The sequence below is a fragment of the Papaver somniferum genome, chromosome 1, assembly GCF_003573695.1.
Source record: "Papaver somniferum cultivar HN1 chromosome 1, ASM357369v1, whole genome shotgun sequence".
Lineage (NCBI taxonomy): Eukaryota > Viridiplantae > Streptophyta > Magnoliopsida > Ranunculales > Papaveraceae > Papaver > Papaver somniferum.
This window is the reverse complement of record NC_039358.1, coordinates 137,219,846-137,275,875: the sequence shown is the minus strand read 5'-3', so window position 1 is coordinate 137,275,875 and position 56,030 is coordinate 137,219,846. Positions and strand designations below refer to the sequence as shown.

General features: G+C 36.9%; 4 protein-coding genes across 4 annotated transcripts; all 4 read left to right on the top strand.

The window, feature by feature from the left end:
* The first annotated feature begins 13,489 nt into the window (after positions 1-13,489).
* On the top strand, positions 13,490-18,487 carry LOC113302054 (NAD-dependent protein deacetylase SRT1-like). The gene is made up of 14 exons (XM_026550898.1): positions 13,490-13,817; positions 14,349-14,378; positions 14,489-14,581; positions 14,893-15,012; positions 15,230-15,330; positions 15,462-15,570; positions 15,784-15,863; positions 15,987-16,065; positions 16,158-16,211; positions 16,424-16,526; positions 16,690-16,772; positions 17,149-17,216; positions 17,586-17,685; positions 17,847-18,487. Exons 1-14 carry the CDS (start codon positions 13,719-13,721, stop codon positions 18,141-18,143), a joined length of 1,416 nt encoding a protein of 471 aa, XP_026406683.1. The 5' UTR covers positions 13,490-13,718; the 3' UTR covers positions 18,144-18,487.
* A 358-nt stretch (positions 18,488-18,845) lies between these two features.
* On the top strand, positions 18,846-24,732 carry LOC113302062 (disease resistance protein RPH8A-like). The gene is made up of 2 exons (XM_026550910.1): positions 18,846-19,729; positions 24,685-24,732. The coding sequence occupies exon 1, from the start codon at positions 19,058-19,060 to the stop codon at positions 19,679-19,681; it is 624 nt and encodes a 207-aa protein (XP_026406695.1). The 5' UTR covers positions 18,846-19,057; the 3' UTR covers positions 19,682-19,729; positions 24,685-24,732.
* A 9,812-nt stretch (positions 24,733-34,544) lies between these two features.
* LOC113351196 (disease resistance protein RPM1-like) lies at positions 34,545-35,816 on the top strand. The gene has a single exon (XM_026595226.1). The coding sequence runs from the start codon at positions 34,545-34,547 to the stop codon at positions 35,814-35,816; it is 1,272 nt and encodes a 423-aa protein (XP_026451011.1).
* Positions 35,817-36,625: 809 nt separating this feature from the next.
* On the top strand, positions 36,626-41,191 carry LOC113302046 (protein ACTIVITY OF BC1 COMPLEX KINASE 7, chloroplastic-like). The gene is made up of 18 exons (XM_026550891.1): positions 36,626-36,813; positions 37,071-37,730; positions 37,831-37,974; positions 38,144-38,269; positions 38,379-38,466; positions 38,559-38,652; positions 38,736-38,829; positions 38,931-38,985; positions 39,072-39,163; positions 39,255-39,425; positions 39,525-39,581; positions 39,692-39,775; positions 39,884-39,968; positions 40,083-40,144; positions 40,243-40,317; positions 40,430-40,534; positions 40,624-40,765; positions 40,874-41,191. The coding sequence occupies exons 2-18, from the start codon at positions 37,092-37,094 to the stop codon at positions 40,945-40,947; spliced, it is 2,187 nt and encodes a 728-aa protein (XP_026406676.1). The 5' UTR covers positions 36,626-36,813; positions 37,071-37,091; the 3' UTR covers positions 40,948-41,191.
* The last annotated feature ends 14,839 nt before the right edge of the window (positions 41,192-56,030 follow it).

Genomic DNA, 56,030 nt, shown 5'->3' with positions numbered 1-56,030 from the left:
TTCTTTCGAAAGGGAATTCGTTACAATTTGAGCAAACCTCACTGGAATCAATCTGAGTTAAAGTAAGCTAAATAGAGACGAGGGAATATCAATGGAGCTTTGATACCCAAGGCCTCACCGGCATTACAAGGCGGCGCATTCAACTTACAGAAACCATCATGAACTTCGAAGTATGCTTAAAAGAGCAACCAATATTTTTCAAACGACTTTCCTATTAAGCTCGTTACCATACGGTCTCGTTCTAGTCCAAATTTTAAGGCTTAGGTTCGCGTAGGTTACGTGTTCCTAAGGCGGGCAAGAAGGAAACGGTGAAAAATCCGAGTCTTTATCTTAATTTGGCCAGGCCTTGCCCTTTACTAGAAATTTAAAATCGTATTTGATTCCTCAACATATACGCATACAAAATCATCCAGTAAACCCGCTGACAGTGGATTCGCGGGTGTTTAGAATTCTTACCTCCCGTTCCAGACGGGGGATGAACCGTTGAAATCGACTTGGGCCACTGACTCCGATGTCAATGTACGAACCCGAGGGGCCAAGACAGTATCGTAATTGTCGTCCTTCCCTGCGCAGTTTATATTTAAACCAACCCTTCCTTAGGGTTTTGAAAATAAAGTCCAATGTTCAATGTCCAAAAAAAAATGTCCAAAGATAAAAGATTACAAAAATAAAACCCTAATTACAGTTTCTAAAAATAAAAGAAATAAAATAAAATAACCATTTACAAAATCTTCTTCTTCAGTCCTTTTGGATTCCTCTTTTCTTTCCTTTTTGGGCTTCTCCTTTCTTTTCAGTACTTTTCTCTTTTTCTTTAGCTCGCTCCAAATCTGAAATCAAACAAGAAATGCGTAAAAAAGAGCAAAAATAATAAAAATAAAAATAAAACCTAAAAATTGATCGAATTTTAGATAATGGTAAATAGGTTGTCGTTCACTCGGACTTGATGAGATTGATTTTTTAGATTTAAATTATAAAACTAGCAATTATATACAAAATAGTAACGATGTATCGAGAGGTACTAGGACTAGGATTCCACCAAATATTCAAATTCATGCGATTCACCTATTTATTCTAAACCATTATAGCTCATTCAATAAGAATTTTGACTCTATATCTTTGCCTAAGGTAGATTCTTAAAATATTAATTGTAAAACTTAAGCATGGCATATCAAAAGAATTAATCCTAAGCATAAACCATCAAACGAAATGACAATTAATTAAGAAAAATCTTTTTCTAATTTTAATTTAATGCAAATAGTCATATAAAGAATTAAATAAATTTACCACATGATGAATTTTGGTTTCCTCCGTCGTCCCAGAGAAAGGTTTAGCTCCACATAGTGAAAAACACGCTCAAAATATATTTCATAGCTCAATTGGTGTTTACAAAGAAGAAAATATAACTCAGGGAATTCGCAACGCTGTCACGGCGTTACAGAGCTAACCGTTACAATATTTGTCATAAACTGAAGATAGCGTTACAAATCGGCCATTACAAACTGTTAAATATAATACCCATGAAACGACAGTCTTTTACGGTAGTATGTTCTTCAAGTTCTTCTTCTCTGCAGCAGCAGAAAAATCTGCTCTGCAGCTTCCTATTCTTCTTTGTAGTTTCTCCCAATCACTCGACGCCCCCTCTAATCACCTCCAGAATCCTTTATATACTCATCAGTTCCAGAATCTCACGAAATTAAATCAAAAATCTTCATGCAGTTATGATAATTTTCTCGGGAATATTTTCTTTATTCTCTGCCATGCCACGAGATTTACTCTCCTCTTCACGCGTCAACTGGTGATGATATACTTCATGCACGTCGATTTCTTGCCCTGGATTGATTCAAGCCCCTGTTTATTCACACTCCAATTTCAGATATCTACTCGGATAACATAAGAATACACGAGATACTTTCTTCTCTGTTTTCAACTTTCACACGTCTTTGGGCTGTCAAAAATCTTCTTCATCAATGTGAATCCTTGGAGAATATCTTCTTGTTCTACAACTCACTTATTTTCCCAAAATAACACCAACAGAGAGTGATGAAAATATTTCTTCCCTGTTTTATCAAATCCACGTACATCTCCCTGTGTGCTGCAATTCCCAACGATGTAGCCCAAATCTTTCGAATCCGAAGGACTTACCAGTCCTTTTTAGGTCAACCAGGACCAAACCAATCAGTTCCAGTGATTAAGTCGCATCAAATCCATTCCAGAATCCATACAAAACTTTCCGAAGCAAAGTAAACCAGAGACTGATATTTGTTCAATTGATGATTATCCAGACCATTATAAACGAATCTGAGGCCATTAAAATCCATGTCTCGCCATCAAGAACAAACCCAATTAATTTGGTCCATCGAGTCTCCCTCCAACACTCCAAATATTGAACCCTAACTTTTTCCGGTGACTGCAACAATTTGTTTTAGATTTTCCAACCAAAGTTAACTAATTCTGAAGCTCACGTTATCTCTGTCCTGACGAATCAAAGCTTCACCATGAATTCCAGCGATTTAGTCTCACTCAAACACCTCTACTTCTCAAATCCTAATTCTGACAGTTTTGAAACATGTTTTCCCGCCAAATTCAAGATTCAAATGGAGAAGATGACCTCCCCCTAATCCTGTACGGGCGTCCATTTAGCACCTGCCTTATGGGATGTAAATAGTGAGGAAGGCACCCCTTAGCAGTTGAGGTGTCCCTTAACCAACATTGGGAGTCTGAATAACACGTGTCCTCCAGGTGCAAATAACATATTTTTCGAGCCAATTCTCCACAAGAGCTTATTCCTTGAAAAGACTTAAAACAAGATTATTAGTGATAAAATGAGTCCTAGCTAATGTAGTTATGGGTGAAAATGCGTCGCACTTTTGTGCTTATCAAATTCCCCCACACTTACATTTTGCTAGTCCTCGAGCAAAACAGAAAATTGACCCGCTACACAGCTGGTCATAAAATAATAGAGAGACCCGCTACACAGCTGGTCATATAGTAAGAGAGAAAGAGAGACCCGCTACACAGATGGTCATATAATTAGAGAGAAAGAGAGACCCGCTACACAACTGGTCATAATTTTTAATTTTTTTTAGACCCGCTACACAGCTAGTCATAACCCTAATAATTTTTTATTTTTATTTTTAGAAATCTTGAAAGGTTAACCACTCCCCCACACTTGAATCTAACATTGTCCTCAATGTTTCAAATAGTGCAACCTGTAATGGAATGCAATCAATATTAATAAGATAAACAAATGTAAATCAAAGAGAAGCGATTAGAAGATTTCACCTTATTGATGCAAGAAAAGTATCATTCTCTGTAACATAAATCAAAAGATAATAGTAACAAAGAACAATGAAAATCAAATAAAATAAAAAGACTAAGGAAAATGTAAAAAAGATAAAAAAAACTACCTATTGGATATGTATAGAAACGGATCCCCAAAAATTAACAGCCTGAAAATTTGGGGATCAACCCAAAATACAGTATTTACAAACGACAACTTCACAATTAACTTATGAAAATGTGGGGACACTGAAACTGTCAGAAATAGAGGATTATCCCCAAACCTAGTTTTTACTACACAAGGAAGTGTGTAAAGAACATAATATGGGGATACTATTGGGACAGGAAAATTGTCAACTGGCTCATGCATGGTATCAGAAATAAGGACGTCCTCTGGGTATTTGGATGCAAAGTAATCCAACAAAATTTTTGAAGCACATAATTCTAACTCTAAATTAGGTAACTTTTGGAAATATAGGGGACTAGAAACAACCTCTAAGTCGGGTGAAAGATCTTACGAGATAGATTCTTCTAATAAATTAGACAAATCATCTACACAATCATTCACAGGGTCATCTACAAATTCTGTCTCGACCAGAGAGTCACTACAAGACTGATCATCATCATCATCATATAATTTTTGACATTCCAAAATTCTCAATCTTAGTTCCAAGCTAAGTGGTGTGTGTTTATAATACTTCTCATATATCTCTAGAGGAGATTCTTCACTTACCACATGTGGATCAAAAACTCCATACCGTTGCCTATGCATGTATTCACCAAGCGTCATCTCAGATGAGGATGCCTGCTGATTTGAATTTCTACGCTTATATTCTGCCAATGTCATCTTAGGTGACGTCTCCTCGGAAGAAGTCATCATCCTCAAAAAATCCCTGAAAAGAATTACAAAAAGAAGCGCATAAAAAGGAAAAAAATAATAATCTAAAATGAAATAAAAATACTATACAAAATAGAATAAAAATAAACCTAAATATTAATCTAAAAAAAAGTCCGCGTCGGCGGCGCCAAAAATTGGTCGAATTTTAGATAGTGGTAAATAAGGTTGTTGTTCACTCGAACTTGATGAGATTGATTTTTAAGGTTGAATTAAAGAAAATAATAAAACTAGCAAAAATATACAAAATATGAGTAACAAGATGGAGGGACAATGGGACTCAGGATTTCACCAAACAAATATAATGCAGAAATAGAAATAACACAAACACCAGAATTTTGTTAACGAGGAAACCGAAAATGCATAAAAACCCCGGGACCTAGTCCAGATTGAATACACACTGTATTAAGCCGCTACAGACACTAGCCTACTCCAAGCTAACTTCGGACTGGACTATAGTTGAACCCCAATCAGTCTCCCACTGATCCAAGGTACAGTTGTACTCCCCACGCCTCTAATCCCAACAGGATACCGGGCACTTTATTCCCTTAGATGATCTCACCCACAACTAAGATTTGCTACGACCCAAAATCGCAGGCTTTAACAATAAACAAATTTGTCTCACACAGACAAGACTATCGAAGGATCAATCTGTCTCCCACAGAAAAACCCTAAAAGTTTTTGTTCCTTCTTTTGATAATAATCAAGGTGAACATGAACCAATTGATAATCCGGTCTTATATTCCCGAAAAACGGCCTAGATTAATCAATCACCTCACAACAATCTTAATCGTATGGTAGCGAAAAAAGATGTCGTGGAATAACAAACGATGAGACGAAGGTGTTTGTGATTACTTTTTATATCTTGCCTATCAGAGAACTCTCACGATCTCAAGCCAATCAATATGATTGTACTGTTACGATAGAAGATGCAAGATCAGATCACACAACTACGATAAAAGTAGTATCGACCTGGCTTCACAATCCCAATGAAGTCTTTAAGTCGTTAACCTGGTTTTAGAAGAAGAAAACCAAAGGTTAAAGGAGAATCGACTATAGCACGCAAACTAGTATCACACGTAAGGTGTGGGGATTAGTTTTGCACAATACTAGATGTCTCCTTTATATAGCCTTTCAAATCAGGGTTTTGCCTTAGTTACAAAGCAATCAATATTCACCGTTAGATGAAAACCTGATTTAGATTCAAGCTAATATTTCTCAACCGTTAGATCGAAAACTTAGCTTGTCATATACGAATGACCGTACTCTTCTAGGTTTGTTAACCGCACCCAAACGTGTACATTGTTCGTTCAACAATAATCTACCCAAAGAGGTTAACCATATGAGTGTTTCATACCAACCATGTTCTTCTTCACCATAACTAGTTCAATTGACTCAAATGAACTAGTTAAAAGAGTTGTTCAATTGCAAGGAAATCTTATGTAACTACACAAGACACAATTGAAGCAAAGATGATTTGATTCACTCGAATCGGTTCATGAACTTTAATATCCATGGTTTGCAAATGCATTCCTTAGTCTTTTAAGATTAAGTTCAGAAATCATCTTTAGATATATAACCTTCTCAAGTTCGCAGACTAGGTTCGCGGACTTAAGACACCGGATAGAGTTTACAAACTCCAGCATAAATTTTCGGGTTCGAGAACTACGCCGGTTCGCGGACGGGGTTCGCGGACATCGCTCACGCAAGTAGTTTGTTAACTCCAGCATAAATTCTCGGGTTTGAGAACTTCGGCAGTTCGAGGACTTGGCACTTGTCATTATTCCGGTTCTCTTGATCAACAAAATTCTAAAACTTCGGTTCAAGGAATCCATTGGTTATGTAATCTAAACTCTCATTCCAATCATTGAAACATTCTTAGAGGACGTTATATAGTTGTTACACTATTTCTCGTCAAAGCAATTTTCAAGGTGATTGAAACATTCATGACTTTCGTCACTAGGTAAAGATAAACTTGGTCGAAGCGAAAAGCTTACCAACACATATTTCGAGATATAGATAGGCGAGGTATACTCGGCTCGAAATACCAAACGTGTATGATCTAGTCTATATATATAGCATACGACTTTTGTCTCAAAGAGTAGGAGATAGGATAGATAGACTTTTGAGTGACAGATAAGTTCAAGTCTCCACATACCTTTTTGTCGAGAAGTTCCACCGGTTTCTTGAGTAGATCTTCTACTTGTATGATAAATCGCCATGAAGTCCTTGAACTCAACTTCCGAGACTTAGTTATAAGAGACTAGAAATCAAGACTTATAGTTTTGATCACTAACATTGACAAACATGCTTGAGATAGAAACACATGCGAGTTTGACCGAGCAGTGCTCTAATAATCTCCCCCTTTGTAAATTTTAGTGACAAAACTATCAATACATATGGAATACAAAAAAGATAATGAAACTTTAGTAGCTCCTATTCCACATGTCTAATCTTCAACATTCCTCGAAATCTCGTCACTTCCAAGTACTCCAATGATCCCAAAGGTTGTAAGTATAGCATCACCGTTGTTGAAGATCCGTAGCTATAACAATGAGAAAGCATCGGTCTCGATCATTGTTATGCAGTGTCATAGTATTATTATACAGTGTCAAATTGCAATTGTATCACAACTTCAACAATAATACTTTGGTGATATGTATCACTCCCCTTAGTCAATACTCCATCTCACATGAAAAGCACTCCCCCTTACACAATGATCCGAAAACCATATGTATTTGTAATTTGAACTACATATTAATTCTCCCTCTTTTTGTCAATAAAATTGGCAAAGATACAAGAACGGGATCATAATGAAATTTTCGTAAGAGACATTTCATGACTGAGAGAAAGAAACACACATCATCTTATTTAGATGCAATCATATAGCCGAAGCTAAGAACATTCATCAAGGAGTTTAAAGATACAAGATAACCCCTCTAAAATTCCATAGCCACACACCCCTCAAGATATGACCATTAAGCACAAGTTCAAAAGAACTCTCCCCCATATGACGTCATTCCCGAAAGAACAACAACGAGCGACCTTAATTTCAAGAGAAACGAAGATTTTATTGGACACCAAAACCATGAGAATGATTTTTATATCCAACACTCAATCAAATTATTCATAAGTAAACCCATGAATAATCTAATCGGAATACATAATCAAATTAACCACAAAAGTGATCAATTTAATTCATTGTGCTCAACATAATTAAACTTGCGGAGCAACGACTAATGACTGTACGCTTCTAGGTTTGTTAACCGCACCCAAACCTGTACATTGTTGGTTCAACTATAGTCTACCCAAAGAGGTTAACCATATGAGCGTTTCATACCAACCATGTTCTTCTGCACCATAACTAGTTCAATTGACTCAAATGAACTAGTTAAGAGAGTTGTTCAATTGCAAGGAAATCTTATGTAACTACACAAGACACAATTGAAGCAAAGATGATTTGATTCACTCGAATCGGTTCATGAACTTTAATAGCCATGGTTTGCAAATACATTCCTTAGTCTTTTAAGATTAAGTTCAGAAATCATCTTTAGATATATAACCTTCTCAAGTTCGCAGACTAGGTTCGCGGACTTAAGACACCGAATAGAGTTTACAAACTCTAGCAGAAATTCTCGGGTTCGAGAACTATGCCGGTTCGCGGACTTGGCTCACGCAAGTAGTTTGTCAACTCCAACAGAAATTCTCGGGTTTGAGAACTTCGGCAGTTCGCGGACTGAGTTCGCGGACTTGGCACTTGCCATACTCCCGGTTCTCTTGATCAACAAAGTTCGAAAACTTCGGTTCAAGGAATCCATTGGTTATGTAATCTAAACTCTCATTCCAATCATCGAAACATTCTTAGAGGACGTTATATAGTTGTTACACTATTTATCGTCAAAGCAATTTTCAAGGTGATTGAAACATTCATGACTTTCGTCACTAGGTAAAGATAAACTTGGTCGAAGCGAAAAGCTTACCAACACATATTTCGAGATATAGATAGGCGAGGTATACTCGGCTCGAAATACCAAACGTGTATGATCTAGTCTATATATATAGCATACGACTTTTGTCTCAAAGAGTAGGAGATAGAATAGATAGACTTTTGAGTGACAGATAAGTTCAAGTCTCCACATACCTTTTTGTCGAGAAGTTCCACCGGTTACTTGATTAGATCTTCTACTTGTATGATGAATCGCCATGAAGTCCTTGAGCTCAACTACACTTACTATCCTAGTCCGAGACTTAGCTATAATAGACTAGAAATCAAGACTTATAGTTTTGATCACTAACATTGACAAACATGCTTGAGATAGCAACGCATGCGAGTTTGACCGAGCAGTGCTCTAACACAGACTGCACATCATGAATACATGACTTGATAGAATCAGAACTAACACCAGGTTTACCTTTTTCCTTAATCGAATAAAGTCGTTTTCGTAGAATTTAAAAGCGTCTTCAAAAGCCTTAAATAGATCTTTGTCAATTGATCCATCACGATAGTATTCCTTAAATAGATAGAGAACTAATCCAATGAGATTCCATATCTTTGAGCTTTTGTCAGCACGTTTCTTGCAACGACTTTTCTTAGAGGAATCTTTTCCTTTTCCTTTAGATTGTTTTCCATCAGCTAAGATTTTTAATGTCTTAGTTGACCTGAGATTATCTTGAGGGACCAGAGGTCTTGTAGAGAAAAAACTTTGAACAACCTTTAACGATTTCTCGTGTGCATCATGGATGCACATAACAAGTTTCCCAAAGTGGTTTCCATCAAGACAACTTTTAAGATCAAACAAACACAAACTTATTAGGTTTATCGTGTTTGCCTGCTCTGATACCAATTGAAAAAGCTGGGGTATAACAACCACACCCAATAATTCGTTCGGAAATCTGTATGGACTAAACTTCAATATAATTCCGAGAGCACCAACTTAAAAATGAGACTCAATCAAGAAATATATCAAAGAGCTTTATCTCTTTCTCAAGACAATCAGCAAATCGAACAAAAAAAAAATCCGTGAGCCTGATTGATATGAGAAATAACTTGGATGTTGCCAAAGATCAATGCCCAAGTGTCAATCAAGTTATATCTAACAATCAAGGTCAGATTTATCAATTGTTATTGAACTACGCACAACCTGTGATATTTCAATTATATAAACAAATATAATGCGGAAAAGAAATAACACAAACACCGAAAATTTTGTTAACGAGGAAACCGCAAATGCAGAAAAATCCCGGGACCTAGTCCAGATTTGAACACCACAGTGTATTAAGTCGCTACAGACTCTAGCCTACTACAAGTTAACTTCGGACTGGAATGTGGTTGAGCCCTAACCAAGTCTCACACCTATTAAGGTATAGTCACGTTCCTTACGCGTCTAGAACCACACCGGATTCTGTGCACTTGATTACCTTAGATGATCTCACCCACAATTAAGAGTTGCTATGACCCAAAGTTGAAGACTTATAAACAAATCTGTCTCCCACAGATATGTCTATCCTTTATTCTGTTTATTCCGTCTTTTGATACAAAGATCAAGGTGAACAAGAATCAACTAATAATCCGGTTTTATACTCCCGAAGAGCAGCTTTGAAATATTAGTCACCTCATAATAATCTAACTGATTAACAAAAGAAGTTATTGCGGAATCACAAGAGTCTGAGACGAAGAACTGTTGTGATTACTTTTTGTTATCTGAAACATAGGTATAAGTATACTAAAAATCAAGTATATAGTTTTGATCAACTAAACTTGACAAACAAGCTTGAGATAGCAATGCTTGCGAGTTCGACCGAGTAGTGCTCTAACAATAGTCAATGTGCTTAGTTTGCTCTTCAACCGACAAAGGCTTTCTTGTATCTCTCCCGCAACACATCATCTTCACAAGGGTATTCAAGTGCTCCTTATATTTTTATTTAAACAACAAATAATTAATAGACTGATTCGATAATGTAATATTAAAAGAATAAAATCAACTCTAAAATACTTACAAAGTTCTTAAGACTTGTTGTTGGGTCTTTCGGTGGCATCTTCCTCTTACGAGTTGGTTGTTCAACAATCTCTTCCCTAATCACAGTAGGATGAGCAAAACCATCGTACCATGGCATGTAACCTTCATCAGCTTCATGACCTTCGGTCACCTCGTCCAAAAGGGTCAAATCGATTTTGTGGTCTCGTCTTTCGTCCTAACGAGAAATATCTGGTGGTGGAGCGTATTGGACGTCAATACTTTTTTTGGACATTCTGCAGCTCTCCCGTACCACTTTATAATATGGATCATCACCGAGATGAGGTACTTTTTAGACGTAACCCACTTGTTGCAAAAGTCGTTGTGGATCGTACATTGAAAATCCTTGGGGGTAAAACAAGGGACCGTAGTAGGATGCAACATCATTTCTCCTTACAATTATTTTTTCTTTTCTATCATCTCGATACGGATCAGATATTTCCTCAACCGCAGTCGTTTTTTCCAAGGCGACTCGCATGTTGATAAGGTGCTATGGCATATCCTTCTCCCGAGCACCAGTAAAACTGTATCGTTTTCCTATTGGCTTGTGACTCGCAAGTTTAGTGTTCACTTTGATGTGGGGGTTGGATTTCACCAGAGAAGGGAAGTGCTCATATATCCAAACCTATGCAAACACAAAGTTTAGTAAGAATCTTATCTTATAAGTATTTTGAAAATATAAATGATTTAGACAATTGAATTACCTGAAGGAGACATAGATTTCTGTTAACTTGCTTAGTGACTTCCCTTGAAGCTTTTGTCAACTCTGCATTCAAGAAGGCAACCACCGCATTACCTCAAGAATACATATGCATCTGAACAAAGGGATGCAATAGTTGAAGATACTTGATGTCGACCAAGCTTCCAGAACTGTCGGGGAAGATACAGTTGCCCAAGATGTATAACAAATAAGCTGACACAGTAGCATTGATTCGCACCAAGTCTACACGTCCTTCCTCATCATAGATTTTCTGGGTCCCATAGTATCTGTCTCTCAACATCTTCAGATTCCTGCTTATATAACCATCCTTTAACACAAACATAGACTCCGACTGCTTCTCATCCAAACCGAACAATATCTTGGTCATTTTGAAGATATTCTCCCAAGAAATTTCATATTCGTAGCCATCTTTGGTTGTTTTTCCCTCAACCTCGAGGCCTAGAATTTGATAAGCATCATCGGGAGTTACCGTCATTCCACTGAATGGTAATAACATTGTATCAGTCTCTCCGTAGAACCTCTTATAGAATGTAGATACAGTAACTTTGTCATACCGAACAACTGAACTCTTCACCGCAGACCACAACCCGGAATTCTTGACAATCGCTTTCACCTCGTCACATTCCCAATGAAGTGGCTATTTCTTCATCATAGTGTTTGAAGCTTGGCACATCGTGAGACGGATGGCATGCCTGTGATCCTCAGTACCAAAAATATTAAATTAAAAGAAATACAAACATTTGAAGGAAATTTAAGATAGATACACTTAAATAAAAACAAAGTTGGATTGGGATTATTTACGATAGTATTATGGATTTCACATGCCCATGAGTCTTTGTATCCAAAAAAACACATGTCCACCATCTTCTGGGGTCCCTAGTGGAGGCTAACCCGGTTTCACTTGCTTCTTCAAGTGACAGGAAGGTGTGTGGGAAGCAACTAGTTTAGTGACAACCCTCTTCGGTCTTTCGGTATCAGTTGCAGTTGCAGCTTGAGTTTGTTGGTCATTACCTGTTTCTTCTCCACCTTCTTCTTCTTCCTATTCTTTATCCTCTTCAACAATTTCACCTTGTTCATCATTATCTTTATGTCCATCATTGTTATCACCATCATCTTTATCTCCTCCAACAGGTGGCATGTCTTAATCATCATCATCATCGTTATCTCCTCCAGCAGCCAGAGTTCTTTCAACATCATTATTGCCTCTTCTACCATATGGAATTGATGGGTCTTCATCTGAATCTCTTGGTTCCGATGGTGGTTGAGAATCATTCCGTTCACGGATCTTGAGTGTTCCCGGCTCAATGAATGCCTCTCGATGTGTTGCAGTAAAGAGTTTGTCACCAATACGAGGAGGTTTTGAAGGAGGAGTAACAACTTTCTTCTTTCCTTGCTTGAACTTTTGCATCTTAAACAAGAACAACGACGAAGAAATCAAATAGTCGGCAGGGTCGATAACTATAATCTATGATGACTAAACAATAGCCGGCAGGGTCGTATTCAAATACCATACCGGCTTATAACAAAACAGAACACAGGAAATACAAATGATTTTCCACATAATTGGTCGGCGGGGTCTATAATCCATACAATGACGACTAATATATAGCCGATAGGGTGGTATTCAAATAGCATGCCGACTTTATAACTTTATGGACTCAGGAAATACAAACATTTTCAAAGCATTAGTCGGCATGGTATAAATTTCAAAACCAACGACTATTAAAAACATATTTAGTCGGCATGGTATTGAGGTTGAATATCGTGCCGACCCTGTAAACGGCATTTCCAGATATGAAAAGACGGCATGGTATTCAACCTAGGAAGACAACGACTACATCAAAACATGAAAAGTCGGCAAGGTCGTGAAACAAACACCTTGCCGGCGTCGCAACTGCACATTTACAAATTCGATTTTCCTGCCTTAATTTGACATGCAAACATAAAATTGAAGTACCAGAGTGAGTTTAACTAGGCCCTTACTTCCTCAATCGCACAATTTCTTCGGTTTTAGCGGCGTCAGTGATCTCTTTTTTTGGAACGGATTTTGTATTCCGTTTGTATTGAACTAAGTTTCCAATTCTAGGTTTATCTCGATTAGGTTTTCTATGTGTTTGTTTCATACGAGTAGCCTTCAACCGCTTCATGTTTGAAGATTAATCGACAATTGAATTTTCGAATCGACGATTAGAACGAATTAATCGACGAGTTTTTGATGGAGATGTGGTGGAGAAGCCGACATGGTAGAGGAGAAGAGGGAAGAGGAGAAGATGAAATGAAAATGAGTTGAAAAAACTATTAGGATAATAAGAATTATTATGAGAAAGGGTAGTTCTGTAACTTCACCCATTAGTACACCCCAATTAATGGACAACATAATCTACAGAGGTATTTTCTGTTCCTTACAAAAAAAGAAATTTTGAAAAAATTGTATGACAGGTCGTGAATGGGAAAATCATAATTACATTTTTACAATTTCTATTTGCCATCTGTCATTGTTGTTACGCAAAGGGTATTTCCGCCATTCTGAGAGAAGGAAAGAAAAGAAAATCCTTTCCTGTTATGTCGGGGGGAAGAGGAAGGATCGGCATTGTTTGCTTTTGAGACCTTCCCATAAATGTGACAGGAAATACTCTCAACAAAGTTAAAAGGAGAAAACAACTGTGAACAAGAAACAAACCCATCCATCATCACAATGCCTTCTTCTTCTCTTTTCTCTTCCTGTGAAATAAACCCTAGAAAACAGAGATTCATTGAGAGAAAAAAACGAACTTAGTGGGTATTCACTTGAACAAAAACAAATTTAAACATGTCTTTGGGTTATGCAGAAAAGCTCTCTTACAAAGAAGATACTGGAACTGTTGGAATGACTGAAAGTTTTGATTCACCACAAACTTTGCAAGAAAAAGTGGGTTTGTTTATTCATTTATTTATTTTCTTTATGTTTCTATTAATGGGTTTATTTTGCATTTTTAATCTAGTTCAAAATTTGTAGTAAATTTTGTGATGTTTTAAGCTGATAAGTGATAAGAAGAAGCCCTTTTAAGTACTAGGTATAGTATCTCAGTACTGTTTATCTGATCTCAATTTTTTTTTCTTTAATGGGTTTTTATTTGATTGAAACGGCAGAATGGAAAAGTACTACTTTTGTGAAAATTTTAGTATAACTTAGTTGTTCATGGCTTAATATATGATGTTTAAAATTTCGTTGTGTGGGTTGAGATCGGAGTGTTAAAGGAAAGAATAGAGATGATGTAGTGGAAGAAAAACATGGTTTTTTGAATGGGAACTAAACATGCAAAGCGTTTTGATATCTGAGATGATTTTGTTTTGATTCTGTGATCTTAGTATTTAACATGAAGTTTCCCAATGTAAAAACTTGCAAGACCTTTTGTACATATTTTCTAACTCCGGATTTGTGTGATGGTTCATTTTCCAGATTGAAGAGCTAGCTACGATTATAAAACATGTAAGTACATCAGAAATTTCAGTTGTTATCTTATGGTTTAGTGAAGTTAAGAGAATAGTATCTGGATTTGATACTTAAAAACATCAAACTGTCTTTGTATTTGCCTGCAGAGTAAGCATCTAGTTGCATTTACAGGCGCAGGAATATCAACGTCCTGTGGTATACCTGATTTTCGAGGGCCCAAGGGAGTTTGGACACTTCAGGTGATACATAAGCTTATGAAATAATTTTCCAATCTACGTATAAGTTTCTGCCTGTTAAGCCATGTATATATATAATATACATATATGATGTACTTCTGCCTTTGCATTAAGATTACACTATTTGTATTACATTGCTCACAAAGATAGAAAAGTTCTTACAACTTTTCCTTTGTTGGGTGATTCTCCTGCTATCAGAGGGACTTGGGGCATCGTTCACTATGATTTTTTTTATTGCACCTCCAAATTTGCTCTACAACCTGTGAATTTAAGTGTCTATAGATGTTTGATTGTTCATTCTTTTTGAATTGCAGCGTGATGGCAAAATTATCCCTGAAGCGTCCTTACCATTTGATCGGGCAACACCAAGTTTTACCCACATGGCTTTGGTTGAGCTCGAGAAAGCTGGAATTTTGAAGTTTCTTATTAGCCAGGTGTTGCCACAATGTCTTATCTATGTTATTTCTTCTTAGCAATTCCATAGAGTTATTGCGTATAAGGACCTGGTGGATTAATTGCACTTAAGACAATTAACCAGTAACATTTGTTATGTAGTTCCGGGCTTCCTTTCTCCACAGATGAATTTACCTGAATTTTGCATGTTCAGCTTCTCAAGTTTCTAATTTTTTTGGTAACACTTACTCTTGTCAGAATGTGGATAGCCTCCATCTCAGTTCCGGAATACCTAGGGACAAACTTTCTGAATTGCATGGGAATTCCTTTAGGGAGCTTTTCCCTTCTTGTGGAAGGGAGTAAGTGTTGATGTTTTACTGGAGCCTCTATCTTATTATTTTCAGAAGTGGCGTAATCCTGATCAGAAGTGTGTGTTTTATAGATGTACCTGTCTCGTATTCTAAAAATATAATTCTTTTAAATGATCAAGGTATGTGAGGGATTTTGAGGTGGAGACCATCGGAATAAAGGAGACGCCACGACGTTGTTCCAATGAAAACTGTAAAGCAAGACTCAAGGACACAGTACTTGATTGGGATGTAGGTCATTTTTTATTTTATTTTTTCTGATGAAAATTAAAATCTTCCCTACTTCCAGGTCTCACTGTCAGGCAATTTGTTTTTCCTGATGAGGTCTCTCAGAAGTTGTCAATGTTCTAGAAAGAATCAGATTTCGCTTATTATCAAATAAATCATATTTCAATTTGAAATTCTATTCTTTTCATAGTTGTGCTTGTGATTTTTGTCTTGTAGGATGCTTTACCTCCCAAGGAAGTGAATCTAGCGGATAAGCACTGCAGGATGGCTGATGTTGTTTTATGTTTAGGAACCAGGTAACTGCAGAATCTAAACATCATACGTAACTGCTTATATATATGAGATCTTGGTATTTGGCTTGTTTAACTGTGTGTAAGCATGCATAGGTGACGATAAGTTCTGGATTTTCATATATGCAGTTTGCAGGTAACTCCTGCATGCAATTTGCCTCTAAGATGTATTCGTGGTGGAGGAAAAGTTGTAATTGTGAATCTTCAGGTGCTTCCGATTACCATAGTTCGTATCCTCATTTAAAGATTGTTCTTTCTATTTTTCATGATCAAATACAATACTGACTGTAAATTTTGCAGGCCACTCCGAAGGACAAGAAAGCAGGTTTGGTCATTCATGGGCTTGTTGATAAGGTACATCCTCCCTAACATTTTGCATTAAATTTTCTAAAGATATATCATATCTATGCATGGATTTTGTATATTTTACTATTTTTATTGAATTATTTGGCGACCATCTCAAATTGACCCATTTTATAAACTTAGCATTTTTTTTTATTTTTTTTTAATAGTTATGCACACTTGCTCAAGGTATTCATCATTAACTTAATATCGAAAAAGTGCAGGTTTTAGCAGGTGTTATGCAGTTGCTGAATATGCGAATTCCTCCGTATGTGCGGATTGACTTTTTGCAGATTTGTTTTAAGCGACTGATCTCTAAAGATAATGGTAAGTACGTCCAGCTATGTACTTTTCTTATCTAATGCGTAGATGGATATGCACTCTGAGGTTTATACATATTTCCTGGATGTTAAATGTTGGTTCATATGTTCATGGCTGTCTCTACTTTATTGTGGGATCCTCTTAATTTACCATTTAATTTGCTTTGCAGATCAAAGATATGTGAGATGGGCTCTAAGTGTAGGTAGTGTGCATGGATCAAGAGCTCCATTACCTTTCGTGAGATCAGTTGAGGTAAGTCCCATTAAGCTGCTCTCAAGTTAGAGTCCTAGTTTTTAATGGCAATATGTTCTTTTGCAGTTCTTTCAGTATATCAACATTGTAAAAATGGCTTCTTGTCTATGATAGTATTTTTTCTTTTGGGAGTTCTCTTAAAAGGCTGACTGCTACTTGAAGTGCTATTTTTTTACACACAAATGTGAAAGAATTTGCCATTTATTTGTGGGTTAGCTTCGCAGCAAATGATTTTTTCTTTAGTTTAATTCTGATCCATGTCTTAATAGTAAGATCAAGTTACGAATTATCTATTTTTTTATGGTATCAGTTCTTATTTCCTTGTTAGCACCATGTATGTTGAACTGAAGCTAATCCTTCTACATCTGCGAACTAGGTTCTTTTTCCAGAAAGCACACTACTGAAGGGTGCCATTTTAACTAAGCCGCCATTTCACCTAACAAGGTACATACATCGTGCATAAGAAATTTATATACAATATCTATATGTGTACTAATATTGAATTTGATTTTGGCATCTCTATGTGTTTCACCATTTTGCATTCCCAAATGGTGGTTGAATTTGATCTGATGCTGAACAATTCTGATCCTAGTCTTCCTTGCCGCTTTTTTTTTTTGAACTTGATGCTTTAGCCATGTCAATTTTATGGTCACATTGAATAAAGTTCTTTTGCCCGTGTTCTAGAAGATCATTTGTACTTGATCCTTAGATTTGCTGGCTTTGTCCACTTCAAATTTGTGATATCTAGGTACGATACTGTTGCAGATGTATTCCTCGTATACATTTTTTCACCTTCTGATGCTCTTATAACAGGCAGATGTTGTCAAGACCGCTTCAGATGTTGGTGAAGCTGAACTTTGGTGACGGGTGTAGCTGTTCTTGCACTAGCATTGATTTCCCACTCAACTTCGAGGTAAGAAGATAGAGCTTATGTAGCTGTTATTTTTGTGTTTTTACTTGCTTGATAATTATTATGTGCTAGTTTATGGAGCGTGTTAATTGTCGTGGAACATACCTTGAAATCAGAATTTTGAGAGCAAAGTCCTTCCCAAGTATATAATGTGAAATTTGCAGGCTCCGAAGGGCAGCATCGACGATGACACAGATGGTGTGGTACAGAAGCTTAGAGATAGTGCACTTAATGATCCTAGTCGTGGGCAGTGTGAAATTGTTGAGAGAAAGAGCCTTTTGTCTTCAAAAAGCGAGATCACAACCTATGCCATTGTCACCAACGTTGTTAGACACAGGTGTAGTCCTGTTGTAAGCCCCTCCAAAGAGAATGGTTTCGTCCGCCAGACATATCAAAATATTGTGAAAAGGCTCAACGAGAGAACAGATGGAAATGAAGCATCTCCAAAGCGATTGAAGTGATTTTAACTAAAATATCTTCCCCTAACTTATTAGTGGTAGGAAGTTCTTTGTTAGGTCGTCTATTAAGCTAATCACAGAGAGGGTATTTTGTATTTTTGTACAGTGGTTACAGTCATTAACTTAAGGCCCAAGCGTATATGCAAGTGACCAAGTGAATTTTGTATGCTACTGCACTTGGTCTTCCCAACTGTGAATATAGTAAGAAGGGGAAGGCGGGGGAGGGATGCTCAGAAAGTTAATCATGTGTTGCCCTAACAACTTAATCATGTAATCTTTAAACATCTCCTGTAGTTGAAACTTGAATGGGCACATCTCAATGATATACTCCATCAATCTTTTGCGCCTCTGTTTCTTTTTTTGTTGTTCGTCAGTCTTTTGGTTCTATAACCTGTTAATCTTGTCAACAAAATCTGCGGCAGATGCAATTAGGCACCATTTAGTAGATGCTGACCGCTACACCATCAATGTGTAGCGGAAGCAAGTTATTCAAAAAACCCAATGGTGGCAATGGTCATGAAGAGCTTGTCATGTCTTTACCTGCTGAAAAGGGTCACTATGTTTTCCCTTGATATTAAACTGTCATTAAGCGTGAGCTAACACTTTTAACCGTCACTTACTACGACTACTCATGTCCGCAGGACAGTCTGAAAGCATATGCTGAAATGTGCAGCACAGTGGTGGGTCAACGCCTGGCGTAATGAAATTTCATTGGAGCTTTCCTGCTAAAAACAAACACAAAGACGGACTCGTTCAAGGTTTCAGAAGTCAAAATTAAAACACGAATGCACTAGGAAGTGAATTATGAGGATTCAGAAGTCAAACAAATCGACTAGCTCATTTGAATCATGTCTAGTCTATGCAACTCCATCTCTATGAACTAAAAAGAGTCTTATTTCCTCTAAAAAGATCAAAACATGGCAGATGGTGCTGTAAATTTCTTGCTTGATAAACTAACCACTCTAATATTTCAAAAAGCATCAGTTTTAGGAGATGTGAAAGATGAAGTAGAAGATATTAAGGAAGAGTTTGAGAGTATGAGAGCTTTTTTGAAAGATGCAGACAGAAGAAAAGAGACTAATGACGGAGTTGGCAGTTGGGTGAGACAAGTAAGTGAGGTAGCTCATGATGTCGAGGATATTATTGATGAATTCATGCATCATGAGGATAAATGGCGAAGACGAGGTACTGGGATCAATGGAATTATACACCATACAGTTAACCTTCTTAAGATTGTAATCACTCGTCATCGAATTGCTTCGAAGTTACAGAACATCAAGACTAAGGTTCATGAGATAGCGGAGAGAAGCAAGCGGTATGGTTTTGATAAGATAGACGACAGAAAAATCCCAAATGAGGTCAATGGACGGCGAAGTCCGGGTGAAACGGCTCTGTTTGTCAAGGAAGATGAGATTGTGGGTATGGATGAAAACAGAAAGAAGCTGCTCTTGTGGTTGTCAGAGGAGGAACCACGGCGAACAATCATCTCAATTGTTGGAATGGGTGGTCTTGGAAAGACAACTCTTGCTACTGAAGTCTAAAGAAAATTGGGTAATACAGGTTTTGGTTTCTCACACAACAGTGTAAAGGTTGATGATTTTATTATGTATATATACTGATTGTTGTTACATAACAAGAGTAAAGATCCTAATACTATAAATATATCAAAGGGATTAAATATAATTACAACGTATTCTTAATCACATATAATCTTCTCTGCATGCATTGATCTTCTTTCCATATTCTTCTTTGCATGACATCAATCACGTATTATCTTGCATGTACTAATCTTCTTTCTATGTTTAGATTGCATGTACTAATCTTCTTTCCATGTTTAGATCATTGAGTAATGGTAGTGATTGATATTATCTTTCTTTCTGTAAATATGTATACGTGAACAAATTTATCAAGGGACTGATAAATCTAATACCCCCCCTCAAGTTGGAGCGGGAGAGCCTGAATGGACGCCCAACTTGCCAACCAGCCGCCCAAATTGTTGTGCTCCTAGTGGCTTGGTGAAAACGTCAGCGAGTTGATCAGAAGATGGGAGATATTTTGGCAAAATCAACCCGTTCAGTAACTTCTCACGAACAAAGTAACAATCAATTTCTATGTGTTTCGTACGTTCGTGGAAAACAGGATTTTGGGCAATGTGAATTGCAGCTTGATTATCACAGGAGATGGTGATAGGTAAAGGACAAGGAATATGCAAGTCCTTGAAAAGATAACGTAACCATTGAAGTTCAGCCGTAAGATTAGCCATGGCACGATATTCAGCTTCAGCGGAAGAGCGAGCAACAGTGGGTTGTTTCTTTGATTTCCATGAAATAGGACTAGAACCTATGGAAACAAAATAGCCTGTAGTAGATCGTCTAGTAATTGGACATCCTGCCCAATCCGAATCAGTGTATCCATGTAATGAGAGTACACTGGAAGAAGAGAGAAACATACCATGTCCAATTGTACCTTTGAGATAACGAAGGACACGGTGAGCAGCATCAAGATGAGTTGTACGTGGATGCTGCATAAATTGACTTAAGTAATTGACCGCGTATGTAATATCAGGACGAGTGACAGTGAGATATAAAAGGCGACCAATTAGACGACGAAAAGAGCTTGGATCAGTTAAAGCTTTTCCATCTGTAGGGAGCAATTTAATATGCGTGTCCATGGAAAAAGATGAAACACGAGCTCCAGTGAGACCTGAGTCTTTTAGAATATCTAGGACATATTTTCTTTGACAGAGAAAAATACCTTTAGGAGATCGAGAGACTTCAATTCCTAAGAAATATTGTAAGCGACCTAGATCCTTAATGGAAAAATGAGAGGCAAGACGTGATTTAAGAGAACAAATGAAGTTATCATCTGTGCCAGTGATGATGATATCGTCAACATAGACAAGAACGAAAATAGAGGTAGAACCCCGATGATATGTGAAGAGATAATTATCACATAGAGATTTTGTAAAGCCTCCAGCTAACAAAATCGAAGAAATTTTGGCAAACCATTGCCTAGAGGCTTGTTTAAGGCCATAGAGAGATTTATTAAGGCGAAAAACTTTAGACTCACCTTTGCGAGCTAAACCAGGAGGTATTTTCATGTAAATTTCTTCATCCAAATCGCCTTGAAGAAATGCATTGTTGACATCCAACTGATGGAGAGACCAACCTTTGATTGCTGCAATTGACAATAAAACACGAACAATGACAAGCTTAGCGACAGGTGAAAAAGTATCATAATAATCAATACCTTCTTGTTGAGTGTAACCCTTTGCAACAAGTAGAGCCTTGTAACGTTCAATGGTGCCATCAGAATTAAACTTGATTTTGAAGACCCACTTGCATCTAATTTCCGTCTTACCAGGTGGTAAATCAACCTCAACCCAAGTATTATTTGCTTGTAAAGCAAGGATTTCTTTGGCCATAGCTACGCGTCATTTAGAACATTGAATGGCTTGGGAAAAGAATTTTGGTTCAGCTGTGAGGACAACAATAGCCAAAAAAGCTTTATGAGTTGGATTGAAAGTATCAAATGATAGATAATCAGTCATGGGGTGGACTGATGTAGAGGGACAGCTTGTTGCATCACAATGATAGTCCTTCAAGTATCCAGGCGGATTCCTGGAACGAATTGGCCTAGGATTCACAACTGGTGTTGGCAGCACAGAAGAGTTTGAAGTCTCAGAAGGATGAGACGAGATTACAGTACGTGAAGAATCAATACGTAATGATGATGGTGCATGAGATACCACAACTGGTGTGACGGAAGTGTCTGTTGAACTTTGTTTAGAAAACTCGTCAGAGTTAGGAAAAACACGTGGAGCTGATGATGTAGTGGAGGGGTCCAGAGTGGAAGAACCACTTGGAGATCCTGACTCCTTGGGTCCGTAGAGATTGGATGAGGTGGAATCCCAGAATGAGAGAAATCCTGAGTTTCAGGATTGGTAGGTCTGGGAACTGACAGACGTGAACTGTCAGGGGAGAATACAGGCGAAGATGGAGATGAAAAAATTGGATCGAAATCAATGTACTCAGATTGTTGAACAGGTACAGAAAAGGTGGGATTGAGTTTGTTCACAACATCATGAAAAGGAAAAGTATTCTCATGAAATACAACGTCTCTGGACGTGTATATGGATTTTGATTCTAGATCATAAATAGAGTATCCCTTTTGACCATAAGGATAACCAATGAAGATGCCAGGCTTGGCACGTTGATCGAATTTGTGAGAAATTCGAGTGTTTCTTGCAAAACAAAGACAGCCAATTACACGCAAGGATGAATAATCTGGCTGTTTATGCAGGAGCATTTCATGTGGAGTCTTATGAGACAACACAGGAGTTGGTAACTTGTTGATAATATAAGTAGCAACAAGTACACATTCACCCCAAAAACGAAGTGGAAGATTAGCCTGAAAACGCAATGCTCTAGCTACATTGAGCAAATGGCGGTGTTTCCTTTCAACAATGCCATTTTGTTGCGGAGTATACACACAATTAGTTTGATGTAAGATTCCTTGTTGGTGAAACCATGATTGTAGTTCATTGGATTTGAACTCGGATCCATTATCAGACCGGAAAGTCTGGAGTTGAGGGATAATCAACGAATTGATACCAGATGAAATGGTAGAGATCTTTCGACCAAACTGTTTGACAACAAAGTTGAAAAAATAATGAATATATTTTAAAGTTTCTGACTTGGATTTCATCAAAAATACCCAAGTGCAGCGCGAATAATCATCCACAATTGTCAAAAAATATTTAGCACCAGTCAGAGAGGGAGTTGAGAACGGTCCCCATATGTCAGCATGAATCAATTGGAATGGATGTTTAGACAAAGAAATACTTTTATTAAACTTGAGACGAGTCTGTTTAGCCCGAGGGCACACATCGCAACCATGACTACATGAAGAACTAATGAAAGGGAAATTACGAGATAAAAACTTAAAGCAATCCACACTCGGATGTCCTAGACGACAATGCCATGTATCAACAGGCTTATTTGCAGCTAATGATAAAGAAAATGGTTGAAAACAAAAGTGATATAGGCGTGCCACATGCTTACTCCATCCAATCACTTTGTTGGTTTGACGATCCTGAAACACACAAGATTCGTGTGAGAACTGAACATAGTAATTAGATGTGCTGGTTAGTTTGCTAACGGAGATTAAGTTGAACTTAAAACTCGGAATATGAAAAAAATTTAGCAATTGAAGATGAGGAGATAAATTCACAGTGCCGATGTGTGTCACGGATGTATGTGTACCATCTGGTAGCTGAACAGTGAGTGGTTTATTAACCACAAGATGAGAAGAAAAAAGAGACAAGGAAGAACAAATATGATGGGTTGTCCCACTGTCAATAATCCAAATATCATTAGAACAGGAAAGAGACATACCATCAAAATGAGCATATGGTGCTACATCAGTGCGATCATTATCATCTTCAAGTAGAGATAACAGGCGTGCATACTCGGCAGCGCTTATAGCTGGTGCAACAGCCGGGGTTTGAGTGATAGCAGCGACCACAGAAGGTTCTGAATCCCCTGTCTTGGGAAAGTCTTTTGGGTACCCGTTAAGCTTCCAACAGGTCTGCTTAGTGTGACCGTGTTTGTTACAGTGGTCACAGAAGGGCCGCTGTCGTTTGTTGTTTCCAGGATTTTGAAAAGGCCTTGACTGACGAGGATCGAAGATGCGAGAGACATTCAGGGCAGCAGAGTCCACAGAAGAAATGAAAGAAGAATTGAGTCCTTGCTGTTCTTCTTCCTGCCTGACATGGTTATATATCTTCGCAGGTGTTGGCATGGGTTCCATAAGAAGTATTTGACTACGCAGGGCTGAAAACCTATCATGTAAACCCTGCAAAAACTCCATGGAGCGATCCTGACTGTGATGACTCATATAGTTCTTACCTGCTCCGAATATACAAGGTTCAATGGGTCGAAAAGCATCTAATTGATCCCAGAGTGATTTGAGCCGGGTATAATACATAACAACACTCAGATTCTCTTGTTTCAACAAAGCAATAGATTGTTTGATAGCATATAACTTTGACACATTATGATGAGAAAAACGAGATTTGATTTCTAACCATTGTTCATATGCCGAGGGGAAGTTCTGAGTACTTGAACGGATTTCTGGATCCACGGAATTAGAGATCCAACTACCTACTAAGTCATCACATCTCGTCCAGTGAGCGAGATCTGATGCATTAGTTGGCTTTTTTACCGTTCCATCAATGTATCCTAGTTTGCCTTTTGCACTTAGTGCCTTTATTATACCTCGACTCCAGGTGCAGTGGTTTTCACTTGTGAGCAAGGGAGAATAAATGACTGATGTGGGATTATCAGAAGGATGCACATAATAGGGACTGGTAGGAGATAAACCAATATCCTTCTCTGGAATGACAGTCGAAGGGGAAGATTGATCGCCTCCGTTAGTCATGATGATGATGTTGTAGGGGAAAAAAAATAATTAACCAAGCTCTAGATTACCATAAAGAAAATTGGGTAACACAGGTTTTGGTTTCTCACACAACAGTGTGAAGGTTGATGATTTTATTATGTATATATACTGATTGTTGTTACATAACAAGAGTAAAGATCCTAATACTATAAATATATCAAAGGAATTAAATATAATTACAACGTATTCTTAATCACATATAATCTTCTCTGCATGCATTGATCTTCTTTCCATATTCTTCTTTGCATGACATCAATCACGTATTATCTTGCATGTACTAATCTTCCTTCTATGTTTAGATTGCATGTACTAATCTTCTTTCCATGTTTAGATCATTGAGTAATGGTAGTGATTGATATTATCTTTCTTTTTGTAAATATGTATACTTGAACAAATTTATCAAGGGACTGATAAATCTTATAAATTCTACAATGACGCAATGGTGAAGCAAACATTTGATTGTTGGGCATGGATTTATGTTTCTCCAAATTTTAGAACCGATGACTTGTTTCTAAGCTTGATTAAAAAAGAGTTCATGGACAGAGAGCAAGTTGCAGTTACGAGGAATTTAGGCTCAATGAACCATAAACAGCTTGGCGATGCTCTCTTTAGCTACTTGATGAGTGCCAAATATTGTATATATTTATCCCTTTTTGTTGGCATTTAACTCATCTTTTGCGCATTAATTCTACATTTTATCCCATATTCTGTATTTTCATTGTTTTCAAGAATAAATATTTTTATTAATTAATTTTGCATTTTTAGGTAATAAATAAAGTTCGGATGAGACGTGGAGCGAAAAGAGCAGAAAAGTAGTGAAAAGCCGGGAGAAATTACGCAAGGAAACCGCAAAGAAGCGCCTCCGTTCTCAGCCATCAGATCAGTTCTCAGGAGCATCCGACGGTCACTCCTTCATAGAGCATCAAAATCTGATGTTTCTGCCGAGCACCACAGTGCTGAAATTCCAATCCTTCAGATTAGATGGTAGTTGAATCCAACGGTCGCTCCTATGCCTGTGCATCAACTCCCGATGATTCCGCCTAACACTACAACACCTAACTCAATCTAGCACCGTTGACTTCGTTGTGTTACACATCCAACGGTCGCTACAAACTGCTTCTCTCTTAGCCGTCCGATCTACCTACCATCTCCATATCCAGCAGCTCAGCTCGCCAAACATCGAACCAGATGATCCCGCTTCACACCCTAGCACCAAACCCTATACTACCACCCAAACACTCCCTCCTTCCCAAAACATCGAACTCATCTTCTCCACCCGACCATTTCCAGAACCACCATCGCCTGCAACTCCACTGCCACCACCAGACCTCGAGCTCCACCACCACCACAACCAGCCGACCAAGAGACCTATCGAACCCCCTAGTCTATCTCTCTCCCTCGTAGCGTCTTCTCACATAGGTGCTAAGATTAAGAGAGGCAGGCTTAGGGTTTCGCTCCAAGATAGGGTTGCAGTGCAAAGAAGACGAAGAATAGGGGATTTCGAGCAGCGTAAAGCCAGTACAAAGCATGGGTCGAGCCAATTTTGGGAGAATGTAAGCAAATTTTAGGTAATTTAAAATTGCCCTAATTTTCTGATTTGGGGAAAATGTGTGTGAACCCTAATTTGCTAATTTGGGTATAAATAGAACTGTGTATGAGATGTTAAAACGTGTGCTTGGACTAGCCAAGTTTCCACCCAATTTGGGTTAGGTTAATTTAATTCCAATTTTAATTTTAACCATTTGCATATTTTTTCCTTGTTCACTGTTAGTGTTAATGCCTGGATTAGCCAGTGTATCCAGAACCAAGTTCTGTTAATGAAAATTTGTTCATGTTGTGTTCCTGTTGTGTTTATGTCAGTGCAATACCTTGTTGTGTTATGTGTATGATGTTTGTTCCTGTGATGTTGTGCATCTATCTATTCTATCATGTTCCTGCCTATCATGCTCTAAGTCAATTGCTAAGATTAGATGAAATCATATAAACCATAAGGAAGTTTCCTAATCAACACATGTCAAACATCCTGCTTTCACAGTGCATATCATGTATGCATTGTAGTTAGAATTCCCTTGTGTATCATGTACAGCTCATGCTTAAAATGCTATTATGAACCCTCTGACTAGTTGTGCTCTAAACAGACAATTAGTACTTAGGTAATTACCTTAGCTGTGATTAGAATGTTCCTTAGGCTGGTAGTGGATTCAAAATCTTAGTGATCATCCTCTTGTTCTCACTGTTTTCATATTCACTTCACTTATTTTCTTTCTTCATTTACTGTTATCTTCATATCTCTGCCCTTGGCCTTAGGCCTTGGTTCAGTCTTGTTGTGTTTTACTTTTGTTCAATGATCTGTTGATGTTTGTCATTCCTTTACTTTGTTCCATTGTTTTTGGCCTTGTATTGCTTTTGTTGCTGTTTTCTTGCCATTTCTGGTACATCCTGCTGTTGCTGCTGCACTGCTGTGCATCTCTTCTTCTGCTGCCCTGCAGCACTGCTGCTGCTTCTCCTGTGCAGAGCTGCTGTTGTTTCCACTTTGCTGTGCAGCTCTTGCTTCTCCTGAGCTGCTCTTCTGTTGTGCAGTTGCTACTACTGCTACCACTTCCATTGCAGCTGTTGTTGCTGTTGCCCCCCTTGCAGTTGCCCTTCTGTTGCTGCTGCAGCTGCCTCCCTGCAGCTCCACTGCTGCCTCCTCCCTAAAGGCTTAGCCACAGTTCACTAAGGCCCATTCCATAGTTAAGACCAAAGGCCTAGTTCAAATAGCCAAGCCCAATTCAGTCAACCTGTGGGCTTAACCAAAGCCCAGTTGTTTCAAGCCAAAGCCCAAACTCATTAAGCCCAATCCATTCAAAGGGCATTCAAACCCAATAGTACATTAAGCCCAACACTTCCAAAGGGCTTCTAAGCCCAAAGCAAAACTAGGAACCCAATTTAGCTAAAACACTTCCGAAACACACCCGATCTCTGTGGATCGACCCGTACTTGCACGAGCTACAACTGACGACCGTGCACTTGCGGTATTACTGTAGGCCCGCGTTTCATTACGCTCAATTTTATACATCTCCTGGCCCAACAAGTTTTTGGCGCCGCTGCCGGGGATTGGTGTTGTGTTTTATCTGTGTTTTTCTTTGCTATTTTTGCATTTCACTGCATAGCATTTGCATCTGCATCTGCTTCACTTCATTTGCTGTTGGACCTGCTGTTCTGAACCTGTTTTTCCTCTGCTGGGACGCCACCAAGGAAAAGAACCAAAACCCAACTGGGTTTTTGCAACAATATCAGAGCAGCTGGGCTGTGCTAAAAAGGTAAGCCTAAACCCATTCAATTGAGAGAACCCAACCTGTGGGCTTCCAATTTTTTTAATTGTGGGCTTGTAATAATTAACCCAATTTTTTTGGGCTTTTTATTTTTCTATTTTGGGTTTGTAATAATTTATTTGTGGGCTTGTTGTTTAATTTGTGGGCTTGTATTTATTTTGTGTGGGCTTGTTTAAATTTTCCATTGGACTTGTATTTTGGACTCTGGGTTTAAACCCAGCTGAGCTGATAACCGATTGTGGGCCGCAGCCTTCCTTCCATTTCCTTAGAGGCTTGCACAGTGGGCTTGCTCCCATTCAAAAACCAAATTTTACTTTTACTTTAAAAAAAAAAAAAAAAAAAAAAAAAAAAAAAAAAAAAAAAAAAAAATTCTTTTGCTCCCAATTTTAAACCAAATTTCTTTTATATCCCACCAAACCAAATTTTTTCCCAAAAATCCAAACCCATCAAAACCAAATTTTTGAAAACCCTTTAAAAACCAAATAGTGGGCTTTGTGTCATTTCAAAATGGACCAACCTCATGCTCTCCATGATACATGTATCATCCAATAAAATTCCATTATCATGTATTGTCTTACCTCAAACCAATAACCCTTTTAAAATAAATGCAAGCATGATACAAATACTTCCTATATTTCGAGGGTTCGATTCTGAGAACCCCTATACTCATGTGAGAGGAGTTTGAACAAATTTGTCGGACTATGCAACCTGATCATTTGTCCGAAGACTCTCTGAAATTGCGTTGTTTACATTTTCTTTAAAGGAAAGGGCCAAAACATGGTTTTACGGTTTGAGACCACATCAATCACCACTTGGGAACAACTCACTAATCAATTTTTCCAAAAATTTTTTCCACACCATAGGACCATCGCTATTCGAAAGTATCAATTGTTTTGTCCAATGGATGAGGAAACTGTTTTTCACTATTTCGAACGTTTAAATGATTTGTTGAGGAATGTCCGCACCATGGAATTGAGAAGTGGAGACTTGTCGTCATCCTATATGAGGGACTAGACTTTAAATCTCGAACCATGGTTGAGTCTATGTGTAATGGTGAGTTTATTGATAAATCTGTGGATGATGCATGGAATTTTTTAGCCGAGATTGCAGAAAAAACCCATCAATGGGAATCCGTTAGGGAAACAGGAACAACACCACATGATATGAGTCACCCTCATGAATTAGAGTTTTATTCTTGTAATAGCTCCGACCTTAGGTTTGAAAATTATCCTAGATTGCAAAATACCTATCATGATGATGATGATTATGATGTTATGTTAGAAGAACATGTCTATACTAAAAATGTTATGGAACCTTTGGGTTCAAATACATTAGGCTTCTCTGCCCCGACCTTAATGCATGATATTTCTTCTAGTATTCCATGTGATGTTTCCCCTGATGTGCCGATACACGAGAATAAATCTGTTGATGATTCTGAGTGTGAACTTGCTAAACTGATTGATGATTGTGAGCATGATGTGACATGTGTAGATGAGTTAGGAGATTTTGATTTGATTGATAATGATGTGCCTATCGTCCTACCTAAGTCACAATCTGATGGCCTTCCACCCAACCTAGATTTGGTTTGTACCCATATTGTCAAACCAATTTTTCTGAAAATTCCTAATCTAGGATTGGAACTGTGTGCTTCCCAAGTCCTCTTGGACTATTTTGCTTCAAAATATAACACTTTTAAAGAGCCACAGTTGGAAATTGCATGTTTGCCCATCCCGAAAACAGTCCATTATGAGTTAGACCTTTTGAATCCTGAACCCCTAAAATTGTTAGATTTTGTGCTTAAAAGTAAACCTGTTGAACAATTTAGGTTTAGAGGTAATTCATTCGGTTTTTCACTCTCATTCCCATTTAAGTCCAATTTTAGTGTTTTGAATCTTCCTTTGTCTCTACACTTTGTCTTGTGGGTTGATCCTCAACTCTTTAGATTGTTAGTGTATGGTGAATTTTTTGTATATAATCCAGTAGATAAAATTTTAAAAACCCTTTTGTTCCTTTTGTATATATTTTGCTAATCCAATATGATCTCGGCTGAAATATGTTGGATTTTTGCCTTGAATAACGGAGTTTTAATTCTGCTTTCGCCGAAATCGGGTATTCTCTCTCCTTTTACTCTACTCAGCATGTCCCTTTCCATATGTTGCATTTTAATTCTTTCCATATTTTGAAACATTGAGGACAATGTTTAGTTTAGGTTTGGGGGTATAGAGTAGATACCACGATAATATGCTATAATTAAAAACGAACTCCTTCTTCTTTTTGAAAAAATTGAAAAATTCCAAAAAAATTAAAAAATCAAAATTCAAAAAAAATTAAAAAATGAAAAATCATAAAAATGGAGCTCATTTACCTTGAAATGTTGACTCTTGTGCAAATATGTATAATTATTAGGAGTCTTAGTCTAGATATTAGGCACCCTGATTCTAGCACAATTCACATAGTGATAAGAAATTTGCACGCGCACGATCTACCAATACATGTATGGCCTCGATCTTCAAGGTGTTGGATAGGAAGTTACGATTGCCAATCACTTTAGAATACTGAACGAAACTTGACTAGCTTGTTCTTTGGTTGGTTGGTTGATAGAAGGTGGAGGTTACATTAAGAAAGACAACCATCGAATTTAACTGGGTGCATCAAAAAGGGCTACCTCTTGCAAAGTGTCATGTAATCTTTTGTTTCTTTTGTTATGTATCAAAAGTGTTTCCTTCGGAAAAAAAAAAAAAAAAAAAAAAAAAAAAAAAAAAAAAAAAACGATGTATATATTCAGAAAAATATCAAAAAAAAAAAAAAAAAAAAAAAAAAAAAAAAAAAAAAATAAAAAAAAATCAAGTATTTATCAATTCCATCATCTCTTGTTCCAAAATAAAAAGAGAATAGTCAATGTAAATAAGAGTCATGTAAATAGTCATCTTTTGTTGTTTCATTGTAATAAGCAAGGAAGGGTGTATGCCATTGATGTACAACGCGAGTAATTGTGAAATACCTCCAACTCATTCACAATTCTCGTAAAGTCCGGACAGCTAGCTAGATTTCGACCTCAGTTCTTAGCCTGAGAAACTATCTCTTGGTGATTAGTAGTCATAACTTCAGATCTTTCTTTACACATGTGTAGATACACTTTACACTCTTATCACATGTCCTTATTTGTTATCAGTGCTAGGATTGTGCCTTGATAGCTAGATTGACATCTCCATTTTGCTGTGAGCTTAAACTGTTTTGCACATGTCACATTTGATGGAATCTGAGCTTATATTTTGTCCTTAGGTTTTGTAGGCACACCTCTGGTAAACCTTCACGAGACTTCAACTCGTCCACTAGGGACACTTAGTGGTTTAAAAGGCTTAGTGCATACGCTAAATGCACTCGAGAGACCAGCGACAGTGGTATAGTTAGGATTTCCTTAGTTCTGTTTTACTTGAGGACAAGTAAAATTCAGGTTTGGGGGTATTTGATGAGTGCCAAATATTGTATATATTTATCCCTTTTTGTTGGCATTTAACTCATCTTTTGCGCATTAATTCTACATTTTATCCCATATTCTGTATTTTCATTGTTTTCAAGAATAAATATTTTTATTAATTAATTTTGCATTTTTAGGTAATAAATAAAGTTCGGATGAGACGTGGAGCGAAAAGAGCAGAAAAGTAGTGAAAAGCCGGGAGAAATTACGCAAGGAAACCGCAAAGAAGCGCCTCCGTTCTCAGCCATCAGATCAGTTCTCAGGAGCATCCGACGGTCACTCCTTCATGAGCATCAAAATCTGATGTTTCTGCCGAGCACCACAGTGCTGAAATTCCAATCCTTCAGATTAGATGGTAGTTGAATCCAACGGTCGCTCCTATGCCTGTGCATCAACTCCCGATGATTCCGCCTAACACTACAACACCTAACTCAATCTAGCACCGTTGACTTCGTTGTGTTACACATCCAACGGTCGCTACAAACTGCTTCTCTCTTAGCCGTCCGATCTACCTACCATCTCCATATCCAGCAGCTCAGCTCGCCAAACATCGAACCAGATGATCCCGCTTCACACCCTAGCACCAAACCCTATACTACCACCCAAACACTCCCTCCTTCCCAAAACATCGAACTCATCTTCTCCACCCGACCATTTCCAGAACCACCATCGCCTGCAACTCCACTGCCACCACCAGACCTCGAGCTCCACCACCACCACAACCAGCCGACCAAGAGACCTATCGAACCCCCTAGTCTATCTCTCTCCCTCGTAGCGTCTTCTCACATAGGTGCTAAGATTAAGAGAGGCAGGCTTAGGGTTTCGCTCCAAGATAGGGTTGCAGTGCAAAGAAGACGAAGAATAGGGGATTTCGAGCAGCGTAAAGCCAGTACAAAGCATGGGTCGAGCCAATTTTGGGAGAATGTAAGCAAATTTTAGGTAATTTAAAATTGCCCTAATTTTCTGATTTGGGGAAAATGTGTGTGAACCCTAATTTGCTAATTTGGGTATAAATAGAACTGTGTATGAGATGTAAAAACTGTTCTTGGACTAGCCAAGTTTCCCCCTAATTGGGTTAGGTTTGATTTTAATTTCACTTTCAATTTTAACCATTTGCATATTTTTCTCCTTGTTCACTGTTAGTGTTAATGCCTGGATTAGCCAGTGTATCCAGAACCAAGTTCTGTTAATGATAATTTTTCTGCTGTTCATGTTGTGTTCCTGTTGTGTTTATGTCAGTGCAATACCTTGTTGTGTTATGTGTATGATGTTTGTTCCTGTGATGTTGTGCATCTATCTATTCTATCATGTTCCTGCCTATCATGCTCTAAGTCAATTGCTAAGATTAGATGAAATCATATAAACCATAAGGAAGTTTCCTAATCAACACATGTCAAACATCCTGCTTTCACAGTGCATATCATGTATGCATTGTAGTTAGAATTCCCTTGTGTTATCATGTACAGCTCATGCTTAAAATGCTATTATGAACCCTCTGACTAGTTGTGCTCTAAACAGACAATTAGTACTTAGGTAATTACCTTAGCTGTGATTAGAATGTTCCTTAGGCTGGTAGTGGATTCAAAATCTTAGTGATCATCCTCTTGTTCTCACTGTTTTCATATTCACTTCACTTATTTTCTTTCTTCCATTTACTGTTATCTTCATATCTCTGCCCTTGGCCTTAGGCCTTGGTTCAGTCTTGTTGTGTTTTACTTTTGTTCAATGATCTGTTGATGTTTGTCATTCCTTTACTTTGTTCCATTGTTTTTGGCCTTGTATTGCTTTTGTTGCTGTTTTCTTGCCATTTCTGGTACATCCTGCTGTTGCTGCTGCACTGCTGTGCATCTCTTCTTCTGCTGCCCTGCAGCACTGCTGCTGCTTCTCCTATGCAGAGCTGCTGTTGTTTCCACTTTGCTGTGCAGCTCTTGCTTCTCCTGAGCTGCTCTTCTGTTGTGCAGTTGCTACTACTGCTACCACTTCCATTGCAGCTGTTGTTGCTGTTGCCCCCCTTGCAGTTGCCCTTCTGTTGCTGCTGCAGCTGCCTCCCTGCAGCTCCACTGCTGCCTCCTCCCTAAAGGCTTAGCCACAGTTCACTAAGGCCCATTCCATAGTTAAGACCAAAGGCCTAGTTCAAATAGCCAAGCCCAATTCAGTCAACCTGTGGGCTTAACCAAAGCCCAGTTGTTTCAAGCCAAAGCCCAAACTCATTAAGCCCAATCCATTCAAAGGGCATTCAAACCCAATAGTACATTAAGCCCAACACTTCCAAAGGGCTTCTAAGCCCAAAGCAAAACTAGGAACCCAATTTAGCTAAAACACTTCCGAAACACACCCGATCTCTGTGGATCGACCCGTACTTGCACGAGCTACAACTGACGACCGTGCACTTGCGGTATTACTGTAGGCCCGCGTTTCATTACGCTCAATTTTATACATCTCCTGGCCCAACACTACTTGAGTGAGAAAAGATATATGATTGTATTAGATGATGTATGGAATATTGATCTCTGGAGTATACTTCGATGTGCATTTCCGAATAATGGATGTGCTGGTAGGATAATCCTCACTACTAGAGATGAACTAGTATCTTCTTGTATAGGTACTGGAAGTCGAGTTCATCGCCTTGAACCACTTCTCGAAGACGATGCTTGGTCCCTCTTTTGTAAAAGGTCATTCTGGAGAAGTCAGGATCGCACATGTCCTCCAGAGCTGAAAGAAATTTCTCTTGTGATCCTAAAGAAATGTGAAGGATTACCACTTGTTATTGTTGCTATATGGGGACTAATGTCATCCAGAGACCAGACGTTCATCGAGTGGAAGAAGGTTTATGATAGTCTTGATTGGCACATAAGTAACAATGAGATGCTCTTAAATGTGAAGGTCATCTTGTTGTTAGGTTTCAGAGTTTTACAATACTACCTTAAACATTGTTTCTTGTATTGCAGCATTTTCCCAAACGGGTATCAAATTAAACGAAAAAAGCTAATCAGGTTATGGGTAGCTGAAGGCTTCATTGAAGAAAGGAAAGGAATGACAATGGAGGAAGTTGCAGAAGAATACCTCAGGGAACTTATTTTTCGAAGCATGATTCACATTACAGAAACCAATGATGCTGGGAGAGTCAAGACATGTTGACTGCATGAATTCATGCGTGAATTGGCGTTAACAACATCGGAGAAACAGAATTTCTGCACACATTTGAGTGCTACAGATTCGAGTCTAGATGGTAGAGTTCGTCACTTATCAATATATAATAGTGACAGAAATATTCAGCTAAGCAAGAGTATATCAAACTATCTTCGCTCATTCTTTTTCTTCGAAACTGAAATGTTCCCATTTTCTTCTTTGCATCATAATCTATCACACTTCAAATTGCTAAAAGTCTTAGACCTGCAAGGTGTGTCTGTTGAAACCTTGCCTGGTGGATTGTTTAGCATAGTCGATTTACGGTATTTGAACTTGAGAGACACCAAGTTAAGGGAGATACCTAAATCGATAGGAAGTTTACGAAACCTTCAAACCTTGGATATCAGGAATACCAACGTTCAAAGGATACCAGATGAACTAACCAAGCTACCAAGTTTGCGTCATCTATACATGTACCTTTACAAAAATGATTGCGCCAAAGATTTCAATTTTCTTTGTACGATGAAGCCTCCTTTAGGAATATGGAATTTACATAGCTTACAAACTCTAGCATGCCTTGAAGCAGATGAACACCTAATTAAACAAGTTGGCAATTTATGCGAACTTAGGAGGTTTCAAGTTACAAAGTTGAGAGCATGTGACGGGCCAAAATTATGTGCCTCTATTGAGAAGATGAATTGCCTTCGCTACTTGGGTGTAACGGCAATTAACGAGGAAGAATTACTCCAGTTAGAAGTTTTATCTCCTCCGACTCCTCTTCAGAAGCTCATTTTGGTTGGTCATTTGCAGAGGTTACCTCCCTGGCTCAGCTCACTCATGAACTTAACACACCTGTATTTAGGTTGGTCACCACTCGGCCGAGATGATGATATACTTTCGTTTCTCCAAGTTCTGTCTAATCTTGTCCTTCTTGAACTCAAGAAGGCATATGAAGGAGAGCTACTACAATTTCATGCAGGGTTCTTTCCTAAACTCAACAAACTGAACTTATGTAAACTGACACGACTGAATAATGTAATCATCAATGAGGGAGCATTGCCATGTAATAGGTTTTTGCATCTCATTCGATGTGAAGAATTGAAAGTTTTGCCCGTGGGGATTGAACATCTTGCAACACTTGAGAAGTTACATTTACAAGAAATGTCAGTGGAATTTGTTCAAGAGCTGCAGAGTGACATAAGTGAAGATCGCAGAAATATCCGTCGCATATCTACTGTCAAGCATGTTTTTTTAACAGAACATAATTGCGTCGTCGAGACGCTTTTGTACTAAATATAGATAACAGTTTTATCAATTCAGCTCTTTTATTCATTCAAACTCAATAACTGGTTTTGGGTCAAAATATGTGAAGCAATTTCTGCAGTTCTATATTTGCAGCACAAGTACGACACCAAATGGCCCAGACATGCTAAGGAAGATTTGTGTTTGTATGATTGAATTAATGAGCTTAGTTCTCACGATGATATGACTGGTGTCTATTTTCGTTACACGATAATTGTCAGTTAGATTAATTTGGATTTGGTTGTGAAAATCAAAAACTAAGTTGAAAATGGCAATCAGAAACTGATACTGTCACGCAAAACCTAACTGTAACACGACGAAAAATGTAGCGTTACACCGTTTAAGATTATGACAGTGGTGAAAAGGCCACGACAACAGAGGAATCCAAAATCACTGGGATGAAATAAAATAATTGGTTGTTGGAAGTACACGTAATTAAAACAGTACCAGTCTATTTAGCATCATGGTGTACGAGACGCACCCGCTCAAGGTTTTTCTGTCGTTTAACAGGAAGTTTGTTGAACCAACACCACACGCGAATCGAACAGGTTCCTTAGAGATAAACTTGAGTGTAAAGCGCTGATACATGATTCAATATACAACAGCGTTACCGTTACGACACGTACATAAACTAGATTACAGTCCTACGACTGATGAAGTCAACTGTTCAACTCATAGATGTCACCTTTTTATTGGTTGTTAGTGGCCGATCATTGTGAAGCATCTGTAATTGCCTCGTTTTTTAGTGGCTCCAATAAGTTTATGTTTTTTCCTTCTCTTAATTATTTAAAAAACTGACATTTTGCCTATTAGAATTCTCTCATTTCTCTTGCTCTTTTTGGGAGAGTTTGAGGTTGAATTTTCAACATCAAAATAATCAAATTTTATTTATAAATTTGTCAATGATTCTATAGAAAAATAAGAAAGACTGTTTTCATCACTATAGACGTTTCAGTGAAGATCCAAAGGTTCCATATTGCTATATTGTGTAAGTGTTTGATTCTTATCATCCATTTCAAATTGCATAAGCTAACTCCATTGATTTCATCATATTTCTCTCTAATTTATTTTCCGTGGATGAAAATCAATATTCTTTAAGCTTGATTATGTAAAACCAAACTTAAATTACCCCAGTTGAGACTATAAACAAGATTGTAAACTCTAGTTACATAGGTTTATCATATTCAGGCTTTGTCTTACCATCTTTTAATGTAGCTTTAGTCTAATTCTTTCTTGTATGTATAGAAACAGGTAATTCCATCCGAAATGGCGGCAATATTGGCTTCGCATGGCTGTTATTGCCGAAATAACGAGCAACCGGAACAAGGAAGAGTAGGACTAGATAGTCTCAGTTTCTTTAGTTCAATTTCTGTACAGAAATTACCAAAATCTGAGAATTTCTTAAGTGATGTTTCAATAGTTAATAGAAGATTTACATTTCCAGTAAATGCGCAACAAGCAGACTTATCTAAGAGGTTAGGTGTAAATGGGCAAGCTAATAGGATGGTTTCAGCGGCTGAAGTAACCAGAAGTAAGAATACAATCAACGGAGGTGTAAATGGTAATGGGCGTGCTACTAAAATGGTACCCACCAGGGAAGCAATGAGAAACATGAGATCAGTTAATGGTTCACAGAAGGTTGTTAATGGAACAAGTACAGTTAATAGAAGTACTTCACTTAATCTAGTTAATACTCAGAAAAGTGTTGGCTTTAGCAATGATGTTTCTTTTAATGAGGAACTAAAAGTACTGCCTTCAGATGAAACTTTTAGTTGGGCTAATGAAAATTACAACTCTTTTCAAAGGAGTGTAGATGTGTGGTCTTTCGTTCTTTCTTTACGTGTTCGTATACTTCTCGACAACGCCAAATGGTCATATCTTGGAGGTTTCACTGAAGATAAACAGGTTAGTTAATGGTACCAATTCCAGCTTCTATTAGGTCTCACTTACAAGCTTTTCAGTAAGTGTGTGTTTATTTGGGTCAATCTGGCTATGTTCCATCCAGAAAAACAGAAGACGGGGTACGGCTTCATGGTTAAGAGAATGTGTATTACAGCTTGGGCCAACATTTATCAAACTTGGACAGTTGTCCTCAACACGGTCTGACTTGTTCCCGCGTGAGTTTGTGGACGAGCTTGCCAAGTTGCAGGTATTTGTTATGTTGAATCTTAATATACACCTCCTCTAATGATGCTATATTGAGTACTTCAAAATAAACTCAAAATCAAGAGCTTAAGAATAATGTGTTATTGTTTACTTCATGAACTAATTTGGACTAGCTAGGGTAACATCTGTTTCTTATTGAACGTGATATTCAGGATAGAGTCCCAGCATTTTCAGCTAAGAAAGCTAGAGCATTCATAGAGAATGAATTGGGAGCTCCAGTTGATGTTCTGTTTAAGGAATTTGAAGATCGACCTATAGCTGCGGCTAGTCTTGGTCAGGTCACACGTCTATCCCATAGCTGCTTGACAAGCTTCTGTTTCCGTTGGTAATGAGAAGAACCGGTATAGTTTTGCTAACGACTTTGATGATAAGTTCTTTTGGTTTTAGGTACACCGAGCTATTCTGCATAACGGAGAGAAAGTGGTTGTGAAAGTTCAAAGACCTGGTCTTAAGAAACTCTTTGATATCGACTTACGTAAGCACATATACTCATACAGCTTAGTTGAGTTTTTCTACGTATGTTTAGTCCTTTTCTGGTTTTCCTATCGAATTCTGCTTTTCTTACAGGAAATCTAAAGCTAATTGCTGAATATTTTCAAAGAAGTGAAACTCTGGGAGGTCCTACAAGGGACTGGATGGGTATATATGAAGAATGTGCTACGTAAGACTGCGAGCATCCACTTATTCATTTTAACTTAGCATGATATATCTATCACTAATTCCAACATTTTGTAATGTTTTCAGGATTCTGTATCAGGAAGTTGATTATATAAATGAAGCGAAAAATGCTGATAGATTCCGTCGTGATTTCCGAAACATAAAGTGGGTTCGAGTACCTGTATGTTTCTTGCTCAAGACAACCACACACACCATATATAGTTCCGTTTAATATGCACAGAACTTTTAATTCTAACAAGCTGCATTTTTGTTTTCTTATAGCTGGTGTTTTGGGACTATACTGCTACAAAGGTGTTAACATTGGAATATGTTCCAGGTTTCCATCTAACCCATTCACATGCTTGGTCGTATAAGTAATATTGATACTTACTTGATTGTTTAAATTTGGTTTCTATACTGCAGGTGTTAAGATAAATAACTTGGACATGGTAGATGCTCGAGGGTTTGATCGTTCTCGCATCTCTTCACGTTCTATTGAAGCATACTTGATTCAGGTGAAGAAGCTTTCGGGCCTTTCATATCACTCAAATGAGTCACATATTCTCATTCATTGACATTAAAGTTCTTTGGCGCTGATTTTCTTAGATACTGAGAACTGGCTTCTTTCATGCTGATCCTCATCCTGGGAATCTTGCCATTGACGCGGATGAGACCCTCATCTACTATGATTTTGGTATGATGGGAGATATAAAAACTTTCACTCGAGAGAGATTGCTTGAACTCTTTTATGCAGTTTATGAGAAGGATGCAAAAAAGGTTTGCACCTTTCTTAAGCTTACCTACGGTTGCAAGTTATGGAATTTAAAATTTCAAACTTCTTCGGATTAAGACAACTCTATGCACTATGCATTGCAGGTTATAAAATGTTTAATAGAGCTCGAAGCACTCCAGCCCACTGGAGACTTGTCATCGGTGCGTATGCCCACTGTTTCAGTTTAAGACCTTAATGTAGTAACATTTTGGTTGTTTTTGATTAATAGAAATCTTTGATAAATTTTGCAAACTTTTGTTATTATGTCTAGGTTAAGAGATCTGTGCAGTTCTTTTTGGATAATTTACTAAGCCAAAGTCCTGACCAGCAGCAGACTTTAGCTGCAATTGGTGAGGTATGTTAAGATTCAACCTGTAGCTTAACTTCATTTCAGAGCATATTTATATGTGATATCGACTAGACTGTTCTAATTGTAATATTGGATATTTTTCTGTTTTTATAGGACTTATTTGCAATAGCAACAGATCAGCCATTTCGCTTCCCATCTACTTTTACCTTTGTCATACGGGCATTTTCAACCCTGGAAGGTTCACCCCCCCAACTTCTGTAGATAAGGAATAAGAATGCTTAACTTGACTTCACCTTTCTAGCTACAATGCTTTGTTTGGATTTACCCTGATGGTGACTCTTCTTTCTTACAGGTATAGGATATATACTAGATCCAGCCTTTTCGTTTGTGAAAATTGCCGCCCCTTATGCACAAGTATGTATTTCTTACTTCAATAGTGTACTATGTTATTCGATTTCCTCCATGATCCATATGTATAAGCTAATCTCTAGAAATTCAAATAAAATTTCCAGGAACTCCTAGATGTAAGACAGAAGCAACAAGGTGGAGCCCAACTCGTGGAGGGTATAAGAAGACAGGCTAATGAAGTAATTATTTGTCTTGTGTTAGTTCTGTTATCAAAATATATCCGGCATCAGCTTAGTTTTCATTGTTTTTAGTTTGCCATTTGTAAAGTCTGGTTTATGTTAAAATTTGCAGGCCAGAACCTCCACCATTTCCATGCCATCCCGAGTTCAACGCATAGAGGAGTTCGTGAAAGAACTTGAATCAGGGGAATTAAAACTCAGAGTCAGGGTACTTGAGGTAATTTAAAATCGAGTTTTCGAGACCCCTTTACCTTTTAGAAAACTTTCTTTTAAACATATGCTAAAGAAATTTTCCCAATAAACCAGTCGGAAAGATCAGCTCGAAAGGCAACGATACTTCAAATGGCGACAATGTACACAGTTATCGGAGGCTCATTGCTAAACATTGGAGTATCTTTTAGCAGCCAGGGAAATAACATGATTGCAAATGGGTCTTTTGTTGGTGCAAGTAAGTCGTCCACTCATTTCGTTAATGATCGAGAGAATGCTTCTTTAAGTTCGTTCGAATCTATATGGACGTTCTGTTTAATGATATATCCCTAACATTATATTGCAGGTATTTTTTTCATATTGTTATTAAGGTCTATGCAAAGGGTGAAGAAGATTGAAAAATTTGAGAAGTCTATATAGAAATGTTATACTCCGTATTAAATTAATTATCAGAATTTGAAAAGAAATTTATTCTCATTTTGTATATTGCAGTTTTTTTCTTATAGCTTAAAAATTTGTACTTAGAAAAGAAGGAGACGAGTATTTCATCGTATAATCTCCTCATAATATACAAAGTGTTACACATTGTAAAAGAATCGATACAAAAGTTGTAATTGTATGATGGCAATGATAATATAATGGAATATACTGTTCTAGTCACAAACTTGTTGGAGTTTATGGATGGTAAAGAAAATAAATTAACAAAAAGAAAAAAAAATCCACACTATCATTGTTCTGAATTCTAATTTCTATAACTTACAACTAGTTAACGATAAATGGTAAGGTATGTAAGATAGACATCTGTTCGTTTGAGTTTGATTCGCGAACTGAATCTTATTCGGTGTCTGATGTCAGATCATTTGCTTTCTTTTATTTTTGTGATGTTTGACTCGAGGTCTGACTCAACTCATACATCTGACTCGAAGTTATTTGAGCACATATCACACAGTATCCAATAGTTTTCCATAACTCTACTATTCAATAATTTTTGAGTCAGATATAATGAGTCATGTCCATATAAGCTAGATCCTGATAACAAGTTGAGCCAGAAAAAACAAACAACCTGTTAGTGAACACTGCCACTTCATGGGACAAACACTACCTAGCTAATCAATTCTTATTTTGTAGCCACCTCCACAAATGATCGTGAGACATCTAGTGAGAACTAGGAACTTTAAACAAGCTAAGAGATCGACTAATAACTCAGCTGATTTAAATTAGGGATGCCAACGTGTTGGTTTTTATAAATAAAAAAAAATACGAGCTAGTTTCTGGTCTGATATCGGGATCGAAAGCGATAAAATATCGGGATACTTGTTGGATCAGGGTATCCAGCGGTTCTTTATAAGTCAATCAGTTTTTTTTTTCTTTTTAAATCTTAATCTTATTAATTTATTTTTGAAAAAGGATGGATACCAAGTACACCACCAAAATTTTCTTTTGGAACATGTATGCACAAACTTGTTACAACTGTTAAGTACAGATCAACAAAAAAGATCATTGCACCTGATTGCAAAACAAGTTCCTTGGACGATCTCAAAAATCAATATCCATCCAAGAACAACCTAACATGTAGCCGACCTATATACGAGTCGAATTCCAATAAGACCAAGACTTTTAATCTGTATTTCAAGACATGAATTCGCTAGAGCAAGTCTTGTAGGCTTTATACAACTTGAGCTTAAAAACTATCTAAATTGTTTAACGTATTACCTATAATATTTTTATTATAAAAATAAACAATAAAATGCGGAAAAATGTTCATCTTCTTCTCAAAAAAGGTATTACTATTGAGGATAGTTGTGTCCTCTATGTTGAGTTAATGAGACAACTGATCATTTGCTTCTTCATTGCAAGGTTGCATATAGAGTGTGGGTGACGCTTTTTCCGTCTAAATAGGCCTGGTCCTTTTCTAATTCTATGCTTGCTCTAGATAATTGTTAGAAGGGATAGCTTTCCGGAAACTGTCAGAATATATATATATATATGGAATCTTATTCCAACAACATCAGTCTCTTGGGTCCTTTAGTCTGAGAGGAATAATCGAACTTTTAAAGAGAATTATAGCTTCAGAACGGACAATGGTCTTATCACTGAAGCTAAGTATTTGATCTTATCTTGGTCTGCAACTAGTGGTAACAAGATTCATGTCAATTTCACTAGTATTGTATCTAATTGGGATGTTGTTTTTGTTTAGCTTCTTCTGAGTTCTACCTTTGGTAGTATGTATTTTTGAGTATTCTTCTTTATAATTATAATTCTTGTCTTCTTATCAAAAAAGAAAAAAAAAAGCTTGAACTAGAAATTTCTTCTTCACAATATCCATCCTCTTACTAAAGTCATGCGACATTATCTTAGTAAATAGAATGGTAAAAAAATACGAGTAAATAGGATATCGGTCTTCACATACGTTTGTTGATGAAGTTCTCACAAATGTCTCCGTTGTTCTTCAGTCTTCGATCTTCAAGGTTGATTGTTGAATTCTGATACTTAACTACCATGCTTTATTCTTAGTCCGGGACTGTCTTTAGTAGACAATAAATCAAGATATAGTCTCGATCAACTAAATTTGACAACAAGCTTAGCACACTAAAACTTGTGAATTTGACCGAGCGGTGCTCTAATAATTTTAATATGAATTTATTTTGCAAATGTTGTATTAATATTTTAATAGATGATTAAGTGTAAAATAAATAAGAAATAACACAAGTTTAAAGTGAAATTAGATTGTGCTAATTATTCTCAAAACTACACATATACTTGGAGACCCATAACCCGTAAGGTATTAGAAGTGCAAATGGGCTTCCGGGTATTCTTGTACAATCCCACAAAAGATAAGGTGGCAAATGTCAAATGATCAGAGAAGCAGATGCACACAACTGAAAACATGCACACATATGTGACATGAAGAAAATATGAGGTACCAATAACTTGTCGTGAAATCGGGTAGAATAAAAGAAAACATGAAGTAAGATCTTATCGCAAGTGCATGTAGTTTAAGTCCAAAAAAATGTGCTTATGATTAGGCATGATCCGAAGAAAGTAGGATCTCGTCGACCAGTTCTTGGACACATTACTGAATGGGTAGAAACTGCAGATTCAACATACTTAGTTACTAAATATGAGACTCCGTGACTTAGTTAGTTAGATGATTGCGAAATAAGCAAGGTTAGCTTAATTTGTTTAAACACTTATTTCAAATCATATTTGCACCAAAATTTAACACTCCCCTTAAATCCAAAGTCCTATGACATCTAGTTATGTGCAAAGAACGAAGTTTGTAACAAGCTATGATGATTGTTTGTTTGCTCTATGTACTAAACCATTTTGATTGATTCATCAAATAAAACTTTTTTGGTTTCATTAAAGAGTCTAAGAACTCCATACGCCATACCTTTTCGATTGGTCGCCTGAAAATAACTCTTTAAACATAATAAAAACAAAATATCCACTACAAGAAAACCTTAAATAGCATGCCAAAATCATCTCACTATACAAAAAAATGGTCGGCCAAGCTTAAGGAAACATAGGTCTCCAGCATACACGAAATTTAGTCACGAAGAATATTTATACACTAATTTTTCGAAACTAGAAAAATATTTGGTCGCGCAGCTTCTTTCCCACGGCGACATGGCAAGTACAGAAACATGCAAGACGGAATATATGTGAACTCATATTATTTTGGGAACTACAAAAGTAAGCTAGACGCGATGTACATGAACCCACATTTGATTTTGCAACCACAAAAGTACCACGATGCAATGTACATAAAGCCACATTTTATGGCCACACAAAAGCACCTTGGTCGCTATGTAGGTTAACCCACACTTTTTTGGCCACCACCAAAGTACCCTGGACACGATGTATATGAACCCACGTTTGGTTTTGCAACCACATGAGTACCATGGACATGATGTACATCTACCCACAAATCCTTGGTCACCACAATGTTACCCTGGACACAAGGTATTTCAACCCACACTTAATTGACCACTACCGAAATACCTTTGATGCGATGAATACAGACGCACTGCTGATTTTGAAACCACAAACATATATAAGTAGGGATGGATATTAGCCAAGATGTGTACGCCAACAACACACATGGAATAGTAAGGTAAGGACATGAGAAACACCAACATCCCAAACAAAAAATCAAATCTGTGGTTATGCATTCGAGCTATTAGGCCCTGCCAACTACAATCAATACACCACTAACTACCTACTCGGTACCATAGCAAGGACATCCTACTTTCATATGAATGGCAACAAGTGGCGCTGAGATTCACTAATCACGTAAATTGAAGACATTCCACGGAACAGAATTAATTTACGGTTTTGCAGTTTAGTATTCTCTTCTGTTTTAGAGTTATGCCTGACTTTGGAGACTTAATTATATATAAACAAAATGCGTCTTCAAATCAAATCATATCTTGAATGCTCGCATGCAGTAAGAGAATTTTGAAAACATAAGAGAAAAAGGATAAATCAGTTTTGATGGAAAACCTGTGCACATAATATCATGTTGATATATGTAATTATCCTTTTATATTTCAGCTAGCTAGCTAATTAATATGTTGACGGAACTGACATTATTAATAGTAGACAAGTTTTAATAACTGCAAGAGTATAATCCATGTTTTCATATGAATATAATGGCAACAAGTGGCACAATGATCCATTATTACATAAATCGAAGATAATCTACGGACCAGTATTGATTTGGAAAACAAAATGCGCTTGAACTAGGGTCTCAAAATAAGATAAATTGAAGACATAAGAGATAAAGATTTTCTAAATATTAAATTTGTGGGGGAAAATAAATTATTATGAGAGAAATATTGGTAATAATTATTTTTGAGGAGACACCTCTTTCACAAGAAAATGAAGAGGCACGCCTTATTTCGTTAACCAATGCATTTATTGGTTGAGTCTTTGGACAAAGGATGCATGCAACTGCAAGAAATTAATCATGCCTTTTCAATATATGCATGAATTTCTACATAAAGAGACCATCGACAATCACAAACGTTATAAACCAACAATTACTTTATTAGTAACAACAAGTGAAAAAGAAAAAAGAGTTGCAGAATTAAGTAACAATAATCCACCAATGTCCAAAAAGATAAAGATTATTAATCCAGTGGAAGAAAGGGTCAGACAGAGGTGGTTAAATCCATCGAGGAAAAAACATCCAATCCAAAGCAAGAACACCAAAAAAGGAGACAGAGGTTGCTTGATCAATTTAGGACCAATGTTTGGCCAACAAGTTAAAGCGTAAAGAGTACCGTGTTAAAAAAAGGTATGAAGAAGAAATAGAATCTCCAATTACTACTAGTACCGACTCGTGCAACTCGGATTATGACGAGGAGGAAAACGAGATCACAAGCAAGAAAGAAGGGACATTAGGCATTTCACGTAGAAGAGGAATCTTTCGAAGCCACCAATGGTTACACCGCCTGATCTTGAAGATGAGAGTTCGACGGACGTAAGTTGTGAAGATTGTCCGTCTGCTAGTACGGTGAAATTGGCTTCTCGTGGAATTAGCGAAGGTTCGCCTGGATCAAGTGAATAAAGCGATTCAGACTACATTGATGAGGACTGGTGATGACCTTTTTTTTTTGGAAGCAGATTAGTGATGATCCTAGCTAATTTTCTTTTTTTGATGCAAAGATTAGTGATGACCTATATGCATCTTGAGTTCCAACAAATACTAATCTTGGCATATATGGTATACATATATGACGTGGCGCAACTGCTTCCATCTTGAATATCGTCTGGATATTTGTCTTTAATACCATTATTTTCTATTAATATCTCCTCATGATGATTATCCTTATTTTCTTTCGATATTTCATCCTCATCATTCTTTTGTTTTGATATTGCATTTAAAAATATTTTTTCTTTTGATATTCTAATTTCATGGTCGAGACGTTACGTACGCTCGAAAAATCCATTCATCCTCATCCAAACTGTAAGCTGCCACTTTTTTGTTGCAAATAAAAAACCCGTACACAACGGTTTTTGGCCGACTATGAAAAACCGGGGGTCTAACAACCACACTCTATATTTCGTTTAGGCAATCTGTATGGACTAACTCCAATATATTTTCAAGAGAATCAACTAGACAGTCAGACTCAATCAAGGAAAATACATCCAAGAGTCATATCTGAATTTTCCAAATCAATCTGCAATCGAACAAATAGAAATCTGTGAGCCGGATTAATATGAGAAATAACTTGGACGGTACCAAAGACCAATATCCAAGTGTCAATCAATTTATATCAACAACCAAAGGTTGGATTATCTAATTGATTGAACTACGCACAACCTGTGATATTTCAATTATATAAAAATATAATGCGGAAAAGAAATAACAGTGCCACCAGAAATTTTGTTAACGAGGAAACTGCAAATGCAGAAAAACCTCGGGACCTAGTCCAAATTTGAACACCACAGTACATTAAGACGCTACATACTCTAGCCTACTACCAATTAACTTCGGACTGGAATGTAGTTGAGCCCTAACCAATCTCACACTGATTAAGGTACAATCGCGTTCCATGCCTCTTGAACCACGCCGGATTTTGCGCACTTGATTCCCTAAGATGATCTCACCCACAACTAAGATTTGCTATGAGCCCAAAGTCGAAGACTTGATAAACAAATTTGTCTCACGCAGAAAAGTCTATTGAATAGATAAATTTATCTCCCACAGAAACACCTACGAGTTTTGGTCTGTCTTTTGATAAATCAAGGTGAACAAGAACCAATTGATACACCAGACTTATATTCTCGAAGAACATCCTAGTAACATCAATCACCTCACAATAATCTTAATCGTATGGAAGCGAAACAAGATATTGTGGAATCACAAACGATGAGACGAAGATGTTTGTGACTACTTTTTATCTTACCTATCGGATATTAAATCTCGATCAAATCTTAGAGAAGATAGTACTCAACACGATAGAACAAAGTAAGATCAGAACACGCAACTACAGAAAAATAGTTGGGTATGGCTTCAGAATCCCAATGAAGTCTTCAAGTCGTTAATCTATAATGGTTTTAGGAAAAACCTAGGTTAAAGGAGAATCGACTCTAGTCGCAACTAGTATCACACAAGAGGTATGGGGATTAGGTTTCCCAGTTGCTAGAGTTCTCCCTTATATAGTCTTCAAATCAGGGTTTGCAATCAATGTTACCTTGGTAACAAAGCATTTAATATTCACCGTTAGATGAAAACCTGATTAGAGTCAAGCTAATATCTTTCAACCGTTAGATCGAACTTAGCTTGTTACACACAAATGAAATGTGACTTCATTTAGGTATGAGTAACCGTACCCAAACGTGTGCACATAGTTGGCTCAACAAATTTTAACCGAAGTTAGCCATATGAACACTTTCATATCAACCTTGTTCATCTTAATCACAACTAGTTCAAATGACTCAAATGAAACTAGTTACAGAGTTATTCAATTATTTATATTCTCATAGAAGTATACAATACATAATTGAAGCAAAATCGATTTTGATTCACTTGAATCAATTCATGAACATTATAGCCACGGTTTGCAAAAGATTGCAATCCTTAATATATAAATGTACTAGTTCATGAACAAAACGATTTTAGAACTTAACCCACTCAAGTATGCAAACGGGACGCATACCTAAGTGGTCGGACATATATAGTTTGGGTTCGCCAGTATGCGAACAGGTACGCGTACCTGTAAATTCAGTTGAATTCCCGGACTTGAACTTTACGCCGGTACGCATACGGGTATGCATACTAAGTTTCCGGACTTTCAACTAACCAACCAGTACGCATACGGGTATGCATACTATGGTTCCCGGACTTTGAAGAACTTGCAACAGTTAGCATACAAGTACGCATATTGTGATATATTAATCGTTCTAAACTCCATCTTAATCATTGAAACATTCTTGGAAGACGAGAATAGATGTCTCACACAAACTATTAGCTTCAAAGCAATTTTCAAGTGATCAATAGATCAATACGAAACATTCCGAGTCTACATCAAATGACCATCTCATACAAATCATGTAAGATATTACCATGCGATTTTCACATGATCATCTTTTGACTTTCGTCAAGAATAAAGATGAACTTGGTTAAAGCGAAAGCTTACCATCACATATTTCGAGAAATATGTAAACGAGTTAAACTCAGCTCGAAATATCAAATGTGTATACTATAAAGTCTATATAGCTATACGACTTTTGTCTCAATAGGAGATAAAATAGAAATAGACTTCTGAGTGATAGATGAGTTCAAGTCTCCATATACCTTTTTGAAAATGCGAGGGTCTAACAACCACACCCAACAAATCGTTTGGAAATCTGAGAGTACTTACTCCAATATACTTTCTAGAGAATCAACTAGACAGTCAGACTCAATCCAGAGTAAAGTATATCAAAGAGTTTAATATCTCTAACTCTTAATTCAATTCACAATCAGCAAATAGAAATCTGCAAGCCCGATTGAATATAAGAGGAGTTACTTGAACGGAACCAAAGACCAATATTCAAGTGTCAATCAATGTAAATCAACAACCAAAGGTTGGATATTCTAATTGATTGATCTTAACACACAACCTGTGATATTTCAATTATATAACAAAATATAATGCGGAAAAGAAATAACACAGACACCAGAATTTTGTTAACGAGGAAACCGCAAATGCAGAAAAAACCCGGGACCTAGTCCAGTTTAAACACCACACTGTATTAAGCCGATACAGACAATAGCCTACTACCAATTAACTTCGGACTAGACTGTAGTTGAACCCTAATCAATCTCAAACTGATTCAAGGTATAGTTGCGCTCCTTACGTCTCTGATCCCAGCAGGATACTACACACTTTATTCCCTTAGTTGATCTCACCCACAACCAAGAGTTGCTACGACCCAAAGTCGAAGACTTGATAAACAAATCTATCTCACACAGAAAAGTATATAGGATTGAATTAATCTGTCTCCCACAGAAATGCCCAAGAGTTTTTGTTCTGTCTTTTGATAAATCAAGGTGAACAGGAACCAATTAATAAACCGGACTTATATTCCCGAAGAACAGCCTAGTATTATTAATCACCTCACAATAATCTAAATCGTGTGATGGCGAAACTAGATATTGTGGAACCATAAACGATGAGACGAAGATGTTTGTGATTACTTTTTATCTTGCCTATCGGAGAAATTAATCTCGATTAAATTATTTATACTCAATACGATAGAATCGGGAAATATCAGAACACGCAACTACAAGAGAAATAGTTGGGTCTGGCTTCACAATCCCAATGAAGTCTTTGAAGTCGTTAACCTACAGGATCTCGATAGAAACCTAAGGTTAAAGGAGAATCGACTCTAGTTATGTAACTAGTAACATACAGGAGGTGTGGGGATTAGGTTTCCCAGTTGCTAGAGTTCTCCTTTATATAGTTTTCAAATTAGGGTTTGCAATCCAAGTTACCTTGGTAACAAAGCATTCGATATCCACCGTTAGATGAAAACCTGATTCAACCAAGCTAATATCTTTCAACCGTTAGATCGAACTTAGCTTGTTACACACAAATGAAATGTACCCTCATTTAGGTTTATGTAACTGTACCTAAACGTGTACACCATGTTGGTTCACAAATAGTTAACCGAGGTTAGCCATATGATTACTCTCATATCAACCTTATTCATCTTAACCATAACTAGTTCAAATGACTCAAATGAAACTAGTTAAAGAGCCGTTCAATTGCTATATTCTCATAGAAGTATACAAGAACACAATTGAAGCAAAATCGGTTTGATTCACTCGAATCAATACATGAACATTATAGCTACGGTTTGCAAAGATTGCATTCCTTATTTTAATAAATGTTTAGGTTCATGTACAGCCGATTTTAGAAAACAACCACTTAAGCATGCGTACGGGTATGCGTACTTAAGTAACTGGATTTGAGTCTGTTTTATTTTTCAAACTCAACAGAAATTCACGGACGTGAACTTTCCGCCAGTATGCGTACGGGTACGCATACTTTGGTAATTGGTTTGAGTTGGTTTTGATTTCCAAACTCAGCAGAAATTCAAGGACGTGAACTTCCGCCAGTATGCGTACGAGTACGCATACTTAGCCAGTCTCCATCAACCATTTAGTACACATACAAGTATGTATATATTTGGTTCCCGATTTTGGACTTATACACAAATGTGCGAACACACTATATGCTTATATCCAAAGATGGTTACATGATTCTAAGCTCTTTATTTCAATCATTGAAATATTCTTAGAGGATTACAATAGCCGTTTTCACACACTATTAACATCAAAGCAATTTTCAAGATATTGAAATAATCATCATCGAAACATTCCAAGTCTACACCAAATAATTGTATCACACAAACCATGCAAGATGTTACTCGGAAATTTTCTCATGATATAAGATGAACTTGGTCGAAGGGAAAGCTTGCCAACACATATTTTGAGAAATATGTAAGCGAGATAAACTCAGCTCGAAATCTCAAATGTGTATATAGAAAACTATATCGTAATACGACTTATGTCTCACTATAGGTGATAGAGTATAAATAGACTTTCCAAGTGATAGATGAGTTCAAGTCTCCACACACTTTTTGTCGATGAAGTTCCACAAGCTCCCCTTAGTAGTTCTTCGTCTTCAAATGATGAACGCCTTGAAAACTAAGCTCAACTACACAATCTATGTCCTAGTCCGAGACATTTATAGATAGGCTATAAATCAAGACTTATAGTTTTGATCACTAACATTGACAAACATACTTGAGATAGAAACGCATGCGTGTTCGACCGAGCAGTGCTATAACAGTTTTGTTGATGAAGTTCCACAATCTCCCCTTAGTAGTTATTCGTCTTCAATCGATGAACGCCATGTAGTCTAATGCTCAACTACACATTCTATCCTAGTCCAAGACATAGCTATAAGTAGACTAGAAATCAAGACTTATAGTTTTGGCAACTAAACTTGACAACAAGCTTGAGATAGCAACGCTTGCGAGTTCGACCGAGCAGTGCTCTAACATACTATATAATTGCATGGATAATAAGAAGAAGAAACCAATGTAAACATTTATGGTTTGGAGTAATTTATGCTTTTGAAGTAGGTTTCCTTATATAGTACCGAAACCCCAACGGCTATCAAGTTCAAGAATATTATACTATTTGTTTAACTCTTACATGCACTAGTACCCCTAAATAATCGACTAGTTTTTAGCCATGATCTCTATTTGGAAAAGATATTTCTTTAGCCAACAACACGTACAATTTTGACCAGTAAACACGTATCATATTTATAAGCATATTTCTTTCATTTATCGATAATTAAAAAAAACGGTAACCGAATAGATTGTACACAAAATTGTAGAAATCTTACTTGTTGATAATCAAATTTGGTTTTTATTATTTTAAGCAATTTTTAAGAATAATTTAGTATATTCAAAGAAATGCAGATCAAGATATTTTCTTTCAGAAAATAAAATAAAGAAATACACCAATTTTCATTCATTAAGAAAGCAGAGAACATTAATACACACGCACATAAATATATAGAGATAGTATTTCTTACCATATTAGATGCTTTGAGAATAAATTTAGAAAATACACACTAACTAAAAATATGCCCATGTTTCTTTATTAATTTCAATTTCATTAATAAAAACTGAGATTAAATCCTTCAACATTTTATTTTTAGAACTCGTAACAAAAATTGTATATGAATTGTCTTTCTTAGAGATCCAAGTATTACAACCGAGCATAAGTTTCCTGAAATCAAATGAATGATAATTAAGTTACTATGACTTTAATCATATGAAGAGGAAAAAAATATAGTATTAAAATACTCACTAGTGTAGTAGGGTAAAAACTGATTCTGGTAAAAATGGTAAAAATGGGGTAGGTTGATGAGAAACGAGTCTAAACCTTAAAAAAATGTACTGCACAAGAGTAGTTTAGATTGGAGAGATCAATCTGTACAATTTTGGCATAAACCAAGAAATTGTCTTTCTAGTCTTGCTTCAGTCACAAAGGAAGGAGAGGGGTTGATCTTAGGGGGGGGGGGGAAGCAGAGAAAGTACTGAGATCAAAGTAATAGACTCTGTAACGTGTGGTTGTTTATGATTGTGTATCAGAATATAGAACTTGCTTGTAGACGATAAGCGACGTGTTCTCTATATTTTCAGGATACTTGTTATTTTATTTTAAAGAATAGATTTAGAATCTATTTATATCGAGTGATAATTGAACACCCTGATCACAAATATGACTTGTCGTGTGATTACACTCTCATTGCTTACAAAGCATCATGATGAGTATTTTCATACTCACCATGAGAGACTCTTCCATGTTTGGATTTTACTCTACTTATGTCTTTATCTTTTGGGTTAGATAAATTATTATAAAACTCACTGTCATCATGAAGAGAGATAAAATTGGAATCTTTGCCTGAGTTTTCCTGCTTTCTAAAGGTGCAAGATAACTTGTCTATGAGATCGTTGTAACCTGCTATCATCAAGTTCATGTTTGCAAGTTGTACAGTCTCCTTAACTGGTAAATCCTTACATTCTCCAAAGTGAGTTCTTATTGGAACCCATGTCTTTGAGAAATCCTTCATGTTCTTCTTAATTATGCCAGGATGTTTGTTTTTAATCCTATTAGATGAGCAAGTTGTGCTAACATTCTCGAAAGGTGCCTTGGTGTGTGAACCCGTATCCATCTTTTTCAAAACCAGTGGATTTGTATTTCGAATGTCAGTAACTCTTTTTAAGATGAGATTCAATGTCTCTTGAAGAGACCCAAATCAATTGTTTTCCAATCTAATCCTACAAAATATGTATGTGATCACCTTTCAAAGCATAGTATGGAAGCAGGCAGTGTTCTATAAAAGTCGTATGGGATAAAACACCTCTCAAAGCATGGACTGGAATCAGGCAGTTCTACAAATTTAAGCAGGTGACAGTGTTCTACAAATTAAAGCATGTAGTGTTTTACATGTAATATGTACAATTTAAACTAATTGTAATGATTACATTATGCTTTAGTATATGGATTGTTTGTGTTAATTTTGGATTACCTAGCATAAATTTCAAATTTACAATTTTTTTGTTGACTTAGTTCTCCATAATTAACAATCAGCAAGTGCCAAATTTAGTGGATCTAAGCACAGAGCAACAACCTAGCAATTACTAGTTCTGGTGTCTGGTTCAATTTCCCGTCTATCCAGAAAGCTCTTACTTATCCTCAAATGCGGTGGGCTTAAGCATAAACCGACACAGTAACAAATGCCAAATATGGTTGGTCATCAGATTTGTTGATTGTGTGAAATGAATATCCCACCCAACTCACCGATCTAGTGGTTCTGCACATTGGCCGACGTTGTTGCAATTGCTCATTTAAGTTGGTCATAAATTAAGGCTATTGCATACCAACTCCCAAATGCGGTCGGCTCAAGTGTAAAGCGATAGAATAGCAAGCACATCATATTATTGGTTTTATTAATGCCCGTTTACATAGGACCTATGCGTAAGAGAATCCAATTAAACATCTTGATTGCTTAAAAAAAACTCTACCAGCAACCAAATAGAGTCGGGCCAAATGTAATTCCACTACTTGGTAACTACAGATTTCAATGACAAATCAGACGTCCCGACTGGTTAAATATATTCTACCAGCAACCACATTCGCTTAGCCTAAAATGGCCCCGCTACTTAGTAATTACCAATCTAAGTTGTTTAGAAATCTTCCAACTCATTACAAGTTACTTTGCCAGTCTCACATTTGGTTGTTTAAAATATAGCCAACTGCCTACCCTCTACCAAATCGAGTAGCTGAGTTTTTATCTAACCAATCGATAATAACATTCCAACTCTCAAATAAAGTCGGGCATAATCTAAGCAACGACATGGACACTGCTTATTTTCGAAGTACCAAGTTTATGTCACTGAATAATTTTCCAAATATCAAACGAAGTCGGCCATAACAACTACATGGCCACTGCTTATTTCGAAGTATCAAATTTATGCCACATCCAGTTTTTCTCACAAATTTGTAGTGGGACAAAATTTAGGCGATTACAAAGTTGGGCAACCTTATCGCATGACTAGCTTGCCTGATACTAACTCTGACTACCAAATTCACTTGGAAAATCCCAGTCGTAGTCAAAATGGACTTTAGCCGACAATTTTGGACCAGTCGGCTATTCCAGGTTTTCTTGTAGTGATTAACTAGATAGAACTACGATTCTTATATTTATTGTTGCTTAAACAATCATGTTCCATCGTAGTTTCTTAGACAAATCAAACAGTTTCGAGCACTATGTAAATCACCATCTCTCTCGTGTTTAAGCATAAATCTCATAATATCTTTAGTATATTTTGCTCTCAGTTTTTTACTTTATTTTCGGTTATTGTGGTAGTATTCTTTCAGCTTCATTACAAAAAGAAAATTTCTTAATAGGCGCAAATATACAAAACTTAGTTATTAGAAGCAAATTATTATACCCATAACAAATTGTTATCCACAATTCATTTTCTGAAATGACCTGCTAAAATTGCAGCTCATTTCGTGAAATAACCTACTAAACTGCATTTTATTGAGAATAAATCATTATCCACAGTTTAGTTTGTGAAATGATATGCGAAAACTGCAATTCAACTTAAGAAAGTAACTGGAGTCCTACGGTTCATTTCTTAAAATGACCTACTATCCACAATTGGTCTTTTGAATACTTTTAAACAATCAAGGACCAAACTAATCTAAGTCGGTCCTTAAATGGACCAAACATTACATTCTCATATAAGACTCGGTGAAAATTCTACGATAAACCATAATGGTTTTTGAGTGGTGACGGAGGTAGTTTACTGATTTTTGACATGTCTTCATTCTGCAAAGAATTTAATCAATACATTAGGACCTGATGAGTATTTATGCCTCTCTTCCTGTATGTATATATATGTTCATCAACTTCGCCCGACTGAATTCAGAAAATATACACATATATATGTACAATTGTATTTGTTGTGTAATTCAGTATTTACATATATAAAAAATTATCAGAATAGTATTGGTGCATGCTGCAACACTCTCATGTGTCCTATATTTTTTACCAAAGTAAATCTTAAACTCCTAGATGAATGGCTCACTAGTGTAGAGCCTATGAGTATTTATTTAATGTTATGTTCCTCAGCTGAACTCCTAATACCGACCTGACTTCCATGTTCATTCTCAACTGAATAACATGGATTCACTGAAGTGTTTAATTAAGTTATGCATGAGGGTACCTGATCAAGAGCATCACAACTATGCCAGCGGAAACCAAGTAGTTTCCTTGTTATACACAAGAATAACAAAATTTAACGATTTTGTGTTAAGACACAAAATTTACTTATTTTATTCAATTTTGTGTCAATACACAAAATTGTTTTTTTCGCCTAATTTTGTTACAACACACAAAAATTAATTATTT

What these genes read in the sequence shown, in the direction of transcription:
- LOC113302054 (XM_026550898.1), top strand. Translation starts at nt 13,719, where the DNA reads ATGTCTTTGGGTTATGCAGAAAAGCTCTCTTACAAAGAAGATACTGGA. An exon ending in CACAAACTTTGCAAGAAAAA is followed by an intron (nt 13,818 to 14,348) that starts GTGGGTTTGTTT and finishes TTCATTTTCCAG; the next exon opens with ATTGAAGAGCTAGCTACGAT. An exon ending in TTCCCTTCTTGTGGAAGGGA is followed by an intron (nt 15,331 to 15,461) that starts GTAAGTGTTGAT and finishes TAAATGATCAAG; the next exon opens with GTATGTGAGGGATTTTGAGG.
- LOC113302062 (XM_026550910.1), top strand. Translation starts at nt 19,058, where the DNA reads ATGGCAGATGGTGCTGTAAATTTCTTGCTTGATAAACTAACCACTCTA.
- LOC113351196 (XM_026595226.1), top strand. Translation starts at nt 34,545, where the DNA reads ATGCGTGAATTGGCGTTAACAACATCGGAGAAACAGAATTTCTGCACA.
- LOC113302046 (XM_026550891.1), top strand. Translation starts at nt 37,092, where the DNA reads ATGGCGGCAATATTGGCTTCGCATGGCTGTTATTGCCGAAATAACGAG. An exon ending in CTGCGGCTAGTCTTGGTCAG is followed by an intron (nt 38,270 to 38,378) that starts GTCACACGTCTA and finishes TTTTGGTTTTAG; the next exon opens with GTACACCGAGCTATTCTGCA. An exon ending in CTTTAGCTGCAATTGGTGAG is followed by an intron (nt 39,776 to 39,883) that starts GTATGTTAAGAT and finishes CTGTTTTTATAG; the next exon opens with GACTTATTTGCAATAGCAAC.